At 45.8% G+C, this 71,793-nt stretch overlaps 1 long non-coding RNA gene across 4 annotated transcripts; it reads left to right on the top strand.

Annotated features, from left to right (window-relative positions):
* The first annotated feature begins 26,674 nt into the window (after nt 1-26,674).
* On the top strand, nt 26,675-55,422 carry LOC110598534 (uncharacterized). Of its 4 annotated transcripts, none has more exons than XR_013425448.1 (8): nt 26,675-33,002; nt 34,118-34,212; nt 40,834-40,935; nt 47,090-47,253; nt 51,784-51,883; nt 52,068-52,219; nt 54,007-54,095; nt 54,601-55,422. It is a non-coding gene; the product is annotated as an uncharacterized LOC110598534 (long non-coding RNA). The 4 variants fall into 4 exon arrangements; XR_013425449.1 differs by having other exon boundaries at nt 26,696-27,892; nt 54,601-55,421; XR_013425450.1 differs by lacking the exon at nt 51,784-51,883.
* The last annotated feature ends 16,371 nt before the right edge of the window (nt 55,423-71,793 follow it).

Here is a 71,793-nt window from a genome sequence, read left to right as displayed (position 1 = left end):
TTTCTTTAGGAACATTGCTGTGTTCAAACTTAACACGGTGGAGGGATGCAAAGTTTATCAGAATCCAGACGGAGCTGTTTGTGCCAACTCTGATAAGAAAAAAAGTAAACAAAGCTGGGAGGTCATAGGGTTCTTACACGTGACGGTGACTGTCCCTAGACACTGTCAGAACCACAGTCCTGCAGCGAGGCCTCCACAAGTTCATACAGAAAGTGCCTCTGCATGGACCTCTGCCCGGCCACGGTCTGCCCAGCCTGGGGCTGACGTCACTCTTGTTATCAGTCACCGCGGCCAAGGATTATTGTTTTAAAATATCGGCCGTGATGCTCCCTGTTCTTGTCTCACTGCTCCTCATTCTCTTTGAACGCTCCCACCGTTTCTCAGGGCACAGATCTTCCCACTGCATCCCTCAAATAAATATCAGTATTCTTTGGAGAATCTCCCTCTGATTGTTTTTTATTTAGGTTGACAAAATGTTCCCGTCTTTTGGGCTGATGATTCCCTTGTTGGGAATTTATCTCAGGGATATAATAAGAATTGTAGACAAAGATCTAGAAAGAAACCTAATTGTCCAATAACAAAGGAAACGTTAATTAAATCCGATGATAGAACACTCTGCCATTATTTAAATCGTTTGTTTGAGAAACATTTACAGATGTGAAGATGCTTGTGATATAAATCAGAAAAGCAACGTACAAACCTGTCCCTACGGTCAAATCGTGGTCCGATTTTTTTTTTTTTTTTTTTTGAAAACCTTTCTCTGCCTGGATATCCTATAAATAGGAACACCAGCAGGAAAACCATCAAAATGTTAATTATGGTTTCCTCTGCATGGCAAAAATGATAGCTGTATTTTATTTTCTGTTTTGTACTTAATTCATTTTCCAAACTTTATGAGTATAAATCAGAAAATAACTTTAAACAATATGGAAAATCCTTCATGGGCTCTGCCCTCATTTGCAAGATAAAATCTAGCCTCTTTAGCCTGGGAAGTAGGGCTCCTTACTTTTCTTTTCTTGGGTTTCAGGATTGAACTCAGGGGTGCTCAATCATTCAGCGACATCCCTGGTTCTTCTTATTTTTTTATTTTCAGACAGGATTTAATTAGGTTGCTTAGGGCCTTACTAAGTTGCTGAGGCTGGCCTTAAACTTGTGATCCTCCTCTCTCAGCCTCCTGAGTTGCTGGGATTACAGCCATGCAACACCATGGAGGGTGGAAGCTGGGTCCTTGGTTGCCTGGCTGCCCACTTTCCTGGCTCAGCTTCCCCACTCCTCCCTTGCCCTGCTTTCCAAGAATGCCCAGTGCTGTCTGCAGTTTCCTTCAATCTTCTTTCTTGGAGGCTTTTGTCTCCTACTTAGTATTTGCATTCAAGGGAATTGCAGCCTGGATCTCCTCTCTTCTGGAAAGGCCCTGAATTATGCTTCCACACATCAGGGCCTGGGGTGCTGTCTCTGCCCCCAGGGCCTTGACCTTCAGCATCAGGGTACACCTGCAGTTGGCTCGTAGATAAATCCCTCCCTGAGAACTGCCCTTGACGGAGGGAGCCTCCTTGCCCCAGGCTATGACTGTCCCCCACCTGTGACTGCCCACATCTTGTCAGTGCTCCAAGCAGGGTACCAAGTCCTGGTTCTCTTGTCTCAATTAATGGCAGCACTGAATGGCCATCCCAGCATCAGAGATGCCACCCTGTGGGATGGCTAAGGAAGGAGTCTGGAAACTGTGTTCTTCATTCCCTCACACACGAGAACCCTCCAAGAAACCTTGCCCACAGACCTGCCTCTGTGTGTGTCTCTGGGGGAGCCCAATCAAGGACCTCTCCGGTGATCCCTTCCTCACACCCTAAGTTGGAGCCTCTGCTCTGGGCTACGCGGTGCTCTCCGCCATCTCTGCTTTACTCTGTCTCACACTGCGCTGCAGACAGCCACCATCCTAGAGGCTCCCCCACCCGCTGGGATCTCCTGAGCACAGAAGGCAGCCTCTCATTCCTCCTGTGTGTCTGCGGAACCTACCACTGCGCATGGCTTCCACCACGTCCTGGGTGATTGGCATGAGCAGGGCGGAGGGTGGAGAGAAAAGCAGGGAGAGAGTGAAATATGGGAATAAAAAGTAAATAAATAAATAAATAACACAGGTCTTTCCACATCCTTCTGATTGACGTTAATTTCCTATTCTGCCTTTGTGTGTCCACAACAAGCAAAGCTCTGACTTGGAGAGGCCAAGCCGTTCTTCTGACTTGAACATCCTTTGGAAATTCCAGGGAGAGTTGAGAGGGTTCTGTTCCTTTTCCCTCTTGTCCTGGTTTTGCAAGAAGAATTCTCCTTCGCTCTCTCTTCCCTTAACCCTTCTTTCTTCTTCTCCTCCCTTTTTGTCCTGCCATTAAAAAAAAAATACTAGATATAATAACAATTTCTTGCCTTTGGAATTACACAGGTGTCATGGCCAACCACCGGTCCACCAGTAAGTTCTGTTCTTCCTCAAGAAGTGACAAAGAAAAACTCAGGTACCTTCTCAATTCACACCGGTCTCTGAAGAACAGCTCTTGGAGTGGCAGTGTTCAGTGTCTAGTCTTGAATGAATCAGGTAAGGCTTCCCTGAGGGCAAAAGGGGATCTGTCCCAGGTTCTAGAGTTATCAGTGTAATTAATTGCAGATGTGTGATTAAGCCTTGGCCATGTATTCAGTAACACCGGCTTAAGCTACAGTTAGGAACCCCCTACCCTTCCCTCTGTTTCACTTTCACAGGGTCACTCTTTTTTTTTTTAAATACCTTTATTCTAATTATTTATTTCTAGGTGGTGCTGAGGATCGAACCCAGCACGTGCTAGGCGAGCGCTCTACCGCTGAGCCACAACCACAGCCCCCTCACAGGTCCATTCTTGGATGAATTGTTCTGTGCTAAAAAAAAGTTCTGTGTGGTGACAAAAGGCTGCTCCACGTTTATTCTATTTTAAAGAAAAACAGTTTTCTCTTATAGAATCTTCTCGGCCTCCGTGATGTGGAGCTGAGCTATTCAGAGGCCCTCTCCCATTTTGTCTGGTACTTCTCACACGTGGCTGGACGGGAGCTCTGATTTCCCATGCATAGCTGGGGACAGAGCACCCAGAGGACAAGTGACCTTGAGTAATTACAAGTGCATAATACCAGCACCGGGAGAGGAACTCAGGGCTCCTGATGCACCAGGACCGTGCCTCTAGCACTAGCTCACGCTGAGAATGATCCCCCACGGGATTTCTCCATGAGTACATTCATTTCTCCCAGCCTTAAATGTTGTCATGATCCCAGAACCACAAAGCATAACTACAGTGTGTGTGTGTGTGTGTATGTGTGTGTGTGTGTGTATCTGGCACCTCAACCCTGCAGAGACCTAGCTCTGCCTGGTGTGAGGTTAGATGGGAACATTTATTCCCCACTCTTCTTGTTTCCACTGGGAACATATTGCATTGAGTGTATCCTTTGGCTCTCCCTCTCCTTCACTTCACTTCACTGGAGGAAGAAGTACTTCAGTCTGGGAGAAGCAACTGGACATGCACCTCTCTCTCTCTCTCTCTCTCTCTCTCTCTCTGTCTCTGTCTCTCTCTCTCTCTCTCTCTCTCTCTCTCTCTCTCTCTCTCTCTCTTTCAGAATCGCCTGGAGAAAGTACACAAGCTGTGCTCTGTCTGCCAGCACTACCTGGCACTAGCTGGGTGACTTCAGTGGCATAATCTTAAGAAACCAAAGACATCCAGTCATACTTCCAACCAAGACCGTTTCAGTCTAAATAATGGTGCTGTTCCCCACTCGGTTGGACTCCTCTGCCTCTTAGTTGGTTCAAAATGTGGTCAGGGAAAAGGGGCCCTATTTATCCGGTGTCCTTCTGAGTGGCAAGACTCCTCTGGCGGGTCTTCAGCAGTCACCTGGCATGGATGAAAACCCGTTGTTGGTGAGTAATGACGAATTCCGGGGAGAGAGGTTGGAATGGGAACACAGGTGAGCTTAACTGAGATGCTAGTGAGGTTGTCCTGTCTATGGCTGGATGACCAAAGCAAGGTCCTGACTCACGAAGGGCTTATGAAAGAAAAGGAGGGGCTGTCCCAAATAGTCACTCACTCTTCAGGTGACAGTCAAAATCGTCACAGAACAAGCAAATTTCTTGCCAAGCTTTCTTCCTGTTCCTGCAGACTTTCAAGTTCGAAAAACTGCGTGAGCAAGGGGACCCCAAGAGTGGCTTCATTTATTCTCTTCTGTGGACTGAAATCCAGTTCGTGTCGACCTTCCCAGCCTAAAGTGATCTGTCCAGAGTTGCAAGCCCACTTCCTAAAACTTGGATTTGAGACTTTTTATTTATGATTGGTTTTATGATTTGCTTAGTCATTGTGATGGGGGTTCTTGTGTTTTCTATACTTTATCTCAAATCCCAAAGATTTTAATCTTATTAAGTTTCTAAGAATTAGGTCTATTCCTCTTCATGTTTTCCTCTACTCTGCAAGAACCTCACATGAAATATACTTACATTTGGTGGTGTGGAAATAAATGAAGACCAACAGGAAAAAAAAAAAAACACACAAGCAGAGTCTGTTCAGAACTAGTAAGAGCAAGGGAGTCAAGTTATTATCACTTGAGCTTGGCAGTGACTCAAGGCAGGAAGTGGGAAAGCTTTAGCCTGGGGGGAAAGAAAAGGTCAATGTAGGTGTGAGCTGATGGAGGCTGTTGGCACTGGGGAGGCCAACCGGAAGTGCAGTGTCCAGTGTGGATCATTAGCATGCACTTGTGTCCTTTCTCGGGTTGGTCCTCAGTTGGAAGCAAGGACACACATTAGGGAAGCTGTCAGTCGTTGATCAAGATCTGGCTACTTTGGGCCAATTATGACAGGCTTCCTGGGTTGCTGATGGCAACAGTGGTCCGACTTCCCACCAGTCTGACTCACGGTGGCAGGCTGGCTTCCTGGCTGGGAGCTGTTGAAAGTGGATTGGTTTCTGTAGATTGTAAGTCATCAATTTACTTTATATATTTCATATATAGCCCAGCCATGATCCGTTTGTACATTCAGTCTCTCAGTAGGCCTCAGTACATATTGGTTGATTAATTAATGGCTCACTCTGACCAGGGTTAGAAGCACATCCTTTGACTTGATGTTCTTTCTCTTTCCTTTTGTTATTTGCAAAACCGCTTATTCAACAAATATTTACCACTTCCTTTTTATAATATGATCCTAGGAATAGCTGACTAGTTTTTCATTCCCTTTCTTTTTTCACTATTTATTTATTTATTTATTATTTTTTGGTGCTGGGGGTTGAACCCAGGACCTTGAGCATGCTAACCATGCGCTCTTCCACTGAGCTACACCCCAGCACTTTTCATTCACTCTTAATTGAAGGCTAAAACACTGGGGAAATGCAGTCACGATGTGTTAGTCAGCTTTTTGTGGCTGTGACTGAAATACCTGACAAGAACAACTTAGAGAAGGAAAAGCTTATTTTTGTTCATGGTTTCAGAGGTTCAGTCCCGGGTGGGCTGACTCCATTGCTTTGAGCCCAAGGTGAGGCAGAACATCATGGCCGAAGGTGTGGTGGAGGAGTGCTGCTCCATGGCTCATGGTGGCTGGGAAACAGAAGGAAGGGGGAAGGGGCCTCAGGGGAGATGCACCCTTCCAGGGCATGCCCCCCGGTGACGCACGTCCTTTGGTCTTCAGTTACCACCCAGTTAGTCCATTCAAACTGGAGTGGACCGAGTACACTTCATAATCTAGTCACCTGGGCCTCTGACGATCCTTCCATTAACACGGGAGTTCACATCCTAACCATAATACTCGGTTACTGATGTTTCAGTCTAAAATCGCTTTAGTTCAAGTCCCTGAGTTTACAGATGAAGAGGTGGAGGCCCAGAGACCTGCCCACCACAGTCATGCTGCTCAGTGCTACGCTAACCTACAGAGGCAGTCACCGTGGAAAACACACAGACAGGCATGACCTCTGACCTGTGGAGTCTGTGCAACACGTGGAGGTGGTGAGTGGAAGACCAATAAAGGTGGGTGGTTTTTAAAAATTAGAGAAAGACTGAGCTCCTGATAGTGGAGGGACATTGTTTCGGAAGCCATGGGGCAGGAGAATGTGTGGTGTGGCTTGTTGGGTTCACTACAATACGCCCCGTGTTGTGTTCATTTCCAGAGTGGCCTTTACAAAGCACCACAAACTGTGGGGCTGAGAGAACAGACATTTGTTTCCTCTGACCTCCGGAGGCTTGAGGTCTGACATTTAGGTATCAGCAGGGCCATGCTCCCTCTGAAAATCTGTTGCCTCTTGCAGCTTTCAGTGTTTGGGGGCAGTTCTTGGATTAGAGATGCATCTTCCCATCTCTGCCTCTGTTGTCACATGCTGTTCTTCCTGGGTGACCCGGTCTCTGCCTGATTTTTCCAGGCATGATGGATCAAGGGCTTATACTGCAGAGTGACCTCATTTTAACTGATTACATTTGCAATCTACCAATTTCTAAGCAAGGTCAATCTCTGGGGAATTAAGGGTTCGGACTTCAGCGTGGCTTTGGGGGGAAACGCAGTTCCATCCAGAATGTACACCATCGTGCTGAGCCACATCCTCTCTGAGGACATCTGTAATCACGAGCCGTTGGCCACCCCGTACTTCCCAGTCCCTGCCAGCACATGGCTCATGAATAAACTGCTTCTCCAAGAGAGAACTCTGGTGACTCACGGCACTGAAACAAGCCCAATGGAGTGGTGATTAATAAGACATTGTCTTTAAAATAAAGCCACCCAGTTCCTTTGTAAATAAGTGTCAGAGGGTATTTGGAATCATTGTACCCAACCCACTGCAGCACGTTGGTGGGACTATTAAGTAAATTACACACTTACGTCTTTTTTGGGAAGCTCTTATTCACAGTCCTCCTGAGTGGTGCTTGTCTGGGGGCGTGTGCTCACCCCCTGTCACTGCAGCGTTTAACCTGGCCTGCCTCTGATGTTCACGCTGGCCTGGAACCCTCTGCATCCACCCTGTCCCCTCTTGAGTCATCTCCTCCCCGTTTCCTTTCTTTCTGTTCTTGCAGGAAACAGTGTTTTTGCTCAGGTTGAAGAGCTGGAGGAAGAGTGATCTTCTTGGCTGATGATTCATTCCTTTGCCTTTTGCCATTTCTAAATGTTAGGGGTGGGGGAACCCTTTTGTTAAGGACTTGGATCAATGGGCGCGGTCCGTGGGGTGAGGGAATGTCGTCACGAAGCACTTTCCACCTGGGGCAGCCGCAGTCTGTGGATCAGTCTTATTCTTTTGGAGAGTGGCCTCGTGATCCTCACGGCTGCTGGGATCCATGAGATGGACTTCCGTGGCCAGAGACTGCTTCGGCACGGCACGACTGCCTATCCCCCTTTCTTCAGGCTACACTGGGCGTGAATGATGGCAGGACAGGTGCCGTCTGAACATCCTGCTCACTTCATTGAGCCCAGTGGACCCAGGGCACAGGTTCAGCGTTGAGATGGATCTGCATCTATCCAGGTGAATAAGGAGCACCTGGAGGTTGTTATGGTCTGAGCGGTGCCAATTCACAATTTGTACATTGGAGTCCTAAGCCCCAGTGCCTCAGAATGTGACTGTTTGGAGACAGGGCCTTTAAAGAGATAATCAGATTAAAATGAGGTCATATGGATGGCCCTCATCCAATCCGACTAGTGTCCTTGTAAGAAGAGGAGATGAAGACACAGACACTCACAGAGGGGTAGGATGGCCATCTACATGCCAAGGAGAGAAATCGCAGAGATCAACCCTGCCCACACCTGGATCTTGGACTTCCAACCTCCAGAACTACCAGACATATATTTCTTATGTTAAGCCACATATTTGCTTGGTATCAGCCCTAATAGACTAAAATTCAGAGGGAGACAGGGCTTGCTCCCCTCTAACAGTGGAGCTCCAGGGCCAGGCCCCCAAGGTCCTGACTCTTGCTCTAGCCCTTACTCTTACCATATGATATGATGTTCCATTTGTTACGAAAAAGATCACACTAACCAACTTCATTTATTAATGCAGTTTAATTGGCATCCCAACAGTGGTATCGAGGGTTTTTATTTTATTGCCATTTTTTGCAACCACCAAAGGAGAATTTTCTAAGCTAGGTTTTTTGTTTTTAGCTGCAAAGATGACAAATGTTATCAACGAATCCAACCAGAGTGTATTTTCATCCCTTCTCCTCCCGTCACCATAAGCCAGAAGTGTTTGTTGCCAGAAATGGAAAACAGCTTGCTCATCAGCCAGATGATCGCAGTGTTCAAAGTTCCACTCGTTTGCCATGTGTGAAAAGTTGAGAATCGAAAACAGACAGGCTTACTCTGCTCCAACCGGGAGCTCTGTGAAAGATGTTTGGATACTAGGAGAGAAGCTGCAGTAGTGTGCGGGCGGCACAGTGATCAGGGCCTTTCCCCGTTGCTCAGAAGCGGGACCCTGTGTGGACCTGATCGTGGATGTGGCTATTCATCAGCCCGGTGAAAGATGAGCCTAAAGGTACTGTTGGAGTCCCTATTTTCATTGCTGTGACCAAAGAACTGACAAGAACAGCACAGAGGAGGAAAATTTTATTTGGTGTTCACAGTTTCTGAGGTCTCAGTCCACAGATGGCTGACGCCATTGCTTTGGGCCCAAGGTGAGACAGAACATCATGGTGGAAGAGCGTGGTGGAGGTGTGGCTGCTCAGGACCTGGAAACTAAACAGAGAGAACTCTGCTCACCAGGGACAAAATATAAACCCCGAATGCATGGCCCCCGGTGACCTACCTCCTCCAGCCATATTCTAGCTGCCTACAGTAACCACCCAGTTAATCCATATAAGTGGATTAATGCATGGATTAGGTTAAAGTTTCACAACCCAATGATTTCACCTCTGAAATTTCTTGCATTGTCTCATACATGAACTTTTGGGGAACACCTCATATCTAAAACAAAACAGTTACCTACCATGGGAGGCAACTTTTGTGTTCTAGGACAAATGTCAGTGTCTTATACAAATGTGGCTCTTAAAGCACTAGCATTTCCATTTTCTAAATTCTGTGGCATTTCAGTTACTCCTCCCAATTGTTTGGATATCTGCATATTTCTTAGTGGAAGGCAGAAGGGTCCAGTGGGGGGGGGGGCGTCATTGGAAACTAAGGCTGCAGATGACATCTTGAATTAGTCTATTATTCTTCCACTCGTGCAAGGAACAAGGGACGTTTGTTAAATTTTTGTGTGACTGGGTTGTTACTCACTTATTGTCCCATTGATTCTGTTAGCATGCTTTGTGTTTGCAGAGTGATTTCTGATCATTCGTATTGGTCTCTCTTTCAAACCATCAAAGGGAATTTTTGGACAATAGATAGAGCCAGTTCAAGAATTAGAAATGCAGGCTTACAAAGGTCAAAAGGATTAACTCAAGACTACCCCCCCCCAAAAAAAGAAAAACCTTGAAGAAAAATCAAGATTCACACTATGGGCTCTAATTACCAGGTTTCCGGAAGCCCACATAATCGCATTAGGTTTTATTCACACCATTAGAAATCATTTGCAGTACAACACAGATTCTTTCCTGTCTGATTCTCAAGGTCTTGGAAGTTAACTTGACCGCAAGGATTTGTCTGCCTAAAACCCACCCCTTCTGATTCTTCCTTACGACCAGCTCGAAAGAGGGTGAAATAAGCAAATTCTCAAGGATGAACAGCGCTACACTGAGTTCTACCTCCTACCTGTAAATTTAGGACTGCCAACTTGTGTTCGGTGTGGTGTTTCTCGGCAGCAGGGAGTTCCAGCTGACGGAGACAAGTGATTGAGAAGGAGGAGGCTGGAGAAGACAGACACCTTTCAGGTGCATCTTCTGCGTCCTCATCTGGGCTGGTTCCAGCTCACCCCACCCATGGCCTCCCCGTGGTCTGGGGATTTGAATTGACACAGGGCTCAGCGGTAGGCCACAACTGTTCTTCAGATGAAAGGACAAATCAGAAGGTACCTATTACATGTCTGTGAGCAGAGAAACAAAGGCCCGGCTGCTGACACCCTCCCACTCGCTTGGGTTTTAATGGTAGGTTTAATTTCTCCTTGCTAGCCAAAAAGAAGGGGAAAGCCCCAGTGGAGAGAGCCAGGGTGTGTGGAGATGGGCGGTGGGGAAATGACAGCTGTTGTATTCGTGGTTAATCAGGTGTGTCTCTCTTTGTGTCGCATCTGTCTGCTACTGTTGCTGGGCCACATGTGAAAGGGAACGGAGGGGAAGGGCCATTCCTGTTCAAAGCCACGAGCACTGACCTCTGCTTCCTTCCCCTCGGGGTGGGAAAGCTTGTCTGTTGAACTTTCTCTATTATAGGAAGCTGTCATTCCACTCTGTTAGCCCACCCTCACCGTTTCGGCCTGACAAACTCAAGCTGCATCCAGAGTGCCATAAATCTGTTCCTGCTTCCCCTGCTTTGGGATTCTGTTGGGTCTGTCAAATGAGAGAACATCAGAAAGAGGGTCAGACGAGACCCCGGAGCAGCCTGGTTCAGCCACTGCCCCTAACCTGACCCGGCCTGGACATTGTCCCGGTCCCCACACCATGCTAGAACTCTGTTTTGTTCTAGACTTGTTTGTCTCAGGAGTCCCACACGAGCGTGCTGTTTGCGTCAGGCCTTAGTCATCTCCCAGGAACCGAATCCTCCCCTGCATCCCTCCTCTGTCCCCTGCCACCCATGTTCAGAGGGACTACAGAGGGGGCGGAGAAGGAGGCTGCAGGCAGCTTCCGGCGGCCGGCTCCAGGAGCTGGGCCTGTGCTCTGGTTATGGCTGCCCAGACCTGTCAGGCCTGACTCTTCTCCTTCACACGTGGAAACAGCCGAAATGGAAACTGGCTCTTCTCCCCAGCCCCCAGGGCACCAGACTCTGTTCAGGTTCAGTGTCTCAGTCCCTGTGATTTCTCCAGCTCGAGGCCTAGGTGGAACCCCTCCGACCTAGGGCTGGATGGCTCCATCCACCCCCTTGGGGTTGTTGCGCCCCCAGCCCTTCTGCTCTGGAGCCAGCACCTGGGCTTCTTGGAGTACATGGTAGTCATTAGCATTCCAAGATGGGGCTCTTTGGTTCTAGCTCTGGTTTCCCTGGAGAATGGGCCATCCTCCTGGACTGCGTACACAAGAGCTTGCCACCTGCAAGACTACGTCGGTTTGGACAACCTCTCAAAATAGGCACTTTGACCCCAAAGTGTCAATCATCATCTTGGTGAAGCTGGAGCTGGTCTCTTGGGGTAGGGGGTGTGTAGGCCTGGGCTACAGTAGCCCCTTAGTATCGTGGGCCCCTTTCCCAGGACAGGGGTGATGCGCAGTACCAGCTGGGTTTTCTCTGTCCTGGGGCCTGTGCTGATTACCATGGCTGCACTATTGACCTGCATTTTTAGGGTCAGGAAGGACACTGGAGAACTACCCAATTGCTGCGTGTTCTGCCCTCCTCCCTCTGATGCCTAATGGGTCTTCAAATTTCCATGCTGTCGATGAGCAAGCATCAACTTCTCGCAGAGGCCCACCACTCTGCTGGATTCTGTGAGGCCTTTCAGAACTTGTCATCTTGCGAGAGGCCAGAGGCTGTATGGACACGGCTCGATGACTCGATTCTAAGTGAATATGCTCACACAGCATCACACAGATTGGGAAACGGAATATTAATACAGATGGCAGCTTTAATTTCTATTTTTGTAGGCAACACTACATCTAAAACAATTCTTCTAGGACCCGAGAGGGACTGAGATTTGGTTCTTAGTTATGTGGCTACGGACATCTGAGGTGGAAGGTTCCTTTTGACTAGAAGGAGTCTGCCATGACAGGTTCTAGTGTGATGGGGGTTGGTTCTAGTCCTAGATTGGACTTTAGAGGCCGGAATGGGCTGGATGCAGTATGGTGCTCTTGACCCTGAGAGAGGACATGGAAGATTCTGGCCTGACCCCTTTATACAATTTTGATAAAGTACATGTGACAAAAAATTCAATAATGTCTTGAGTACCTAGCTGAGTAGTGTGGAGTATATTCATATTATCCTGCAACCAGTCTTCAGAACTCTTTCCATCTTGCAAACTTGAAACTCTCTACTCCCCTAACCCTTCCCCCAGCCCCTGGCAGTGGAAGTACTACTTGCTCTCTGTATGAGGTGCCTCATGGAGGGGACATGCGTCACGATACCTGCCTGTTTGGAGCTGGCTTGTTTCACTTAGTACAATGTCCTTCAGGCTCATCATAGCCTGTCAGGATCTCCTGCCCTTTTAAAGAAGGAAGAGGGACCATAAATGACGAACATCCCACGGTGCACGTGAACCTCACTTAGTTCATTGTGAGTGGTGCTGCTACAAACACGGATGGACAAGTGTCTCTTCAGGGCCTTGCTTTCCAGTTGTTTGAAAATGCACCGGAAGGAGAATTGCTGGGTGATTCAGTGATTGGACTATTGTTTTTTGGGTCACTGCCCTATCATTTGCCATAGCAACTGCTTGGACGTGGAGCCCCCTTCTCCTGGGTTTCCTCTGGGCAGCCTCTCGACACAGCGATTGCTGGGACCCTGACGGGGCCTCTCTAGGTGGCTGCTCTAGGGAATTTAGAGCCACTGAGGCAGGATGGTGTGGAGACACGGCCGTCCGCCGAGAGGGCAGTGAGTTGCGTGAGTGATCTATTTTACACAGAGATAAATAATTTCATCTTCATTCCTGAGAGAATGGAGAGCAGGCGTTTTATCAGTTCCTAGGTATTCCCAGGCCTAGCACCTGCTCAGTGTTTCACCTCCAGATTTTCTTTGGGCTTTAGGTCTAAGTTGTGGAATATTTACAGAACAGATGGTGAAACTTTTAAACAGATTTAAAGAAAAAGGAGGGAGGGAAGTGGCAGCCAGTAAGAACACTGTGGAGGTGAAGCTGCAGCCTCGTTGCCTGATGGGGTCAGTAGCCAGGACGGGGAGCTCCTTGGAGCTGTGGGGTGCGGTGATGTGGGCAGAGTGCTCTCTCCCAGTGCTGGAAGCCCTCCTGTCTTGAACATTCAGGGCCTCCTTGAAGCTCTTGCAAGCATTTCTGTGTTTTAAATCTTGCTGCTTTATGGCTCCCTAGCCAGCATTAACATCCATGGGAAGTAGGATGGATGTGGTCACCAGGGAAAGGACCGTTAGGTCTGTAGATTGGGAGGACACATTACTATTGCTCAAAGAATCGCTGTCCTCCAAATCCCTTTGCTTTGGCTTTCTCCCCATTTCATCGTGGAAAGAAACTTCAGTGAAATCACATATTTTTTTCTTAATTTTCAAAATAATGTATGGCAACCACCTAAAGTATATGAAGGAAAAAAAATAAATGCCATACCCCAAAGGATAACCATTCTTTTTGTCTTCCCAAACTCTGTCTATATTAAGCATGCACATACACACACACACACACACACACACAAATGCTCGAAGTAGCACAGTTTATTCTGCTTACAACCCAAGCACCATCAACTTAAAAAAAACAATGCATGTATGTGGCTCTTTATCATTAAAAGCTGCTTTCAGATATTGTCATCAAAATCACAGTCGTTCCTCCGTAGCCACCATCTTGCTTTCCACAGTTTTAGTTACCTGCAGTCAATAACAACCTGAGAATGCTCAATGGAAAATTCCAGAAATAAACAATTTGCCCATAAGCTTTAAGTCTCATGCCCTTCTGAGTAGGGGATGGAACCTTGCTCTTTCCCACTTCCTCCCTCTGCCACGTTTACCTGTGCTGTATGTACGCAGGAAACAGCATATAGAGAAAGTATAGTCCTATTCATGGCTTCAGGTATCCTCGGGGGTCTCAAACTGTGCCTTCCACAGGTAAGGGGGACTATCATTTTTGAAATTGGTATTATTCTCACTTAACAGGAAAGAGAGGCTGGAGAGACCAAAAAAAAAAAAAAGTTCTTCAAATTTACACAACATTTAGAAATGAACTTGGGACAAGAATCCGGGCCTTGGCAGTGAACTCTAAGTCTGCAGGCTCCATAGTGACTGACCACTTGGAGGCTAGATCACACCTTGCAGGAAGATTCAAAGAAGCCATCACTCATCACCTTCATAAACTCTCCCAGTCTCGACCTGTCCATGGTACAAATTAAAATCCACTTTGTCTTCTATGTGAAGGAACCCTGAACTCATTTATGCATAACGTAAGAATTGAGATTATTGGAATAAGCCTAACTCCAACAGAATCACAGAGAAAGCAACTGTTAGCCTGGAACACATCCTTAGTATTCACAGGTATGTTGGTGCCCATTTATTTATAAAGTTGTTTTCATGATTGACAAGCTTTGAACATCTAGGGACTTAAAAATAATTAAAATAGAGTTTTCTTCTTGCCCAACTGAAGTATAATTTCTGTTTTAGGGCAGACGGCAAAGCAGTCTTCCCCTGCCTCTTTGGGTAGAGCAATAATTATTTTTTCCTGCTAAGTTTATTTCCTCAAGTACGTAAGTTAATTAAGAACCATTTACCTGAAGGCATGTTCTCTTACTTGTCAGGTACATCCCAAGAACAAGGCCACAGATTTTACGTAGTGACAGAAATACTTTTATGATTTTGGAGGTGAATCATTTTAATTTCTTTTTTTTTTTCCCACTTCACAATAGCTGTATAGGGAATTGTTAATGCTTCGTGTTTTATTTCTTTTTTGTTTAAAATTTTCAGAGTTTGCAAAAATAGAAGTTATAAGCTGTGTTATCCTTTATTTGCTACTCCCTCTGAGAAAGTTTAAAATAGTGAAAGAAGATTCTGTGGTGGGTATCACTGTTAGAAGAGGATGCTACTCGTAACTGATAGAGAGGAAGAGGGACAAAAAATTAATTCAATATTCTGTGCTGACTAGGATTCAATTCAGCTTTATAGCAGAGGGAAATATCTTGCAATGGTGGTGTAGAAAAAGATAAAATTTAATTTCCTGTGGCTGGGGATGTAGCTCAGTGGTAGAGTGTGTTTAGCATGCACAAGGCCCTGGGTTTGATTCCCAGCACCAAAAGAAAAAAAAAAAAAAAGTTAAATTTTCTTTTACAGAAAAAAAGTCCTCCGTTGTCTCTCCTCCCGGGATTCGCAGATACTATTTTCTTTTAGTTCATTAGTCTGTTGTTCTTAGGTTGGAGCTTCTGTCTTGTGGTCACTATGGTCCTAGATAATCTTGGAGTAGCAAATAAGGAGGAGGAACTTTCCAGAAAGTCCACACAGTAGTGCTGCTGGTTACATCCTGTTGTCCAGAACCTCATCACTCGGGCCCCTGGCAAGCAGGCTTCGAAAGAAAGCAAGGCTGGGATCATAAGGTTGGGGTTCAGCCATCTCTGACCAAGATGCAAACTGGGAATGAGGCCTGCGTGAGCCTTCAGATGTAAGTCCTGAGTGTTTGGACCATGGAGGTGTGAACAGACTCTCTCTTGATTTCTGTCTGAGAGAGAAACGAACATCTATTTTGATCAATATCATTATCATTAGAGTTCTGATCATTGCAGCTGAGATCCAAGCCTAACATAAACTTATAAACAGTTTTCTCTTAAGACTGCCTCTTACTTTGCCTGCCAGTGTGAGGAGACTGACCCTGGGCACATCCATCCTGCCCTTATGCACCATCCTTGGTATGCAAAGACAGCTCAGAGGTAGATCTTACCCACGGGGCTTTACCTCCTCCTGAGAAATAAACCAATCTATGCTGTAAAGGACTCTGGTTGTCAAAATACGTACGGAGTAGAGCCCAGGGATATTGCAATGTTGTCTACTGCCATTTTTAAATGCCAAAAATCAAAATGCCAAAATCAACACTTCTGAGCAAGTTCAGGTGTGAACAATAGTATACATTTTTTTCATTGTTAACATTATCATCATGTTAATCGCCTATAATTAGTTTTCAGATACACAAAATTCAGGTATTATTTCTTTGTTGATATTGGGAGGGCGATGTTATCAAATTAAACACTATTTTTTTCCCTTGAGAATCTTTTCATATAAACACAGCAGACCATTTTTGCATAAAACTAACGACAGGTTGGCCACTAATAATCACGGTCAAGAGGCGGCAAGCAATTTAGGTCAGAAGAAAGGTACTTCCCATGTCCAATGGTAGGTAAACGGAATCCTTATTTGCTCCTTCTTATTGGCATGACAACAATCATCCTGACATCTGTGTTCCAAACAGTCCTTACATTATTTAATTTCTCCTAGCAACTTCTGTTTTACGGAGGAGGAAACTGAAGTTCAAAGGGTCCAGTTAACTTGCCCAAGGTCATGCGGCTGGTAAAGGGCGCCGTCAGGACTTGAATTTAGATCTGGGGACTCTTTCAGTTTCATTCATGTGATGAGAGTGACTTTTCTGTGCGGAGTTACCATGAAAGCAGCTGTGGAAGGTTAGCAGTAGCTGAAGAGGGAAAAGGGTAAGCTTTTTTTTTTTTGAAGTCTCCCTGCCCAGCCAGGAAAACATCGCTGCATTTATCAGGTAATTGAAGTGTCAACGTGACGCTGTCAGGGAGGCTGGATGAGTTTGTTCCCTTGGCCTCCCTGTGGTTGCTAAGTGAGCTGTACAATTGCAGTTTTTAGGTTCACAAACTCTCCGGCAGTGGAGGGGATCCTCTTCAGAAGCAACTCTACCAACATGCAAAATCAGTGTCACTGAAGTTTTTTGCTTATGTTACTGCCTTCGACACTGTTTGATCCCCACATAAAAGAGACATTTGTCTTTTGACAGGACGGAGACGGAGACGACGGGGAGAGGTGGCAGAGGCTCCCCCCAGCTCTGTCATGCAATCCTCTTCCAACTCCGCCTGCCCAAGCTCCGTGCTGCGTTTTTGGTGTGAAGTCTGGTCACCCAGGGGGTCCCTCCTGTCTTTGACTTTGGGGAATCACTGTCCCCACTCCTGAGGCAACAGCAGGTCAGACCTCCTCATTTCCTCCACTGTGGCAATGAGAGAGAATGCTGATCTCTTTGGCTTTGTTTTAATCCGTCCCCCCCCCCCCTTTTCCTTTTCTGTTCTCTTGATTTTTCTTGTTCTTCTGCAAGTGACTCTCAGTCCCCGTGTGGCCATCCCTTCCCTTTCCTACTCTCCTACCTCTCTATCCTGGCTTCGCCCACCTCCAAGCTCACACCTTCCAGAACCAGAAATGTGGGAACTGTATGGAAAAGGACCTTCAGATCAGCATTTTAAAACCCTGATTTTAAGTCAACGGCTGTCCGGACCATGGGAGAGAAATAGCTCAAATCCGGAACTGCCCAAACCCTTATTTTCTCTGTAATCAGATAGATGTTGCTACTGTTGAGTGGCTACGTGCCTTTGATCAATTTCCATTTCCAGTTCTGGGACCTGCTTTTTCTAGAGGCCAATGTTTTTTGTTTCTAGAAGTTTAGCTGATAGCTGTCTTCACCAGACCCTGGTGGTCATGTCTCAGATGGTAGGCACTTAGGCAGAGGTGTGTATCATTGTTTGGTTGAGAAAGTGGGAGTTTTGTTGCACAGTGGATCACATCATTCGGTAAAAAAGGAATCACAATTGATCTTTTTTTCCCCCTCAGAAGTCTTTCAAAAATGCTCATTTCTCCTCATTGCCATACATATATCCTTGCATTAATCTCTGGGTGAGTCAACATCTGCTAGGAGCTCCTAGGATCTTGGGGGGCTTTCCACTCTTTATATTGAGAATATTTCAGATTTATTTAACATTTCAAACATTATCCTATTTAAAAGGAAATGGAGGTTCATTTTAAGTAGAGAATATATAAAGCTACAAAGGAAAAATAAAAGTCATCCATAATGATGGTTAAATTGTCATGTTTCACCTCCTCTGCTTAGAGAGCGACAGAAGCTTTCTTGAGTTGCCATCACTGAAGGTTGTGGGATTTTGGTGAGCATGTTCTGAGAAAAAGAAAGTTGTCCTGATTTTCTCTAAAGTGCATAGATTTCTCTGAATCAGCCAACACTAGTGGTTATTCTTTTTTGCTCAGATGTCAGATGTCAACGACTTGAGTGATAAGTCTTCTAGAATGGGTCTAAAAAAATCAGTGCTCCCAGCCGCAGTGTCCACATGAGATAGGAAATGAAATTTTTTTTTAGCAAAATTGTCATCAAAATTTTAAATGATTTCCTTTGTTGATGCTTACAATATAGTCCAGAGTGAAAGTTCTGTAACGTTGCTGTCCTTAGACGCTTGCATGCTGATGTACTTTCCTAAGTGAGGAGGAGAGTGGTGGTGTACACCGGTCTGTGGGCATCTGCATGCGCCACGCTGGTGGGAATCCATCTGGGTTGGTGGGTGGGTGGGTCAGAACAGAGTTGCGGTGGTGTGTGCAAGGATGTACCTCCTTTGCTTATGCCTTCAGAGCCTCTGGTTGGGTTCCCTTGCAGAATGACTTGCTAGACCTCTCTAGTTAATGGTAAGCAGGGAAACAAGGTGGAGTGTGGAATACGGAGGGCTGGAAACTTTAATGCTAATGTGATAATCTGGGTTTCTGACATTGAGACTATTATATGTCACATGAGATAAACCAGCATACGTGGTATTCAGATATTGGTTACCATCTGAGTTAATAATTTTCAACCAGAAAAGACAGAAGAGTTTCCTGTAGAGGAAATGGCTGAGATGTGTCCTTTCAACACACACAGCATTTCTGACAGGAGGTGAAGAAGGGCACGCATCTCTCCTTTGACGTTGGGCCCGTTGAACGAAGGGTCTCCTTTGCGGGTTGCCAGGGCTTTCTCCTCTCTGGGTAGCTCGCGTGCACTCTTTTTCTCCCTCTCAGAGGTTTACAGAATCAACTCCCCTCTGTTATTTTTGTGGAGAATGTCCACGATGGAACTAGAAAGCTCTTTTTTGAATGATGCAATCTGTACTTAACTTGAGGACCTTCAAGTTCTTCCAGCTTATGTGTGTCTGAACATGGGAGGAATCCACGGCCCCTCAGGTCTGTGCTTTGCTGCGGCTCAGGTGGGGAGGGAATCTCAGCAGTTCCTCTTTGGCCTCCTTCCCGTGGGCCCATGCAGTTGTCCTGGTCTACACTGTCCTTTGCAGTTGTCCTGAAGGGTGTGAGTTGAGGATCTTCTACTTGGACGTCTGTCTTTGATGCTGTGGAGAAGTCTTGGGCAATTAGGCTGGTGTCTGGGCATGACAGAGAGGACTGTACCATGGTAGACACTGGATAAATACTTCTGGTGCCTTCTCTTTCTGTGATTGTTCTCTGTTTCCTTTCTTAGCTCTTCTTCTTGTTTCCATGAATATGGGTTTGATATTTGATTCTGTGTGTTCAGATGATATTGCTTAGGAAATCAAACTCTGAGCCTTGACTCTGCGGCAGAGACTGTGAATGGGGACAGGGACCTGAGTGACATGGATCTCTGCCCTAAGGGCAAGGGTGGGGGAGCTGGCATGAACTCTGACCCAGGCCTGTGCGGTTTGCACAGAGCAGGGGCCTGAACTCAGGGACCTGATGCAATGGAGTTGACTGTGCTCACAGGGAGGTGAATGGGGTGGGTTGTGTGCACAGGAGGTGAGCAGGTGGACACCCAGGAGTCTCCACCCATTGATTAACGCCTGCTTGGCACCTGTGCCTCCTTTGACTCCAGATCACCTCGAGCGGCCGTTCTCCTGCTGTCATCTCTCCCTACGACCACGTCTGCCACCTCTTTCCAGAACCTCCTGACTCTTCCTGTGCCTTCTAGGCCTATGGCTTCGGCTCACAGCCTGTGCTGTGATGTCTCCTGGCTTACCGGTTCCCTTCACAGCCGCTTGACCTCCTGCTGCTGGAGTGGCTGACCCTGAGGGAAGGGCGGGTGGACCTGCTGCTTCCTACCTGGCGATGGGGCTTCCTCCCAGGCATGACCCCTGCAGCATCTTGCTGCAGACCTTGGCCAGCTGCCTTGGGTGTGGCCCCTCACATCAGATGGGCCACGGAGGCAGGACCCCGATAGAAGAGAGTGACTTTGAACAAGTCAGTGTCCAAGACGAGCTGGTTCCTCAGAGAAAGGCTGGGGCCTGGGTAAAGGGGGGCTTCATTCTGTCCAGCAGTGGTGGCTACAGTTGGAGCGGAAGTACTCTACATGATAAGGAGAAGAAGGGGTGACTTCTGGAGGGGATCCTGGAGAAGCGGGGAGGCTGGGGTGGGTTGGAGGCAGGCAGACAAAGAGAAAAGAGAGAACGCCGCCCCTCACCCCGCTGCTGTGGGTTGGAGAGAGGAACTGGGACTGGATAAGGTGAGTCCATCTTGCTTCTCGCTCCCCCGCTCTGGTACTTGTCAGTCGTTATGTAGGAACGGTGTCGAATGTGGAAGGGGTCAATGTGACACCACCCAGGGACAGTGTGTAGTGGTGTGAGGGAGCCAGGGCAGGGGACATGATGGGAGAGGAGGTCCCTCAAATTGGCTGAAATTAAAGGGGAAGCCTTAGATGATCTGAGGCCTGGAACTGGGTGGTTCTGTCCAGGGCACCCAAACCTCCCAGGGACAGGAAGGTCCGACATGCCGTAGAGAAGGCAGTGTCTGGGGATAAAGAGGCCATCAGAACCCAAGTCACAGCCTGAGTGACTGTGCGGTCCAGACCCCTGGGTGGCCTGAAGACGCGGGAGGCCAGAGTCGAGGAAGCGGGGCTGAAGCCTCTCCTGTGGACAGGAAGGCAGAGCGAGAGGGCTCCAGGCTGCTGGGATGTGCCCTCAGGGACTACAGAGGGGTGGCCTCGCCAGCGAGTGCAGGGGGCATCCCTCAGGGACACTGTGACGATTGGGAAACAGGAAGCAAGAGGATGGCGGGAGAGGGACCCTGAGTCTCAACAGTCTCTGCCTCGTGGAGCCTGCTGTAGAGGGACAGAAAGCCCAGGAGGAATGCCCTCCACCGCTGCTCTCCTTCCTCTCTCCTCTAGCTCCTGGTCTCCACTGCCTCGTCCCTTGGGCCCCTGTGAAAGGCCGGTGAGTCCTCAGGGACGTCTTTGTTAGAACCAGCCTCCACCCAGGCCGTGACAAGGAACGCAGGGCCAGGGAGCAAGGAGGCTACGCGAGGTTCTGAGATTGCCCTGGCGCTGGTCACCTGCTGCCTTTGCCTGTAATAGGAGTCACGCAGCTTAAAAACCCTGACTGCTGATTTGAAAATTCACCTCATGCCGTGATGGATAATGGAAGCTTTCAGGAAAAAATAAGAAGGGGGGAGGGGTGGCCAGCACGGGGGGGGGGCGGGAGTGTGCAGAAGCCCCAAGCCAAGGTCTCCACCTGAGGGGCGCTCCGACGTCCACACTCACCCTGGTGTGCGACAGGTTGGGGGACAGAGACACAGGGGGGAAAGCTGGCTTGCCGGCTCTCAAGCTCCGCTGGGTATCATTTTTGAATAGGTGCAGTGACCAGGTCACCACCTCTGGTGGCTTCTTTTGAACTCACCGCTGGACGGAAGGTGAAGACTGACTTTCATACAGGATCTGTCTCCTATATTCGTTGGTGTCACCTGGCCATTGCTGGGAAGACGTCGCTGTGGACCGGGGACCGTTGGAAGAGCTGAGCAAGGCAGGGTTTAAAAAGCACAATGAAGCAGAACACAAGACCCCGGTCTGATGGAACTCTCCAGAGGGAGGCATCTCCTTGTCTTCCCGTGAGCCTTTGCGGCCGTCTTTCCCTCTCCTGGAGCCTCCCCCAGCCTTTCCAGATCCTCTGCCCCAGTGGAGATTCCCCGGGGATCATGCAATGGTTCTGATTTTAATGGAGTATTAGGTGGGACCTAGGTTCACTTAGGCTGAGCTCAGAGCCGAGGTGAGTGATGTCATCTGTCCCACCCATGGCTGTCAGGGAAGGAAGGACGGACTAACAGCCACCAGGCATCATGCTACATTCTTAGAACAACAGTCTTAAGGATCAGCGATGGCTTTATCATCTTGGAGAGAATTAACAGCCTCGAAAGGTACGTTCTAAAATGCAATTGCACAAAACACTTGAAGAACTTTTAAAAAAAATATTGATGCCTGGGTCCGTGCCCAGAGACGCTGATACAGTCAGCCTGGGGTGGAGACTGGGCAGTGGCACTTTGAAAGTCTCCCCTGGAGACTGCAGTGTGCAGCCAGGGCTGAGACTCACAGCTCTAGAGGGATCCCTCCTCGAGTCCAGGAACAGCTGTTCGGAATAGAATCTTTGGACAGTGGCGTTTTTATATTGTGAAAGTGCTGGACACTGGCGTGGGAAAAGGCTGCGGTCAAGGGAACGATATGAGGAGCTCTGACACCCAGCAAGGGGGCCATGGAGACGCTTGGATTAAAAAGGTCCCTCACCCTGACCTGGAGAGAAGGGCTCAGGCAGCAGAGTGCACAGGCCCTCAGGAGAGCCGCCCGGGGGCACCCGGCTCTCTCCCTCCACTGCCAGGATCTGTGATCTGCCGTTGGGTTTCCTGAACTGACCCAGTCCCCAGGAAGGGAGCGCCCAGCCAGCTGGGCTCCCTGCTGGGGCCAGGAATACAGCAGAGCCTTATATAACCCTGCAACTGAGCTCTTGGAAAGAAAGGCCTGCCTGATGGGAGCATGCTTAATAAGAGATGAGCCATTAATGGAGGACGAGGCTCTGTTCCCAGGCCGACTTGGCGCGGGTGGTGCCTGGTGCGTGGGGCTCAGAGCTGTCACTGTGCAGTGCTCATTCCTGACTCATCTGTGGCTCACCCAGCACACGCATGACAGGCAACACAGATGTCCCAGCGGTTCTTCCTGAGGCCCGGATGCTGCTCCCATCTTGGGAGCAAGCTCAGTTTGGGGATTTTAAAGGATTTGCTGGTGATGACCTTGTGGGGCCCTTTTGTGGATCTGTCTGTTCTTCATCATCCAGGCTGGTTTTCAGCTCTCCTGTCTCAGTCCCCAGACACAGAAGCAGGTGCCCTGGCTTCCCTCGCAGAGCCTGTGTCCTCTGTATTCTCAGTGAACAGGACAGACACGTCCCCTCCCTTGTTCTCCAGCTTGAGAGCCGAGAAGAGCAGGCTTGCTATAGGCTCAGGTCTAGAGAGTTGGTCCCATAAAAGCCACTTGAGTACTTAAAATGAATGTGTTAATAAAAGGAAAGCCACGTTGGTTCAAAGACCTGGTTTATAAGCCTGTTTTACATACGATGCTGCTGTATCTTTCCCTGCAGTGAATAAATTGTCATTTTAGTACAATTCAGTTTCTCTTGGCTTTCAGGTCTTCTGAGCCTGGGCTCTGGTTATCTTTGACTCATAGTAAGAACTCAGGGCTTTGCACAGGCTAGGCAAGCACGGTACCAATCAGCTAGTTCCCAGCCCAAATAACGTCCATTTTTTTTTTTAAGAATTCATGTCAGGTACTGATGTAAGGGGTTCCTTACATTTAATCTCCACTTAGGACTCATGTAGTGGAGATGATAATCCTCCCCCTGTTGCAGAGGAAGGGATCTGGGCTGAGTTTGGTGAGGACCTACCGGGGTGAGTCCAGCACTAGTATAATTGGGATTCAAATCTACATCTTTTGGACTCCAGATCTTATTTATTCCTAGCTATGGTGCATTCTGAGCCATATCTCTCTCCTCCAATCTTGTGGCTTTAAAATCCACCTGTGTGGTGAGCCGGGCTCTCAACCAGACCCTCCCAGTTCAGGTGGGCTGCTGTCTACCAGAGTCCTCACCTGACCCCACCCAGAGCTCCCCATCGCCCCCTCCCCTCGGAAGCTGGATCCCCCCAGTCATCCTCTGTCTCAGTCGGTTCGTCTCCGTCCACTTACTCAGGTCTCAGTGTAGGAGTCCCCTTTGACTCCTCTCTTTCACACCCACATGCACGTCATCAGCAAATCCAAGGGGACTCCTGTGTCTAGATCCTGCGCCTCTTACCACCTCCGCCTCTTCGCCGCTGCCAGAGCGAGTCAGCATGCGTCACTCCTCTGTTCAAAACCCTCTGGAACCTTCTCATCTTGCTCAGAGGGTGTTAGTCATTAACTTACTGCCTCTCGGCTCCAAACCCACCTTCCACACTTGGTTTTATGTTGCTGGGGTTGTGCCCCTGGAAACCCCATTTATCCTTTGTCAGCGGGCTCCCCGTGGGACCTGGCCAGTAGGGGGCGCTGGAGGGAGCGCCCGTGTGGGAGGGAGAGAGAGTCCTGTTCCTTCGGGTTCTGTCTCCTGTGGCTTTCCCGTGGGTACAACTGGGAATAAACCTACCTCTTTTGGACTCCAGGTCTTACTCCCAGCCATTGTGAATTCGGAGCCCAGTGGCAATTCTTCCTGCAGCCGGCCTTCATCCAGCCTCTTCAAGGATGCTGACAACAGCTACCATTAGCTTCTCTTTGAGGTCTGGGCTTCGGCCTCATGGGACCCTCTTCTGAACCCCTGGTTTCAATAACCCCAATCTTCCCCTTGTCCCCCCAGCCCTGGGGACAGAGGCAGCGTCCCACCGTTGCTGTCCCCAAGATACCTTGGAGCTCTCCTTTCAGTTACTTGGCCGGTGACTTGATTCCTAGGTGACGGTTCTTTGTGTTAAATTCGCCTATTGAAATAACTGGTGTGGCTCTGTCTCCTGACTGGGCTCTGTCTGAGATGCTGACTCAAAGCCAGAGGAGTGCTTACCATCATGCCTGACCTGGCTCCTCTCCTGTTTGAGCACCGTCCACCCCCCCACCCCCACCCCCCCCTCATTTTCTTCTAGCCCCGCTGGCCCTTGCTGTTCTGCAAATATACGAGCCCCTCTCCCACCTCAGGGCTTCAGCCTTGGTGATCGCTTTGCCCGAAAAACAGCCTCACAATTTTGCAGGCTTTTCTTCTGGTCTCCCTGAAATGTTACCTCTTCTAAGAGACTTTCCATGAACACTCTACACAATCCACATTCTCTCCACCCCAGGGCAATTCCTGTATTTAATCTGCTTCATTTTCTCTGTAATACCTATCACCTTCTGCATTAGCAGTGTTCTGTTACTGTAACAAAATACCTGAGATAATCAACTTATAAGGAGGACAGGCTTATTTTGATTGATGGTTTAGAGGTTGTGGTCCATGTTTTTCTGGTCTTATTGCTTTTGGGCCTGTGACCGGGCTGCATACCATGGAGGGAATGTGTAGGGAAGGAAGCTGTTCACCTCCTGGCAGTGGGAAGCAAAGGGAGAGGAAGAGGAGGGGCCAGGTCCCAATACCCCCACCCCCGACCCCTTGCATGGCCCACCCCTAATGACCTAACTTCCTTCCACCAGGCCCCACTTCCTAAAGCTTCCACCATCTCCCAATAGCGCCACCAGCTGGGCCACAGCCTTCAACACACCGCCTTTGGGGGACAGTCAAGATCCAACCGTAGTGTCACCTGATAGTTTATATGTTTATTTGCTTATTTGTTAACTTCCTGTCTCCTCAGACTCGAGTATAAGCTCCCAGAGAGAGCAGACTTTTCCGACCTTAGCTGTCACTTTATCCCAGGTGTTACAACAGTGTGTGGCACACGGAAAATGCTTGACAAATATTTGTTGAATGAATCAATGAATCCTAGTTTTAAATTCTCAGGATTAAGACTGTCCCAGACCAAGTCTGGTGCTGCAGGATGCTGGCCTCATAGGAAAGTGGCCACAGTGCTTTCCACACCGTGTAAGAGACATCGCGGGATTGGCAAGGTCAGTCAAATCCCCCTCCCCCATGTTCCTGAAAAATGAATGTTGTTGGTTTTTTTTCCTTTATTCAAGTACCTATTACTGGACCTGAAAAAAAAAAAAAACCCTGTAAGGTAATTTAGAAGCTGCTGAATCTATGACATCTCAACTTTACCTTCAGTTTCCACTCTGATGGCTTTTGACTGACAGCCATCCATGACCTGGCCTATTAAAATATTATCTTGGGAACTTTCTGGAAAATCCTAAGTGGTCACCTGCTCCTCTGAGCTTGATTCATAACAAAGAGCCAGGGAGCGTGGGTTGTTGGCTTTTCGTTGTCATCTGTGTGGAATCTGTGTCTCCCAGGGTGGGTCTTTTGGGTGGATTGCCACACCTCAATTCTAAGACGGGGCCTGCCTCTTGAATCTGGGAGCCATGTTTTCAGACCGGGAAGAAGCGAGAGAAGAATTTCTTACCATTAGCAATTGCTGGAGACCCAGCTTCTCGGGGCTGAGGGCTGAATCGACCCTGAACCGGTGCCTGGCAGGCTGCGCCCTGCCCCGTTGGATTGTGGGTGAGCCCCTGGATTACAGTGGCTGCTGCCGGGTTCTCGCTGCTGGGATCCATCTGTTCAGTCTTGTTTGCCTTGGACCTCAGCCACCCGGGTTTCAGAAGGTGCTGAGCTGGCCCATGTTCTTGGCCCCAGAACGCAGGTGTGATTGGTGCCATGTTAAATGCTAGTGGCAATTAGGGCTGCTGATCTGAAAGGGAGCTGAACACGCTGGCTTTCACCAGGTCGGCTTTGCTTGGCCACAGGCGACTTTCCACTTAGGAAAATGAGGGCGGAATCCTTGATCCAGGCAGCTCTTTCAAGGTGTTGTGTTTCTGCTCTCAAATAATGAAACAGGACAACCCTGTGACGTTGGGGGCCGTCTGCACTGTCATTGAACTTGGTGCCCTGAGAAAGGAGATTCTTAAATACACACAGCCTTCACTCTAAGCATTTAGAATTTTCTCATTTTGGGGTTCTAGTATTTGCTCAGCTTAGAGCTGCTGTGACCTTAGTTAATTGTGCCATATTTGAAACTAAACCTCATGCCTTAACTCTTAAAAATCTAGGATGCATGCAGGTAGGGAAAAAGCCCCTCAGGATACCTAGCATTAAGCTAAGAGACCCGAGGCTGGGGACCTGGTTGCTGCCATCAGGAAGCTCCCTGTGTTTAGGGAAGTAGGACACAGACTCCGTGAAACAACTGTTACATAAGCATTGAGATGCCTGTACGGACCGCTGTGCTATAGAAACACAGAGAAGGAACAGATAATCATCGACCTATATTTTCTGGAGGATTTGAGGCAACCTTGAGAGGGAGTCTTTGGATGGATAAGGGGAAGGAGGAAGGACCTCAAGGCCAGTGGCCCGAGAACAGGGCTTGGTGGCAAGACAATGGAGAGATGCGCGGCATTATGCTCGTGGCTGAAATCTCTCCATGGGAGCCGTGGAGAGCGAGATGAGCAGATGGGAAAGGACAGAGCCTTGGAGGACGCCCAGTCTGGTGGAGTAGACGGGGTCTGTGCCTAAAGAGAGATGAGCCAGACTCTTGTTTACACAATTTAAACTATTAGAAGATTCAAAGGAAAAATGATAAGGAATAGTTGGCAGTGAATCTTAGAAGCAAACAAATGATACAAACCAGGAGTGCTTCCGGACCTGAGAGGAGGAAGGGAACCCAGGGCTGGCTTCGGAGAGGAGAATGGAGGGGATGAGTCTCAGGGTGGGGACCGGCCAGGCCAGAGCAGGAGCAGGCTGTGGAGTGGGGAAGGGACTTGCGGCTGAAGCTCACAGAGAAGGCCTCTGGCTACTTGGTGCAGAAGGAGACCCGTCTCCATCCAGCATCGGGTCCTGAGACCAGACGAGAAGCCCTCCACCAGCCACACTGAGAAAGCCCTCGTGGGGCTGGAGGAACCAGCATCGAGGCCACCAGGGCCAAGTTTCTGGTGGTGCGAGCTTGTGGTGAGCGAGGTCCCTTCCTTCCTTAGCTGTTTTGGGATTCAAGAGGTCAGGACAGAGCGTCCTGAGGATGAAGGCTTCCCTGAAGGACAAAGTCCGGGGGCTGAGGAAGGCATCGTTCCACAGCTGGCGGGGGCTGGCAGGCTCAGGAATTGGGGACCAAGGAGAGCTGCCAGGCAGGCGAGGGGACGGTGGTGGAGACGGAGCGCGCTCTGCTGCTGAGGTCCCAGGGTGCTTTTGTTGTGTGGATGCTCTGGAGGAAGAAGGATCCCAGGAGCCAGAAGGAGAGGACTCAGGAAGGAAGCCAAGCACCAACCGCTGGCTCTGGTACCTCTGTGCATTCAGGAAGCTGAGTCGTCCACAGCAGCACGAATAACCTGACCCGGTAAGAAGCCCGCTCAGGCCATCTCAGAGCGAGCTGCTCCAGATTTCTTTGGATGCTCCTTGTTTTCTGCCCAGATGCATTGACCACCATTTGGCTAATATCTGGGAAACAGCACCGTCATTTTCTGAGCCTGAGATCTTGGGCAAGTCACCTAACCTTTCAGCCTCGGTTTTCTCCCCTGTACAACGGGGACAGCAACACCCTTCTGATGGAGACTTGGGGGGTGAGAGTTAAGTCCCCACCAGTGAGAACTGCCGTTTTTCTAAATTAGCCCCTGGGAGGAGCTGGGTGTCAGCCTGAGGTCCTTGTCCCTCGCTCAGCCTTGCCCCTTTGCCCCCCGTCTCCTCTTTCTTCTCGTCCTTTGCTGGCTTACTCACCGTGTCTGCTGAGGGCTGTGTCTGGGAGTTTGGAGTGCTGAGTCCGGTGAACCCGAACCAAGCTGGTGTTTTCCATCAACTGCTAACTTTGCCACTTTTAAGCATAGTGAGGGAAGGGGCTCACCTCACGCGGCGGGGGCCATTTGGAAAGTCTCAGCTGTCCTTGGAGGCCAGTTGGGATCTTTCTTTTCTAGTTCTCACTGGCTCTAGGCGGGTCTCCTCCCCCAGGCGCTGAGTCAGCGGTTGCTGTGTGCTGAGTAATGTGGAGAGAAGTGGGTGGCCCTCGTCAGGGCCCCGGAGAGTGGCCGACGATGCTGCTGTGGGAAACCGTGAGCTCCGCCAGCCCCAGGGACGAGTCAAGACCACAGGGTCCTGAGTCGTGCTTCCAAGTCTACACTCTCCTCTGTGAAATGTACCAGGGAAAATAAGTCTAGGCAGGAAGTAAGCCCAGAGATAGTTGGAAGATATTAACAAAAGGAAAAAGAAATTCCAGTTCCATCTCACCTTTCACTCTGTACTTAAACCAGTTTTGCCTCTCTGGTTCCATGTTTCCTGGAGGTATATTAGCCACACTGTGCTCACTTGACAACCATGATATTTCCTCTTCAGTATCATGTGTAGAATGAAGTTTAGTTCCGGGGCACAGGGCATGGGGACTTGGCCAGGGTTTTCTTTTCTCTAATTTAATTTGTCTACAGCGCGATGCAGACTTGGTGGGCTGAGGCTGAGAAGTCGTGCTTCCTGTTTGCCTCCCACTTTTTGCCTGGAGATCTGATTTTTACCTCCTTGACAGAGCAGCCAGGTGGTCCCTCACCCAAGCATTTCCCTTCTGTTAATTTTGCAAAGAAACCTTTTATCTTCCTTGTCCCTGTTTTCTTTGTTTCTACAAAGATCCCTGGAAACGTCCTTAATTTACGAAGCAACGAAAATGAGCGTACATCTTTTTCATAGGAAAGTTCTCTGGGGTAAAACTTTGTCCCTTTAAACACACATTGCAAAATTGTTCCCTGGGCTGTGATTTTGGTGCTTATATGTGGGAAGAGGAAGGAAAGGGTTATCAAGAGTTTGACAGAGGTCTCTCTTGCTGTTTGACCTTTTACCATTTCAATCTTTTCTCTCAGAACTCAGATGCCATATCAATTCAGATACATCTGTTGCTGTTGAAATCTCAATTCTTGTTTCCTGTATCTCAGGCACCCACTCTTCAGACTCACTATCCATATACTCACTATCAGAACTTAGGAACTGAATACATTCAGATAACGGGGAGTACATTTCCCTTCCTCCTGCTTATTAGAAACACTCTTATAGTAGAAAATTAGGAAAGTACAGAAAAGGGCAGAGGTGGTAAAAGTGACTCATCGTCAGATGTAAATGTGAATTCCAATTTCCTGGTAATGGTTTATGTCAGGAAGTGAGAAGTACCTTTGCTCAGTCTCTTTATGTCCTCATTTTCCCTTCTCAGGAACATTCAGAATCTATGGTGATTAAAAAAAAAAAAAAAGGTTGGTCAGTAGCTCCGAATGTTAGTGTGGATGCCCCTTTTGACTGGTCCATAGATTTGTGTGCACTGAAATTTTTCTCATTACCAGCACTTAGATCTGGATTAGGTCACTGAGCCTTCTCTTGGTGGCCAGCTTCCTGTTGATCCTTTCAGGTACGGAGAGGAGAGTCTAAGAGCTTGGTTTATCAAGGTGACATCTGTAGCCATAGGCTCCGTGAAAACTCGTGATTAATCATTCACAGTGACTCATCTCCCTACCAATACCCAGGGATGAGAATATGTCATCAAAAGTCAGCTTGAAATCTAAGCCTACAGTCAGAAATGAAGAAAATGACGCAGAACCGATGGCACTCATTGACTTAGAAAAATATGTTGTCCCCAAATGCTCCAGAACTAACCACCAGCGCTGTCTGGTGCCCGGCTGAGTGTGCCAGCAAAGCCGAGCCAGATGCAGTGGATTAACTCCAAGGCTTCCTTGTGCAACTCGGCCACGGCCACTTTCCCTCTTGCACTTATTTTCTGTCAATGAGCTTCCTCAGTTTATCTGCACTGCTTCTTGGGGTGCAGCCACAGTGGAAGAAAGCAAGGAACAGAGGATGGGTTTTAATGCTCAGTAACGTAGCCGGGATGCAAAAGCAGCCGCAATCCAGTCTGTGTGCTTGCTTCCAGCTGTCTGACCACAAATGCTCGTCCAGGCGAGGACTCCCTCCAAAGCAGCTGTTTGCAGATGTGTCCCTCATCTGGCCTTTTGCAAAATGGCACCAGCTCTGAGAGTTGCTCCATTCCTAGAGAAGAATCAGACCACTATTGGGGATCTATGGGAGAAGGAGGACACAGAGCCCCTCTGAGTGGATCAAACCTCCGGGCAATGGAGCAGAGAGCAGCTAGGTGTGAAGGGCAGCTTCCTTCAGCCCGAGGCATCGTGTGTGGCTCAAGGTGGAAAGAGGACTTGGCTTCAGCTCCTACTTGTGCCCTTTTGCAGTTGAAGGACTGGGCAGCGAGACACGGTGGCCGGGTTAGGGTACCTGAAACTGGCCAGAAGACACTGCAGATGAATTTCTGATCATGACACCTGTTCTGCATGGAGCTCTGAGTCAGTCCCCTGCCTGCACTGTCCCCCGGCGCTCAGGGCAGCACGCTGGCGTCACAGACGGGAGCCCAGAGAGAGAGAGAGACCACTTCCCTGAAGGACACGGAAACCAGTTGTCCCACTGAGAGCTGAACCTCGTTTTAACTCATTCTATAAATCCCCCAGTGGAATGCAGCTGAGATTTAATTTAGTTTTTAAGTCTTGGCAAACTGGATGCCGTGTGTTTGTGTAGGCTTGCACCATTTAAAAGGTTCTTGCAGTTTAGATCTTGCATGTAATTTGCTACATTAGCTTTGGGCAAAAATATTTGCTTTTTGGTCCTTTGTGGTTTCAGTTCCTTCTCAGCACTGGCCTGGCAGGTTGGAGAGCGGTCCAGAGGAGTCCTGCAGGGGGTGGGGCGCTCAGCAGCCGTCCATGCAAGCAGGTCTGTTAGGAGTGGCAGCTTTTCAGACTGTAGGAGCTCATGCAGGATTTTTCCAGTTGAGTTGGATGTCTGTTTATGTATTTTGGATATTATACTGCTGAGATTAGGAAAGTGAAACAGATCAGTTGAAGCTTTTACAATTTGAATTAAGGCTGGGAAAATTTTTCTCCTGATACATTGGATTGAGTCAGACTATCACATGGATGTGTTTTGTTCAAAGTAACAGTCACAGTCTTGGAAATTGTCCCAACACTTCCCAAGTTTGGCCGAGGATGGGTTGTTCCAACAGAACTTAGCTGATTTCTTGGATTCTCTAGAAAGTTAAATCATGCAACATTGGAGAATGCACTGCCTAGTAATTGAATCTGATTCCCATGTATAGTTTTGTGATAATAAGAGGCAGATATTATGCTCCCATTTTATGAAAGGGACAACTGAGACACAGAAAAGGAAGTATAGCATTGCCGCAGTCCGGCTGCATAGCATTTTCTCTTTATCTGTGGTTTCAGTTATCTATAATCACCTGCAGTGAGAAAATATTAAATTAAATTTCTGGAAATAAACTTTTTTTTTTTGGTGGTGGTACTGGGGTTTGATCCCAGGGTTTTGTGCATGTGCTCTACCACTGAACAATACCCTCAGTTATTTTTCTTTTCTTTCTTTCTTTATTTTTTAAAATAAATAAAACAAAATCCAAATTGTCTTGCTAAGTTGTCCAGTCGAGCCTCAAACTTGCCATCCTCTTACCTCAACCTTTCAAGAATCTGGGATTACAGGTGTGTACCACCATACCTGGTCAGTACAGAGTTTCAAATTGTGCATTGTTATGAGCAGCATGACAAAAATCTCAAGTCATTTGACTCCATCCTTCCTGGCACACGAATTATGTTTTTGTCCAGTGTATCCACACTGTATAAGTAACCTGCCCATTAATGGCTGAGTGGCCGTCTCAGTTATCAGAGCCACTGTTGTGGTATAATAATGCTTCTGTTGAAGTAACTTTCATTTTCATGTGGCAGTTTTCATATCATCCATCACTACCAGTACCTACAATAATATGCATGTCGTCATGACTACATAAACAGCCTTTAATTTTACAGCGCCATGTCTTTGAACATTACCATCTCACCACAAAGCTCAAAGAGAAAAGCCAGAGTGACGATTGATTTAGGGCAGAGCAGCTCCTGCTCACTCCAGGCGGGACGTTTGCTTGCTGAGTGAGATGGTTGGCAGAAATGCCCACACAGCTAGAAAATTTCTCTTTCTCCTTATCCCCACAGCACATGCCTCTCTGTCTCTCTTTCTCTGCTTTTCTTCCCTGAGTGGATGCAGTTGAATTTGTATATGTTAAATCTGCCTGTGGTGTCATTTTACTGTGTGGTGCACTAATGCTGGCTCCGAGTCATGAGCGTCACTGTGAAATATCAAAAAAAGAAAAGGGAAACTTGTTGCCTTTCCGTGCTCGTTAGGGGAACAGTGCACTGACGAACTTCATGTTTTTGTTGGAAAGATCAACGTACTATTGGAATGTGAGTTATTGTTAATGTTAAGCCTGTAGTTCACAGTGGATGTTACATTTTCTCAGCTCATGAGATCCAAGTCCTTTTGGAAAAGCAGAACTGGTGTTCCAGTTTGTGTGCATTGCACCAGGAAGCTAGGAGCAAGTGAAGAACATGTTGCACAACATCTAGGGAGGAATTCTGGAACTCCCACAAGTGAGTGTTCTGTGTCAGGGTCTTTCTATCTCAACCCCATTTTATCTGGGCATTTGTTAGCAGATTTCCTTTTCGTTACGCCAAAGCGTCAGTACTTCACAGCAAGGTTTGATGGCAGCAGCTGGGGTTAGGAACTTCAAAGAAATCACAGACCAGAAGGAATCCACTCTGGAAAAATTATCTCTGAAGCTAGTTCCAAGGCCATCTGGTTGGTTAGTTGTCTATTTGCTCTCAGATCCTTTTCTCATTTTTCCTGCTGTTTTATAGCACGTAGCACTGACCAAATAGACCACATACCCAGGCCGTCTTGCCAATTGTTTTATAGCGAGGTTGGCCAATGAGAGTCATTAAAAAGCAGGAGAGAAGGAGAGGTCAAGGTATTTCTCCCTCTAGTTTTCTGCTTGCAGGTAGCTGGGTCTCTTCTGTACTTCCAGCTCTTGCTGGGCAATCCCTCCTGATGGACACCCCACCCCTGGGCACTGGTAACATCACCTCCTCCTTTAATTTCCTCACCTAGAAGGGGTAGTGGCTTCTTACCATTGCTGGTCTCTGGATTGGTTTACAATCCCACTTGGGACTCTAAAAATGTGTATATATTCATGGTGTAAAGCCTGATGTTGTGATGTATGTATACATTGTGGACTGTCCAAATCAAGCTAATTAACGTATGCGTGACCTCATATACCCATCCATTTCTTAAAGCTCTTCTAACACCTTTGTGGCGGGTTTCCATATTAAATTTGCTCTATTGAGCAACCTGACATATACCGTGTTCTCTTCTAGTTAATATTTATTTGTTTTCGGTATACATGGGTGGATGCCTTTCACGTTTCAGGCTCTGTATGGGGGTCTTGTACTTAGCCTGGTGGGTTTGACCCTGGGCTTGACCTTAGCTTAAACCAGCCCTGTGCACCTCACATACATCCTATACTCATGGTGTAAAACCTGATATATATATATATATATATATATATATATATATATATATATATATATATATACACACACACACACACATTGTGGACTGTCCAAATCAAGCTAATTATCACATGCGTGACCTCATATACTTATCAATTTGATATATGTATACATTCCATCTTTCCATCTTGATTCAGGGGCCCTGCCATCCTGTCTGCTTTGCTGATGGCTTTGAGGCTTTGGCTCCGTCCCCCTACACCTTCATCTCTGGAGATGAGCTGCTTTGTCTGAGGTATGAGACATGGGGCTTTAGAAGGGTCCTCAGGTATTTGACTCAGAGTCCTAGAAAGACAAGGGTACTAATATCCAGTAGGGGTAACGACTTCCCAAAGTTGCCAAGTCAATGGCTCGGAGGGAGGACAGAAAAGAAGTTTCACATTCATGTTTAGATGAACCCTGTGTCACCTTATTTACTGTAGCATGTGATAAGGGATTGGAGACATGAAGACAGAAATATTGATTACCTACTGACCCTCCCCATTGTTGGCCTTTGCCTTCAAGCAGACATTTTGCACTGAGTAGACAGAAATATTAATTAATGAATTCAACTCCTGTTTATCGATTGTTACTAAGGACACACTTGATGCTGAATGCTTTGGGAAGGACATGTATGAATGGAAAGTGACCTGCATCCTCAGGGCCCTCTCTGCAGGATGGAGTGTGGCTCATACACCAGTGATTTGTGCAAGTGCCACATATGTTATACTCAAGATAGAAGGCTGTGAGCTTGACAAGAGGGGCGCAGATAAAGTGATATTTGCATGTGAAGGAGAGAGAAAGGTGCTTTTGGCTGGGCAGAATTAGAGAAATCTCTATGGCACAGGTAGTATGGAAATGCACTGCGAAGCAGATATTTGACCTTGCATAGCTGGTGATAAAGGACTGATCAAAAGCAAGAAGGAGGCAGTTAAGCTGTGGCCTGACAGTCATGATAGTGATGACATCATAGCTCATAGTTACTGGATGCCTACCATGTACCCAAGCCCTGTGCTAAATGTTTAGGTACTTTGTTTCAGTATATCAATGAGTATTGTCATTTGTGTCTTGCAGATGGGGAAAAATGAAGGCTCAGAGAGACTAAATAACTTTCCAAAGTCCCTCATTCAGCAAATAGTGGAGTGGGGAGTCCATATAGTTCTACTTGAGTCCACGCAGACTATTAACCCCTAAGCCAAATGAATAGGCTGTGCAGAAAGGCCAGGGATTTGCCTTTAGTTCTAAAGACACAAAGAGCAAATTGCCATAAAAAAGTCTTTAGGAAAAATGAAGAGACCCATATTGAAATCACTGCTACCACATCCTCACTAGAGCAGAGAGCAAGAAACTTTTCCCACCCAATGTCTCTGTTAGTACCTTTCTTGGCATACCTCTCAATATAATGAAATAAAGATAAAATTAAAATACTTTAGAAGCTTAATTTTTATTTGATAAATCATTTTGCTTTCACAAAAATAGAGACTCTTAAATATTTGTCATTGTGCTTAGTCAAGGTTTGTTAATTGGGATGGGTCAGCTACAGACTTCGAGCCCAGAAACTCTGCAGACATTTGCTTTCAAGTTCTGTAAGCTTTTCTTTTGATGTCTCCCTAATCAGGACAATCTCATAGCATCACTAACTAACATCTGAGGTCACAATAGATACCAGATTCAAAGTGCCTCATTAATGATCATGAATATAAATAATTACTGTAAGTTTTAAGACAATAACTTTGAGGGCTTTTTATTTTTTTCACTTTTCAAAGTGAAAACTTCATTTTTTGAGAATTTTAATGTGAGTGATACAGATCTTATCTAAGTGTGAGAGAAGTGTCAGGTCTGCCATTCACCCATGGTTTGCTTGGGTTTTTATACTTGTAGTATTTTCAACAATCGGTTTCCTTTTGTGATTTTTTTTTTTTTTTTTTACCATTGTTGAACGTTTTGAGGGTTTATGTAGATCCGATGGCATTCTGTAATGTCTGCAGCCATTCAACTAGGCACAAGAACAAAATACTCTAACATGCAGAAGGCCATTGAAGGGTGAGGGTAGACTTTGCTCTCAACTCTGTTCTGGAATGTTCTTACGTTGCTCAGGAAACCTCACCTAAATAATGCAGATTGGGCAGAAGTTCTAGGTTAATCTGGATATGAAATACCGATGAAGCTTGATTAATTAATTAAAAAATAAAACACATCATAACAGCTCCGAGGTTTACATTCCCGCAGGCTTCTATCACGTTGGATCATGAAAACTGTTCACGGGGCCCATTTTTTTTTCTTATGACTTAAGCTACTAAAGAAAAGTGTGAAAGAAGGAAGGGACAAAAATATTCAGACAATGTCATTTTTGCTTGAAAAATCTAAGATGTGACTCATAATTTTGAAAAAAAATTCTCCCAGACTTCCTTTGGGTATGGCTGGCTAACTGCTCTTCTGAGAGGGAGGTGCATTTCCTATTTATAAATATTCATCTTTTCTATATATTAGCGTTGAAGAACTCAAACATTTACAGGAAATTAAATCCTATTTTCATTAAAACTCCCCAGCTTAGAATCCTTACAGTAGATAGCCCTGACATTTAAATTGGAATCCACTCCTTTCCTCATTTTTGTTGACCAAGGTAATACTGGGAAAATACGGGAATTATCTGTTTACCAAAGCGATACCTATCTCCATCCAAGTGTGCTAAACCGAACTCCAGAGCCTCGTGGTTGAAATATCCACCTCCTGCTAAGGCCACCGGGTTCAATTCTTGCTGGGATGGTAGTTTTTTCAATTAAATTTCCATTAACTTTTTGCCTCTGTGTCATTAGATGCTAATTCTATGGGCTGCCAAGATGAAAGAGTAAAATATCTGATTCATGCCTCATGTTGCTGACAAGTGAACGTGACGATGACAACTTCTTAATGCGGGAGATAGGCAAGCGGGCGAGGGGACAGGTCTTTTAGAGCAGCTCTGGCCACGGCTGAGGAGCAGCAGCAGCAGCAGCAGGAAGGCAATTTGGAAGATAGTGATCGCACAGGAGAGGCGCTCAGGATGCTAAGCCCCGGGAAGCGGGGAAGGATGCGGGGGAGCCTGGAACACTGAGTCGGGGGTACCCCGAGGGCGTGGTGCTCAGGAGGGAAGATGAAGAAGGGTTGGCTGTTTGGAACAAGCCGTTCTGAATGGGGAAAAGACAAGACATTGTCACTAGGGGAAAGAAGAAGATGGGAAGCTTAGACCAAGCTTGGTCCATGCCCGAGGTCACAGAGGAGCTAATGCTCAAGCAGCAACATGTCAACTCCAGAAGAGCAGGAGGCTAAGAGGTACTGTGCTCGTCAGAAACACCTGACAAGGACAACTGCGGGAGGAAAAGTTTATTTCTGCTCACGGTTTCAGTGGTTCTGTCCATGCTCGGCCAATTCCATTGCTAGAGCCCGACGTGAAGTGGAGCATCACGGCTGAAGAGTGTGGCAGAGGATTGCTGCTCAGCTCACGGAGGGTCAGGGAGCAGAGAGGGAGAGGGGGCTGGTGAGGGGGCCGCCGGGAAGATGCCCCTTCCAGGGCACGTCCCACCTGCCTGCAGGTACTATCCAGTCAGTCCATTCCAGTTAGGTGGACTGATTAGGTGTCTCTCCCCTGGTGGCGTCATTTCACCTCCGAATCTTCCTACATTAACATGGGAAGTTTTGGGGGGCATCTTACATCCAAACCATAGCAGGCACTAAAGTGGGACATTGAAACAGAAATGGAGAGCAGTGAAGACCTGGAGAAACAGCGGCCACATGTCAGACTTCCACTACGGTAACAGAATACCTTGGGTAGTTAAAAAGAGGAAAGGTCTATTTTGGCTCACAGTTTTGGAGGTTCCAGTTCATTTTCAGTTGGCCCTGCTGCTTTGGAGCCTGGGGCGGTGCATCGAGGCAGGAGTGCATGGACAAGGAGGCCTGTTCACCTCATCAGCAGGAACCCAAGAGAGAAGAGGAAGAGACTGGGGTCCCGCAATCCCCTTTGAAACATATGTTTGCTAATTGATTGTCTGGAGAAACATTCATAACTGATGCCCAAGAAGGGTAGCCTGAGAAGGCTTGGAAGAAGGATCCTCATTCTTCAAGTTCTCATGAAAATATACTGGGGGTGTGGCTCAGTTGGAGCACTTGACTAGCATGTGTGAGGCCATGGGTTAAATTTCCCATACCCCCCCAAAAATAGTATTTTAGAGTTTCATTACATTAATCTTTACTAAATGAGCTTTGACACAGAACTTTTCTTTTTTAATAGAGGCAACTAGATTAAAGAGAACTTATTCACTAGGGACAATTTGGGCTGTTTAAGGACTTTTTAAATGAAATTTAAAAATTATTCCATCTTTTATTTGAAAATTCAAAGTACAATGCAAATGATTGCACATGTACATTTTTACACACACACACACACACACACACATGCATAGTCTATATGTATGTGAAAAGCCAAATTAACTTTTGAATACCTATAATAAAGCTTGAGATTTGTAGAGGGCACACTGTCTGCTGCATTGCTTAAATGTCCAGTTGCCACTCCAAACACTGTGCATCTCCGTTATTCATTATACTTTACTCTATTAGGGAGTTCTCTGTTTCTGTTTTCAGATGAAAAAGTGAGGCACAGAAATTCAAGTTCAGGTTCTTAGTGTCAATAAGTGGTCCAGCTAGGATCGGTAACCAGACGTCCCAATGTCTGAACCTCTGCTTGTAAACACAACTCTGTGGAACGGCAGTTAATAATTTAAAAATTACATGCAAATAAATTTGACTTTCATATCTGAGTGCAGTTTTGCTTGATGTTCTGAGCATATTTAATTCAAAATAAAATATAAGGTTCCAAAATGAAATAAATAAAGAAACTAATTTGATTCAGGGGAAACTATATTTTATTGATGGAGAGAAACCACATCACTTCTTAGAAGGATGCAAAACATCAGTTTAAAATAGATCAGCTTAGGTTTCTGTTTGATAGCTGCTGACCAACCTGTGGCCATGTGCTGCTGTGGTGCCCTGAATCTCCTTTGCAGAGAGCCTCGCTGACTTCCATCTCTGCACGGGACAGTTTGAAGGTGCCTGGTACCTTCCATCTATACAGTTTTGCTCTAGCTTCTCCAGTGTGAGTACTGACATCTCTGAGTAGCCTGTCCCTGCTAGGCTGTTGTGTTGGTTTTGAGTGCATTTGGCCTCAAATAACAGAAAATCCAGCTCACAGTGGCTTAAAACAAATAAGGGTTTATTTTTCTCCTGAAGCGGGAAGTCTGGAACGAGAAGCTGTGGTATTGGTTTAGCTGCCTGACATTTTCAGAGTTGGAGACTCCGCGGAGCTGTGGCAGATGCAGCACCAAATGATCAGGCAGGCAAAGTGGGGATGAAGCTGCAGCACCAGCCAAATCTGTCTCCTTTACATGAAGGCAGACCTGAAGAGCCCTGGTGCCCTGCCCTGACCCCTCCACCCTGCACGGACTTGGCCGGGATCTGCTGGGGTTGGGCTGTGAAGCAGGCTGGAGTGAATTGGGTAGCAAGAGAGAAGGACGGCAGATATGGGTGTGGAAGAGCTGTTTTGCAACATTGTTCTGGCATCTCAGTGAGCCTTCTAATAATTTAAGGAATAGTCTAAATTACAGAATTGTGCAATAGGTAAATAAGTTTCATGTTTCTGCTATAAATCAAATTTCATTAATTGCTTACTTTTCTTTTATAACCTTTTTTATGAAATTGAATTTAATCTTGTACACAGTTAGCCCTACCTTTTAATCTAATTTTATTTTTAATTTAATCTCTAAAAATATTTAATCCTAAAATTTATTTTATTTATTCTCATTGTCATGAGGAAATGGCTTTAAAAAAAACCAAAAACCCAAGGGTAAACGTCAACTTAGATTCTCTCCAAATGATCTCAAATTCCAAAGTGTTGGATTCCAAGTGAGTGAGAGTTTTACTTCACTTTACGAATAATATTTTCTTCTGCATCTATGCTCGCTTGGATGAGATTCCCAGAGCAGAACTCAAATAAAATCACCCTTTTCATGGAACTTATAAATAAGTTAGCATTGACTATTATTATGTTATAATTTTACTCACTAGCATGCATTCTTGGAAATGCAAAAAAACACATTTCAAGCAAAATTATGCAGTCTAATATCTAACAGGAAAGTTCACACATATGGGTGTTGTTTCTATAAAAGCTCAATTTGTAAAATGAGAAGATATGTTAAAATAAATTGTGAAAAAGAAATAATACTTTTTAAGAATAAAAATGAAGAGGGGCTATGCACCTAATGATGGATAGTGGGCTTCTCTTTTGGAGGTGGATTATGAGTCAGGAACCACATTTTTATCATCTCTACAGGGACAGTTTGAGAGTGAAGTGAATGTTATTCATAATTGTCCCAGGATGAGAGGCACACACAGTTACGATTTCAGGCAACACAGCATGGAGAGTCACCCTAATTGGACTTGGGTTTCAATTCAGGCTCAGAAATTATGGATTTGATAATTATGGGTAACTTCCATGATTTGTATCTTGTTTTTCTGATGGGTTTGATTTTCGTATAGCCTTGTATTATATGTGCAATTTGAAAAAAAGTCAATAAAGATTTTTAAAAGAATGGACAATGTGAGATTTGCACTTAAAAAATATTCTGAAACTGAAAACAATTTTGTTTTCATCAATGCTAACATTGTATGCAGCACTTTGCCAATCAATGGCAATTTTAGCACTTGGCTTTTTTAGCTCGTTTTTAGCCATCCATTCAATTTGGGAAGCACTCATTAAAAACATATCATAACCAGATATGATTGTGTTCTTTAATCCATAACATGATGCTATAAAGCAATTAAATTAAGTCTTTTTTTTTTTTTTTGATAGGATCTCACTAAATTGCCCAGGCTGGCCTTGAAGTTGTAATCCTTCTGCCTTGGCCTCCCAAGTATCTGGAATTACAAGCATGTGCCATCATGCTTGGCTAAAGTAAGTATTCTTAATCTAATTTTTCAAATTTACCTTTGCAATTGTAAATTATTTGCCCCCTATCTCATGCCTGGTATTCAGTAGAGCTTGAATTCAAACCCAAGTCCGATTCCTTCTCCCTTCTTGTAAACCTAGTTTGAATACTGTGATTCATCAAAGAGCATTTTTACTTTTTGAAATATATGTTTAAAATTTGTGCCACATTCTGAAATGTGTTTTAAAATTGCACTTCAGGGATAAATTTATTTTCATAGGGATGCTTCTCTAATTTTATAATTGCATCAGTAGAAAAATAATTGCTTTATTACCAACGCTGTGGGAGAGGTGTAAGAATTAAAAGCCCAAAACCTGAAGACAGGTAAAATGTCAATGTCAGCAATACCAAATGCTATGTTACCAATGTCAGGTGGTTGAAGTAGCAAAGCATTTTTATTTCTAACGAGATGTCCCAAAACTCTGAACCTGGCCACAGCACAGCTTACTGTAATATAGATGTGAAGAGAGACATCCCCTTCTACGAGAGGCACCTGGTTCATCACCCAAGTCCCAAAGGTATTTCTATAAGCCACCTAACTTACGAGGAGAGCACAACGTGAAACTTTAAGACAAGACTCTCATGTCATTTTTATAGATAATTTTTTTAAAAAAATCCAGGTCAATGGATCCAGTGCTAAAATAAAGATGCCAGAAATAAACAGCATGTATTTAACCATGTGCAGCAATATTGCACAACAGTTTGGGACAGGAAGCAAAGATGAATTATGCTGATAGGCTGTGAAGTGGCAACATTATTTGTGCCTTTTCTTTTAGCCATCAGTCTTGCCTTTACCCATTCCTTTTAAATGATTCCACTGAAAACTGCAAAAGAGCTTAATCCATTCATTTTCTTTATGGGCCCTTAAAATAAAACACCAGAACTATAATTTGCTAATCATGTTTCATCACTCATGTGGATCACGTGCGCTGAGTTGGGTTGGTGAAATCACTAAGCGTCTGCTTGGCTGTTACTCTATGAAGAAGGCCTGTTTTGGCAATGGAAGGATGTGTTGATCAAGAGCCTTTCGTAGCATCACAGATTCCATACAGAGATGTCGCTCCCGGGAGAGGTTTATTTTTATTCTGTGGCAGCTCTCCGTTTTCTATGACAGTGATGAAGGTCACTGACCTCCGTGTTCACAACAGTGCACATCCTACTTTATCCATGGGAGCTGGGTATAATGCAAAGCCTTCCTTGAATGCTGGTTCTGATTCCAGTGAAAATTGTCTCTGTTGGTGACTTCAGCAATGGTCCAACTGACTGGTGTGCTTACTGAGCCATGAGGAACATGCCACTCTTGATGTGTGACAGATCTGTGAAAATGTGGTTGACATCACTAAAAATCCATTCTTTTTTTTCAGAAGAGTACGTGATGTAAGCCAAGACATTTTGATGGATTTTTTTTTGAAAAATTTAGTGAGATCCTATTAAAAAAACATTTTAATTTCTTTTAATTTCCCAACAACCTCAAGAGGAGGTAGGTATTCCTATCTCCATATTATAAAGGAGGACACTAAGACCTGAGGTTGCTTGTTAAGTGATTCAACTAATAAACAGCTGAACTAAGTTCCATCTCACGTCACCTGCCTTCAAGTTCATCGTCATTTTCTTTAGACCACAGTCTGTTTCTCAGTAGCCGGACAGTTAACTATCTCTCGTGGATGAATGAAAGACTCAAAGGCAGACGGTAGATGCAAGCCCAAGGCAGTGAGAAGACATGAAGGCTTGGATCACCCGCAGTCTGTGTCTCATTTCCAAATTCCCATGAAAAGTGTGAACTTTGGGGGTAGCTCAAACTGTTTCTTTCTAAGATTTCCTGTTGGTCCTTTCCCAGTTATCGACCAATTCACTGTGTACCAAACTCCTGTACTTCTTTTGTGGTGTGGAAGATTCACTTTTTAAAAACAGACATTTATAGGATACATATTTCAGATCCTAAGTTTTGTGTAGACAATATAAGTTGGGTGGGATCAAAGTCTTCTTTTAATATCTCTTTAATTTCTCCTTCTTCTTCCTCCTATGACCTCCTCTATCATACATAGTTATGACCCACTTGATGGTGGCCTGCTCATGTGACAGTGGTCCCATAAGATTATGTTGCCTAGAGACATCGTCACCATCTTAATTTGTTTAAGTACACTCTATAATGTCTGTGCAATGAAAATTTGTATTTCTCCAGAACATATCCCTGATGTTAAATGACATGTGACTGTAGTAGTAGAGATTGTCGATGAATGAAAACACGATGTATTAGCTTCCCAGTACTGTGACTAATAATAATAATGAGTTAGTCAACTTTTAAGGAGGAAGGATTTACTTATCTTTGGCTCACAGTTTTGGAGGTTTCAGTCCGTGGTGGCTTGGCCTTGTTTACTTTGGGCCTGTGGTGAGGGATTACATCATGGAAAGAGGCTGTGGTGGGGGTAGATGATCACCTCATGGCAGCCAAGAAGCAAAGAGAGGGGCCAGGGTACCACTGTCTCCTTCAAGGGCACACCCCCAGCAGCCTGACTTCCTTCCACCAGGCCACCTCCTAAGAGTTCCAACACCTCCCAAGAGCACCAAACAGCTGAGGACCAACAAGTTTTTAACATACAGGCCTTGGGGGGCTTTCCAGATGCAAGCCACAGCACATGAGCATCTCCTGATGAGCAGTCCTTCCTATAGCATCTCTGGTGCAACATCATCTTCTCTCCTACAAGACCTGCCTTGGTGTCTTACTGTTTTTCTTATTAGTTAAGTCACCTAGGCCACCCCACTTCATCTCCATAAGCTTTCATGAAAAATCACTCGCCTTGCAGGTTATCGTGTGAGAATAGACGGGGGTAGTGCAGATAAGAGCAGCCTGCTGATCACAAAGTGGTCCACAGAGTTAAGATGCTGGATATCTGCCACCTCCTTCCCGTGGGGCTGGTGAATCCTGTGGGTACCTGCTTCCCCCACTAAGTTGCTCAAGACATGGAGGTGAAGTCCCATTGGGACCTATGCTAGGCTTTCTAACTCCTGTGATAGTGGAATTCTTGTTCTGAATGGCAAGACTGTCTTCTATGTCCCCGAAGCACCTAGTATCTCCCTTCCTGGTAGAACTTACCCCATGGAATTGTGAATATTTGCTTACATGTCTGTTCTCCCTCCTTAAAGAACAAGGAGCTAATGTCTGTGGCCATAGTGCATAACTAACATTAGCACATAGTAGGCATTCCCCCAAATGTGTAATGATTAGGTAATAACTAACAGGTAATAGTTATTGAGCATCTAGTCTGTGCCATTGCTTTAAATACCCTGTGTATACCAATTCATTTATTTCTCATATCAACAAAATTATCCTCATTTTATTGATGAGGAAACTTAGGTTGAGGGACATTAAGTGCCTGACTAAGGTCACATGGCTGTAAGTGACAGCTCTGGAGTGTCAGGATATGAGCTTGTGTCTTCTGATTTCACAATGTACTTCACTACTAACCCTGGTGCCTTGTGACATGAACATTCACCACAGAAAATCTGGACAATGAGGGAAAACAGCTAAGAGAAAAGTATTATTTCCTTCATTTTTTTTTTATTTTTACATATGAATAATTCTGCCACCTAGAGATAACTACACTCAGCATTTCCTCATTCTGTGGGTGGCATTTTGTATGGCAGAGTTTATGCTGTAAATGAATTTATAGCTATTTTTCACTTTTAGCATATCATAATCATTTTTAATGACAAAAATATCCTTCCATGAATGGGCGGATTATTATTTACCCAAACAATCTCCCATAATTGGGCACTGTATTTTTCCTTCCAGTTTTAAACGATTCTGTAATTAACATTTTTGTGCATAAATCTCTTGTACATATTATATTTTTGTGTGGTTCACAGAGAGGATATTATTGATATTTTTGATACACGGAGCCAAATTGCTGTCTGCAAAGATGGTCCTAATTTACACCTCCACAGCAGGGCCTGAGCAAGCCTCAGACTTTGGCGAGTGTTTGAAAGTAGGCCTGAGAGGAGATTCCAAGGCTCTGCCCGAGGAGAAGGAGGCGGTGGCACCAGAAGTTGGAGTTCAACAGCGCTGGCCTTGAACGCCCCTGGTCTCTACCAGCTTAGAGGTGCAATGAAACACAAGCTGCCCACAGCCCAGGTGGAGTCTTGCTATCTCTAGCTGCACAGCCACTTGGGCCAGGTTGGGACCTGCTCCTGTCCTGCCAGGTGCCGAGCTCATCAGCAGGATAACGCAGCAGCTTCAATTTGACCAAGGAGGAGTTCAGTGCCTTCCCAAGACAACCCCACCTATCAAGAAGATATTCCCAAATTGTCTCTCCCGTGTGCCGTGTGTTGTGTGATGTGTGTGTGTGTTGTGTTTTGTATGTGTTGTGTGTGTTTTGTATTGTGTATGTGATGCATGATGTGTTGTGTTGTATGTGCAATGCATAGGGTGTGTGTGTGTGTGTGTGTGTGTGTGTGTGTGTGTGTGGTGGGAGTGGTAGCATAGGGGAAGGGGTCAGTTTGCAAACAGTTGCCATTAAGAAGAAATCCACTGATCAAACGAATTGACTCTGCCATGTTCCCAGGTTTTCTGAGCTTATTTGCTCGCTCTGGCACACTGCAAGGAGTTTAGGGCCCCATGCTGTGGCTGTTGCCAGCCTCTGGTGCTCCAGGATGAGAATTAAAAATGCATGATCCACCAAGTGTCCAACTTCATGTCTTGTAGGACCACAGTTTTAATGATCTAAGAAGAGACACTCTGCTTTCACTTCCCTAACTCTAGCAGGCACTCCGTCCAACACAGTCAGGAGTTCCATTTTTATTATTTGTCTCCACAATACCTACATTCACCTCTTTATATCTCCTGGCATTAAAAATAATAATAATAATAATAATAATCCCAAGTTTAGCAAGAAGAACGTGAGCTCTTTCCATCCCAGAGCACAGACCTGGCTGGGAGGGGCAGCAACGAAGCTACAGTTTATTTGCTGTGTCAAAATTATCTCCTTTGACAAAAAGAATGAGAATCCACTGAGACAGAGTCCAGGGCCTGTTCCTTGGGCATGTGAAAACTTTGATTTTAATTAACACTTTTTAGAATCAGATAAACCTAAATCGGCAGGCTGGCTCCATTTAATAGTTTATGAACTTGGCAGTATCTTCTCAATCTCAGTTGATTCATCTGTGAAATGGGGATAATGACATTGACCCTATAGGGTGGTTGGAAGGTTTAAGTGAGATAAATCATATAGATCACTCCGCACAAGGCTGGCCTGGGTGTTCCATAAATGTTAGCCCCAATTATTTTAATTGTTATTTCTTTATCATCACCATCATTATTTATTTGACTCATAGAATTTCTCACTTAACTTATCCTATAGGATGGGAAGAAAATATATATATATATCAGCAACCTGTTAATAAGAATGGCGCATTTGGTAGATTTCTTCTCCTTTGACTATTGTTTGGGAAACAGCTATCTCTTTCCGTGGCTTGCCCAGGAGTGTTTGATTATAGGATTAACTGATTCCCAAGTGGAGAGGGAAGAACATGGAGACACCAGAGAAAATATGTGTGAAGAAGAAAGGCATCTCAAATATAAATCAGTATCCCACTTGCAACAGCATCCTTCTAAACAGCTAGCACTGGATGTGCGGCTGAGAGCTTGCTGATACCACTTCACTGCCACGCACCCTCTCCCACAGTGCCTCCTGTAAAAACAATAAAATATTAATAACCGAAAAGGGCCTTCCTGAAGATGCAGCATGTTATGACAAGTATTAGCAACAATTCTGTAAGATGTAATTTGAGGCATGTATTTTTTTTTTTTTTTTAAAAAGCCTGCCCCAAATCTATGGCGTGCTTGATTCAATTCGGCTGCTGTGGGCTGACGTGTCTCCTTGAATTTTACCTTTCATTGCTCCAGTTCCCTTGCACAATTTCTCTTCCCCTTCCTCCCGTGATCAATTTCCCACTTGCAGCAAGCATACCATCTCTCCAGGGCTGGTTTCTCAGTACCCGGTAAAGCTTTCCATCTTTTTATTCTGTAATTCTGGGAGGTGGTGGCGGGGTAGGGAGCAAAAAGCCTTTAAAATCATCAAGTAATTGTTCTGTGTTTTTTTTTTTTTTTTAAATCCTCTTTAGTTCTTCTGGGTCCTGAATCATTTCAATAGACTGCCAACATGCACTTGGGCTTTCTATTCGTGTGATAAACCTACAGAGGATAGTAAACCCACTTGGTTGGAACCCAGGTTAGGCGTCTGATCTGGGGATTGCTGGCTTCACTATCACAAGTTCGGGAAACACAGGTGAGTGGTGGGAGGACAGAGTGAAGTCATCTCTTCCATGTGCCACCCCTTTTCCAGTCCCCAAGAAAGATCAGACAGTGCTTGCCTGTTGGTAGTGGTAAAATGGGCTCATTTTTATATCAAACTCTGTGTGAAATTAGAAGAAAATAATTGCAATTTTTATGAATGTGGGCAAAATATGATTTAAAAAAAAAAACATTTGGGGGCTGGGGATGTGGCTCAAGCGGTAGCGTGCTCGCCTGGCATGCATGCAGCCCGGGTTCGATCCTCAGCACCACATACAAACAAAGATGTTGTGTCCGCCGAAAACTAAAAAATAAACATTAAAAAAAAATTCTCTCTCTCTCTCTCTTACTCTTTCTTTTAAAAAAACCCCAACATTTGGCATGAGGGCTAAAATTCACCTTGTAGGTCGGGAACTTGGGAAAATGATGTGATGTGAAAAGAGAAGGTGTTTCAGACTCAGTCCTCACACAATGTGGTTTGACAGGAGAGAGCTCAGGCGCTCTGCATGAGTAGAAAACAAATTTGAGGGAACTGGTTGTTGCTTATTTGATGGCCATAAGTGGAACCTTTGGAGAGACAGTTTTGGAAATAGTAATAATATGTGTTAAGATTTGGGTATGAGTGTCCTCCCAAAGCTGCTGTGTTAATGCAGGAATATTCAGAGGGGAAATGAATGGACTGTGACAGCTGTCATCTAATCCGCCCATCCTATTTTGAATGGAGTAAACTGGAACTGTAGGCAGGTGGGGTGTGGCTGGAGGAAGTGGGTCACTAGGTACATACCCTGGAAGGGTGCATCTTTCCTGTGGCCCCTTCCCTTCTTGCTCTCCCTGCTTCCCAGCTGCCACGAACAGAGCAGCTTCCCGCCATCATAACCTTCCGCCATGATGTTCTGCCTCACCTTGGGCTTGGAGCAATGGAGTTGGCCTACCGTGGACTGAACCTCTGTAATCATGAACCAAAATAAACTCTTCCTCCTCTAAGTTGTCCCATTTGGTATTTTGGTCACAATGACAAAAAACTAACACACCACGTAACTCTTATGGAGTGGTTTCAGCCTCCTGGGGACAGTTTCTAAGACCTGTGTGTTAGCTCATTGAATGCTCCCAACACCACGCTGTGGCAAGGGTTCTGTGTGTACATGCGTGCATTTGTTGATGTGAAATTCATATAACCATTGGAAATGAGCAATTTAGTGGCATTTCATACTTTCAGGACATTGTGCATCCACTGCTTCTATCTAGTTCTAGAACACTTTTGTCAATCCGCAAAGGAAACAACGTATCTCTCATATTAGTTTCCTAGGGCTAGTGTAACAAAGTAACAGAAACTGGGAGGCCTAGCAGAAATCTATTGTATTGCAATTCTGAGTGCTGAAAGTCTGAAATCAAGGAATCCACAGGACCCTGCTCCCTCTGAGACTGAACCTTCCCTATGTCTTCCCAGTTTCTAGTGTGGCCAGCCATCCTTGTCGTCCTTGGCCTCCAGTGTGTCACTCCATTCTCTGCCTCCATCTCCAAGTGAGCATATGCATATTATCTTCCCAATGAGTCCAACTTTCCCCTTTTTTTAGGGACACCAGTCATATTGGATTAGGAAGCACCTTAATGACACAGTCTTGACTTGATTACCTCTGTAAAACCCTCTTTCCAAATTCAGTCTCATTCTCCGGTATTTGGGTCTGGGACTTCCACATATCTTTTCTGGAGAGCAGAATTTAACCTAGAACCTTCACGAAGCACTTAGTCCTCGTTCTTCTCCCCCACCTCCTGGCAACCACCAGTCTGCTTCCTGTTGCTATGGATTTACCAACTCTGGACATTTCGTATAAATGAAAGCATATAACAGATGACCTTTTGCATCTGAGCTTAATGGTTTTGAGGTTTATCCTTGATGTGGTGTGTATCAGTACTTCATTCCTTTTTATGGTTGAATACTATTGTCCTTATTTTCCAAATGAAGACACTGAGGCATATATATAGCTTAAACAGCATGTCTGAGGTCATACAATGAAGATATTTCAGAGGTTGAAATGGTGAAAGAAAGGTGGCCGTGGGACATCCAGAATGGTAGAGGATGTCCAAGGGCATTTGAAGGGCGGTGACTGATCCTCCATGTTAAGCTGTCCTCTGTTCCACACTGTGTAGGGACCTTCTTCATTCTTTCCAAGTCTTCAGATTCTTCCTCACTTTACTATTTTCTATTAAAGCATAGATTGAGGCAATAATTAAAGGGGGCATCTGGTGTGGAGATATGAATTTGGAGATGACTGAAAGACACAAGCCCCTGGGCAGCCATGAATTCATGGATGTCTGACTAAGCTATGTGCTAAGGGAAAGTAGGATTTGGGGGGTGGAGGGAGGGGGGTTTAGGACTTGGGGACAGGCTCACATAGCTTTGTGTCATCTGCTTGAGGTCACCCAGAAGCTCTTGTGTCTTGAAAGTAATCATATCCCCCTCGTGACTGAGAACCCACTGTATCTTTTTAACCTCCCCATAGACAAGTTGGTACCAAAGTGGCTTTGTGTCACAAGAGCCATTGTCATTGTTATTATGTCAGATGGTTTCCAGAACAGCACCAAGTTTTTTCTTCCTTCCTTCCTTCCTTCCTTCCTTCCTTCCTTCCTTCCTTCCTTCCTTCCTTCCTTCCTTCCTTCTTTCTTTCTTTCTTTTTCAGTACTAGGAATTGAACACAGGGGTAGTTTTCCAGCCGTTTTTATTTTTATTTTGAGATAGGGTCTTGCTAGGTTGTTGAGGCTGGCCTCAAACTTGTGATCCTTCTGCCTCTGGGATGACAGGTGTGTACCACGGTGCCCAGAAATCCAAAGGTTTTAAAACTCACACGAGCCAATTGCCAAGCCAGAAGGATGTGGTCCTTTACAATGGGAATGGAGGACTTTGGTGGGCTCGCTTCAGGAGATGGGGCGGGGGGCTGTTTCCCCTGGGCTGACACAGGGAGCCCCACAGAACAGTCCCTTGAAGCAGCAGGAATGCATTCTCTTGCAGTTCTGGCCAAGGCGTGGGCACAGTCGATTCCTTCCGAGGGCCTGGGGAGAGCATTTCACTTGCACATGGCCCGGGACAGTGAACTTCTGACCTGAGTTCCTGGTGGGAGAACTTGCCAATCCTCCCCCACCCCCCAGCAACGTGGGTACCAGCCAGTTGTGTGTGGCCCCAGCCTCAGCCTGTCTGAGATCACAGAGCCACCAGGACATGCAGTCATTGCCATCCGGCAGAAACAGGAGCTGTTTTGAGTTTCCCACATGTGAAGTGCATGCCGGAAACCGGCAGAACCCTCCCTCATGGAGTGTAGACACACTACCCAAGTGCTTTGCAGTCCCTACCCCAACAGAACAGGTCATCCATTGGAGAGTGCACAACTACAATCCCTGTGCAGTCAGCCCTCCTATCCACAGGCTCCATATCCATGGGCTTATTCAGCCTTGGGTTGAAAATATTGGAATCAAAAATCGTGACTGAATTAAACATGTACAAACTTTTTTCTTGCCATAAACAATACACCAACTATTTACATAACATTGACATTGTATTAGTGGAGATTCAAGGTATACAGGAAGATGTGCATAGGTTATGTGCAAATGGTATGCCATTTTATATTAGGGACTAAGCACCTGCAGATTTTGATATTTGTGGGGAGACCTAGAAGTAATCCCCGTCAGATACCTAGGAATGACTGTATTTACCTTTTTGAGTAGTAATGCTGGATTTCTTTTCTTTCTTTCTTTCTTTTTTTTTTCAAAAGAAAACCAAATCCTTTCAGCTGAAAAAGGATGCACTCTTAATGAAAAATTAAGTACTAAATAATCTTTTCTCAGGAATGTTGATGGTGGCTGTGAAACGTACCCAAATGCTTGTCCTACAAATGCTTGTTACTACTCTAGGAATTGCAATAACATAGCTGACCATAGGTAAACCCAGAAGACAAAAATCTTAAAAACCTAATTCAAAAATCAGTAACTATTAGAAGAAGAAAATCGTAGCTGGGGATGATGCCTTAACCTGTGCTGTTACATTTGTATGTCACTCTGGGAAGTGTTAGGTAAGATGGTTCTTCTCCTCCTTCTTTTTGGAAGTGGGAATTGAACCCAGCAGGGCTTAACCACTGAGCCATATCTTCAGCCCTTTTAAAATATATTTTATTTTGAGACAGGGTCTTGCTAAGTTGCCTAGGGCCTCACTAAATTACTGAGTCTGGCTTTGAACTTGCGATCCTCCTGCCTCAGCCTATGGGGTTATAGGTGTGCCCCTCACCTTGGGCCTGGAGCAATGGAGCAATGGAGCATCCTGTGCCCAGCAGGATAATTATTCTCCTAAGTTAATTTTGTTTTCACTTTTTCTTGGTCATACAAGGAAAGCAATAGTCATTAATGAGATGGGTCCATTAGCAGAAGAACTTCACGTGTAGATAGTTGAATGATGCAGTTTTACGTCAGTTTCTTCCAGAGAAACTTAGTGCCGGTTTGATTTTTTTTTTTTTTCTCTCTATCCAATCCACGAACTCAGGCAAAGCTTTTGGAAGTTCATTCTGTCGAAGATATTGCGTCTAATATTATCGTGATTTATAACTTCACTTTAAGACAACTCAACAGCAGAAACAGCAGAGGTACTGCAGATATAGATTTTGGTGGAGTGTTATTACTAAATTAAGAAATCTATGGAACAGAAATGTATTTGGAATTAGACGCAATGCGTTCATAGTTCGTAACTGCATCCAAACAAACTGTGAGAGTCTCCCAACAAAAAGGAAGCTATAGTTGACAGACATAAATATTTCTACTTATACACAGAGAAATTGAAAGGCAAAATATTTATGATGGAGACGATGCCGAGTTGAAACAGTGTGGCAGCCTGGCAGGATGTGCCTTTTATCTTCTCCGCATGTGCTCAGATTTAGAAATGTCTGAAAGGCTACTTTACCATCCAACCTAGGCATGCTATGGTATGTATTGGCCTTTTATTATTTTTTTTTAAAAAAATAAATGACTCCTCTAAATTTTTTTTTCCATTTTGCTCAAAATCCCTTGGAAATTCTTCATCAAGAAGAATTCAAGCTATGGTGAGCCAAAGACTTCAGCTCTTGATGTAATGTAATTATTACAAATGCCATTATTGAAAACGGAGTTTCTGCTTACAAAACCAGAAGAGGAACTGGAGAAATGAAAGGTTTTCAATGTGAGATTAAGTCATTAGGTTTTGTGATATCTTGACTTGTGGGAAGAAAACTTTGAAGAAGATTTTATGTGTTAATCGGATGTATTCTATATTAAAATAGGATGAAATTGTGAATCCCTGTGGTGTTTTAGCATCTAAATTTAGCAAAACATTTTTAGAAGCCCAAATAGAGATAACTTATTTGGTGAGTTTTATCTTATAAAATATTTGTCAAAGAAAGTTTCTCTGAATAAAGAAAAAAAAATGACAGAATCTGTGAAAAGATTTAGACTGAACTAGTAACATTCCAACAACAACAACAACAACAAATAGAACTGAGACCGTCCTTCAGTTATGACAATTAATTCTTAACTTATGAGGTATCTTACTTAACACCTGCAGAAAAAGATTTTCAATTTTTTTTTTAATTGAAAATACCATGGTCAGCTGAGAAGAGTCAGTGGAAGATGTCAATAATTTCAAATTTATAAAATATAAAACTCAACTTTGAAAAAGATTGCAGGCAAATGCATGATAAAAAAATTTACAAACATATATTAATATTCATTCTTTAGAAAAATATCAACAACTTGGTGTTAGGTAGAGATGTGACTCTCAAACTGATTACAACAATTAGGAACTAAAAATGATATTCTGCTTATTTTCCTTTTCAATGATCAGACAAATCAAATTAAATACAAAACTTCTGCTTTGATGTATGTACATTGATTGTTTTGTGACTTTTACTTTTGAAAATAACTTAACACATCAGCTATTTTATAGACCTATCATTATATAAACCAATTTGTCAACCTGTAAATGCATACTTCAAAAAATTATATATTTTATTCATTTTTTTCTCTCACTCTCAAAATTACCCGAATGTGGGTAATAAAGTATAGGCACACAGTTAAAGCACATGTCCATTTTGGGTGTTGCTTTTGAATCCCAGGGCCTTGGTATGGCTGGGAATGTGATTGACAGCTATCCATCAGCCCCGCCTCCAGAAGACAAGAAGAGAAGCGCATGCGCAAGACAGAGCCCTTTGTGGCTCTGGAGGAGTGTCCCTTGGGCTGCCTGGTTTCCGTCCCTCCTCCCCGCTCATTTGACCTCTCTCCCCACATCCTGTGGGTGACAGTGACTTCCATCTCTCACAAGTAGCGCTTCATTCAGTAAATAATCACTTAGAAAAAGTTTATTTTGATAATTGTATTTGCATTCATTATCTATCTTTAATGAGTCATTTTATTGTTTGCTTACATCGCAGTATATGATTCCTTTCAGGATAGGAGGAAAATGTAATTCTTTCAGGTACATATTACGCACAAACACACCCACTAACGAGATCATCAAGAGTCAAATAATTAGGTAATTAGTGTTTTAAATGCCTGTATCATGCAGAAATCCACGGTAGGTTGTGTTACAGGTGATTAACAAACTTAGGTGAGAATACATTATTAGCCCCTTTAATATAATAAAACATGGGTTTTTGCTATCAAAACATTCAGAATAGGATTAGATTGGGTGATGAAGACCACCTGAATCTGGTGAGTGGCTTTTTATTTTATCTTTTAGAGTTGCTGGGGATTGAATCCAGGCACGCAAGGCACGCCCTCTACCAACTGAGATACCCCCAGCCCCCAGTGAGTGGCATGGCTGGGAAGGTGAGTGACTTTTTTAAAAGCCAGGTACTGACCTAGGGCTGGGCATTCAACTCTGTGCACAGTAAACAGTTTTTGTCCTATAGAGCTTATCATTGGGAGGAGGGGAGGGGCCCAAATAAGTATGCAGTATGAAATGTGTCATGGGGAGCCGCATGCTAAGAAGGTACGTAAGCCAAGCAAGGGGGACGCAGATGTGTTAGAGCTTTTGCTCCCTGTGCCCAGTGACAGCTTGAGTCCGGGATGCTCCCTGTCTGGGGCTGCCTGATGCAGCTGGGCGGAGGACGCACATGGCATCCCTGAAGTTTGATCATTTCCAAGGCTGTAACTACAATGGCTCTCCCACACCTGGAAGCTAATGAGTAATGAGCGCCATTAAGGCCTATTTCAAATGTAAAAAACCTTGAGATAATGTACTAAATTTTCCAGAAGTTTGTTTTCTTAGTGCCTGCCGGAATACTACAGGATTTTCTTTAAGATCATTGCTGAATTCCTATCTTCGTCCCAGTGCCGGTGAAAACGAGGGTGGAAAATTTCCAGTGTTGCTGAAAACCGGACGAGACTTTGGATCAAGCTAGCTGCCTGCAGAACTTACCTGGACTGTGATTTAAGCTAGCTGCCTGCAGAACTTACCTGGACTGTGATTTACTTGGACTGTGAGTTAATCTATTGAGACACTGCTTTACCTGGACTGAGACAACAAACTGTAATCTATAACAAATTGTAACTCAGGTATCTTTGCTAACGGTGTCATTGCTGGTATAATTTTTCCAAGGGCTTCTTGCATGGAGCCATCAATTGGCTTGGTATTGTGGCATTTTGTATCCTCCCTTTCTGCTTGTAGCAGATTATTTATGGTGTTTGTGTTAAAACCACTATGGTCGTTATTTAAATTAAACAAAAGGGGGAAATGTTAGAATCTGTAAACAAGTCAGGATGGCGCCTGGCATTTTGCCAGAGGGAGTGGTTTGTGAGGTGGCGCCAGTGAGCCATTAAGTGTGGAGATTCCTCATTGGTTGACTGCTGTGCCTAGTTTATGTTAATTAAGATAAGCTGTGTGGAATGTATAAATACCCCTCCTGTCCTACAATAAAGGGCTCCCACTCCTGCTGTATCAATCTACACAAGTTGTTTGTCACCCCCCGGTTATTTTGCTGCAGCTGGACTGCGGCACAGATGGATGGAAGGGGTGCCATTTTATTTAGTTAGAAAAAAAAATCTTTGTGATAAGGTGCAGGTACCCAAATGAAATGAGAAAGGAAGTCACTGTCCAGGGAAGGCAGGCGAGACAAGGATGATAGAGGATGGGGCTGGAGAGCTTGAGGAAGAGAAGGGCCAGTGTGGCTGGTGTGGGGTGGGGAGGAGGGATGGAGAGAGGAGAGGAGAGGACCCAAGAGGCTGGGAGTTGGGGAGGTCTTGGAGGAGATGGTAGGTCAGAATCAGGACTTTTGAGCAGAGGAATGATATAATTCGACTTAACACTTGCAAAGGATCATTCCAGGTACAGGAAAGAGTGTGTGTGTATGTGTGTGTGTGTGTGTGTGTGAGAGAGAGAGAGAGAGAGAGAGAGAGAGAGAGGAAGAGAGAGAGAGAGAGAGAGCGCGAGCGCGCGCCAGAGAGCGAGCGTGCCAGCGCACGCTGGGGAACAGAGAGGGAGTCGAATGGGGAGAATTAGGAAGGCTCTTGGGTTCTGGATGTATTTGGAGCTAAGGTATCACGGCTCATGATGCACTGAAGGTGGGAGGAATGTGAGGTCTTTCTGCTTGGATATTAGGATGAGTGGAGCTGCCATTTTCTGAGCAGGGCAAGACAGGGACAGGATGGGGTTTGGCTGGGATGCACTGGGGTGAAAGCAGTTCGGTGTGGACTTGCTACACTACAGATGCCCCTGAGACACTGAGGGAAAGTAGTGGTTGATTACTTACCTCTCCGTACTCTGGTTTTTCATCAGTAGGTTGAAGCTTTTAAGATTACTCCATAATAGGATTGCCCTAGGGATTAGCCGAGTTAACAGGTTAAAGTGCTCTGTAGAGCTTATGGCACCCACTCAACATTATTACCGCGAACACCTTTGGTTAATTCACATTTTCTGAAAAAAAAAAAACCAAAAAACTCATATCTAAAAATACCAGCACTCGAGTGCACCAGAGCCAGTGGAATTAATGCTGGAAATGGCTTTTAATCTCCACTCATCCAAACCTCATGAGAAGACTGAGGAATGGTCAGGAAATCTCCAAGCATCAGAGTTTGATCCTGGGATTCTGGAAGCTTCTGCTCTTTTTTTTTATCACCTAGTCCTTCTTGTGCCCATTAGGTTTTACTCCCTGGGGTCTCAATTTTGAAGGGGGTTTGTTGAATGTCCCGGATGTTTTAATGTTTTGCAGAGCTCCTGGTAGGTTTCATCTTCAGAGAGCAGAGCAGGCAGGCCACGCCCAGAGAGCACACCTCTAGTGGAGGGTCACTCGGTGCCTTGTTTAGAGGGTGGGATGTGAGGAGGTGGCTTTACACTTTGTGACTTCCAGTTGACCAAGCCTTGGGAGCATGTGGCTGCTGGGGTGGGGGACGGAGCCCTGGTGAGCACTGTCTTTTGTAAATATATTACTTGGTCAAACATCTTCTGTCAAATGAACCTACTCAGCCCGAGGGAGTGGGGGGCAAGACAGAAGTCCCTGCTATGATGGGGGACAAGCAGTTTCTACTGCTCTTTGTGTTTTATGGACATCTAATGGGTTCCTTTTCTCCCATCTCCCCTATGTGCCCCCTTGCTCCCCTTCCCCAGCCTCAGGCTCAATGCTGCTCAGATCTTGCACATTCATCTAGAGGTGGGGATTCATGCATAATGTATCTTTGAGCCCTCGTGACATCTGCAGTTTCTGAAGGGGTTTTTGGTCTGAGGTTGCCGGCCTGCAAATCAGCACACTGGACTCCATCTATGTGAGCTGGGAAGCCGAGCCGAGCATATTCCCAGGGCTTTCTAACTCTTTGCAGTGTAGGGCTTTTTACCAGCTTCTGAACTCATTAAAATGACCACATCACTCTCATTTCTTTTTCCAGAAAAACTTAGTCCCAGTGTATAAGAAGCAGCCCCAACGGGCTGTGAGCCTGCAGAGGAGACAGACAGATCCAGGTCTGCAGAGTGCAATACATGGCGGACTAACTGTCAGAATGTGGTCCTGGGTTCAGCAAGACCTGGGGATCCATTATATAAGGAGCAGCTTATAAAATGGTCAGGACAAATGACTTCATCCAGGCTGGATGGGACCTGGCTTACCTCAAGTGAATATCACCATGTCAGACTCAATTCCTGGAGCTGTTGTAAAGCTCTGCATACCCCTGAATGGCTTTGTTTATTTATAGTGTGCTGGGAAATGGTGTGGGAAAACCAGAGCAGGGTGACTCAGGGCCAGTCATGGCGGCTGTCAGGTCAGGCGGGATCTCTGCACCTTCCCTAGGGCCAAGAGAAGCTCCCCAGAAGCTCTGCTTCGTGCTGTAGCCCAGCATTTCCTAGTGGAGAGAGGTGGCCGGGCAGTGGAGCTTGGTATGATACAGGCTGGGTGGGAGGGGCCAGAGGGGCTGGGTTATTTTGAGGGGCCAGGCAGTTTTGCAAGGACAGCTCGTGGACACCATGAGTCCCTTCCATTCTTTCTCCTTCTCATGGAAACAGACACTAATTTTGTTTGTGGCAGGGATGTTCCAGTTCTTTAGGAGCCAATGAGATGTGACTGAGTTCTACTGCCGTGGTTCATATGTCCCCCCAAAAGTTCATGGATCAGAAACTGAATCCCTCAATTAGCAGGAGACTGTATTTGGAGGTGGGACCTTGGGAGTAATCAGGATTAGATGAGGGCATGCGGGTGGGGCCCCAATGATGGTGTGAGTGGTTTTGTAAGGAGAGAGACCTGAGCTAGGAGCTGGCTCTGTCTGGCCGAGGGACACCTCTGCAGTGTTAGGGTGCCACAGGAGGGCCCTCACCCAGACGCTAATCAGACGGCAGCAGCATGCACTTGGGCTTTGCGTCCAGAATTTCTATTATTCATAAATGACCTGGTCTCAAGGCAACAGAAAAAGGACTGAGACACTTCCCAAATGGGACTTCTAAGAAAACTATTGTTTTTCTGATTGATAAAATGGTACAGAGTGTAGGGTAGGAATTTTGATCATGAAGATGAAAGTCCTCTGCTAAGGATTACAAAGCAGAAAGACGCCAGGAGCTTGAGACTTGGTTGACATTGCAAATTTCCCTGCCAGTCCTTCCCTTGAACCTGTTATTAGATGAGGGGAAAAAAAATCATCACATTTGACCAAGGTGCAACATCTGAGGTCTGTTATGTGTGTAGAAACAGTCCCAGAGCCGCTCTCCAGCCCTCCTGGTGCAAGCTGGGCTCTGCCACTTCCCTGTGGTGTAGCCCGAGGACCAGCACGTGAACTCTCTTGAGCTTCGGTTTCCCCATTTCTAAGATGAGGACAATAGACTCTTCCCTGCTGGGACCTTGGGAGGATTACAGGGACCTCCATGCCACTGAGCATTTTGTGGGATCGCACTGCGGTTGTTGATAACCCCCAAGCTTGTCCATCCAGGGAAGGGGGAGCCGTAGGGTTGATGGATTAGGTAAGGAAGGGGCATCCGGAGGGATGGAGGTGAGCCCTCAGCAGTAACAAACAAGCCAAGAGAGGAACCCTCCAAGGACAGATCTGCCAAGTCCACTGACCAGAAAGCAGAACCCAAGGCGAGAACTTGCCCGAGGCTACGTCCTCCTGCGGTGGTTCTTTCTGGGGCAGGAGGCCAGGGTCTGGGCCCGGTGGGTTGGGTGTGCAGGTGTGCACATGTGAGTGGCTGTAGCCACTGAGGAATGTGGGTCCTGGGGCTGCAGGCTGGTCCTCACACTTCCATCACAAGGATGAAGAGTTGATGTGTGTGTCCACATGCACCTTGCTGGACCTTGGCAGTGGTGGGTCAGAGAGTGATCTTTTAAAAGTGGAATTCTAATTTCCTCAGTAATCTACTGAAAAAACCCTTTACTAAAAACAAAAAACACAACAGCAGAACCCTTTGCTGCTTCTATTTCTATGCCCAGGAGTAGGATTGCAGCGTGACAGCTAAAGGGGGACAGGGTTTCTCTTTGGGACAGTGAAAAGGTAGCAGAATTGATCCTGGTGATGGATGCACAATTCTGTAAAAACTGAGTTATTTACTTGATTCTGGGTAAATTTTGTGGCATTTGAATTATAACTCCATAAAAGAAATGAACTATAACTCAATAAAGTCGCAGAAAAGAAAAAGAATTCTGTGCAGGTTCTTTATTGGCAATTGAATAGGTTCCTGTGGAATCCACAACTGTGGCCCCTCTGTCTGATGTCGGCAGGTGCCAGGTGCACCTCCGTCCCCAGCCTCAGGAGCTGTCTGTATCCTCCTGGCTGCCCACGTGTCCTGCCTCTGGACTTTGGTGCTGGCTGCTCCCCCTGAAGGAATCCGGCTCTGGTCCTGCAGCATTAAGTTCTGCTAACATGTCTCCCCTTGGCATTGGCTGCCTCCTGCTATCATCTCATCTAGCTGTCATTCTCCCCAGCGAGGTCACAGGCCCCTGGAGGGCAGGAACCATAGTGTTTCCATATATCTCCAGTCATTGGTTCTCAGGGTGGAGTACTGGGGTTGGGGGAGTGGGGAGGGGAATGACCCCAGCATGGATGATGACAGTGTTTAAGGTGGCATCCACACAGTGACAATAAAGGCAGACTGGCAGTGTCACCACTGTGTTTACACCTCTACAATGGGCCCCCTTGCTGCTTTGCACCCAGAGCTGACCCTTGCCCCCACCCCACCCTGCCTTCATTTGTATTGAGTGCAGTGTCTTCAAGGTACTTTATAGATGAGCCCTAAGGGCCAGGAAAGGACTGGGAGGGAGTTCTGCTTTAAGAGCAAGAAACAGCCAGAACACAGGGACACTTACAGGCCATGCCAGAGAGAGCCTGGGGCCTACAGAGGAGTCTGGAACTCTAGGAAGCTGGCTGAGCTGGTGGCGTATTCTCGAGGTCTGGAAGAAGTCGTTAGGTAAAAAGGTACACGGTGATGTCACGACAGTGCTCCCAGGTTGGGTGGCTTTGACCACAGACGTTTGTCCTCACAGTTCAGGAGGCAGATGGGGTATCCACGAGGCCCACTTCCTGGCCTCACACGGAGGAGAGCAGGCAGCAAGAGCAACTCCCCTGTCTCTTCCTTTAATGGCACTGACCCCCGTGGTGAGGGCTCACTCTCCTGGCCCGAGGGTCCTGCTTCCTAATGCTGTCACAGTGGGGTTCGGGACTTCAACAGATGAATGTGCCTAGCAAAGTGACTATTGCTATTTAAGATTTTCTCCACGCGCCTTTTTTCCTAGCCGCTTTCCCTGTCAGTCTATCCTTGCGTTGTCCATTAGTTCTCCATGCTGGAAGTTTCCTCTCTCTCATCAGCTACAAAGGCAGAGATTCTTTCTCTGGGGCCTCTAAGAAAATGAATTGTCTTTACTCTGGTAACATTTAAAATCACTGAGCACCTGCTCTGTTTGGGTGCAGGACTATACTAAGAACCTGCTAGACATCAGCACCACTATGTCCTCTAAATGAAGGTATCGCCTCCCTCCATCTGTTAATGAAGCCCATGTTAGTTAGGGTAAGCAACACTGGCTGCTTTGTTAGTCAGCCTTCTGTCACTGCGACAAAACACCTGAGAAAAACAACCCAAGAAAGGAAAGACTTATTTGGATTCATGGCCTCAGACCAAAAACCTGAACCATGAACCACGGCTGGTTGGCCCCATTGCCACGGGGCTGTGTTGAGGCAGAACATCATGGCAAGAAGCTTGTGGCAGAGCCGAGCTGCTCATGACCTGGTGGCCAGGAAGCAGAGAAGAGGGGCTGAGGACAAGGTGTTCCCTTCAAGGACATGACCCCTGTGGCCCCCTTCCTTCTAGGCCCCACCTCCTAGGTTACCACCACCTACCAGAAGTGCCACCAGCTGGGGACCACGCCTTCACCCATGGGCTTGGGGAGAGGTTCCAGATCCAAACTATAACATTGTTGTAATAAACAACCCCCCAAAAATCTCAGTGGGTTAAAAAATTTTTTTTTCTCAAATCACAGTCTCATATGGCCTGTGTGTGTGTGTGTGTGTGTGTGTGTGTGTGTGTGTATGTGTGCACGTGCACGCGTGTGTAAGCACCTGTGTGTGACTGGGAGACTCTGCTCTTTCTATTCTGAGGGACCCAGAGCCTTCCGTTCCATGGCCCCACTTTGGTGTGGCCTGTGGGGTCCTCGGCTGGGTCTCTGCCCCTGGCTGGCTCACGAGCAAGATAAAGCACATGGGGACTGTGGGAAAGGTCTCACAGGCAAGGTCTGAGAGTGGCCTTCAAGTGTCCACCTCCTGCTGGCCAGAGTCTCTTCACCCAGGTACACAGGGCTTGCTGGGAAGTGGCACTGGAGGGAGAGACAGCCGTGAGAGCCACTACTTGCAGATTGGCACTGTCTTCTGGGGAAAAGAAGCTATTCTCTAGGGGCAAGATTGTCACCTGCTGTTCTAACCCCCCTCACCACCTTGCTCTGGTTAGAAAACATGTACATAACACGTCCCTCCTGAGTTCAGCGGATTGCAGAAACCAGGCCCTGTGGCTGAGAGATGAGTGGTTCTTAAATATGTCCCTTCTCCAAGGCGACCTGGTTTTCCCTGTAGCTGGCAGCCCTTGCCTTCTGGGCTGGAAGGTGGAAAGCTGGATTCCCTGGCTCCCACGGAGGCTGCTGCCACACTGTGAGCATCTTCCTTGACAGGTGGGTAGCCTGGGGGCTTTCCTCCCCCTCTGCAGCTTCTTCAGTGGGAGAAGAAGAGTCTGATGGTTCAGGAAGACCAGGGAAGTGGGAGGAGGAAGACTGACTGTTGGACCTGGGAGTTCCATCTTCCCCCTCAAGGAGAGAGGATGAACGCATATCCTAAAGCAGACGATTGCCTATTTGTGCTTTAAGGGGACATTCCCCTACTATCATGATTTAGATATGAGGTGTCCCCCAAATGCTCACGAGTGAGACAATGCAAGAATTTCCAGTGGTGAAATGGTCAGTTAGGAGAACCCTACCCCAATCAGTGCATTTATGCACTGATAAGGATTATCTGGGTGGTCACTGTAGGCAGGCAGGGAGTGGCTGGAGGAGATGGTCACTGCGGGCATTCTGTTGGGATATACATTTTGTCTCTAGTGAATGGATCTCTCTCTCTCTCTCTCTCTCTCTCTCCTTCTTTCTTGCCAAGACCTGAGCTGCTTTCCTCTTCAACCATGATGTTCTGCCTCATCTTGGGCCCAAAGTAATGGAATTGGCTGAGTTTAGACTGAGACCTCGGAAACCATGAGCCAAGTGAACTTTTCCTCCTCTGAAACTGCTTTTTGGTCCCAGTGGCAAAAGAGCTGATGAACTCACTTGCTTACACCAGGCAAGCTCGAGGCTGGGCTCCAGTGGGGGTCCTGGAGGGTGGTCCGCCACGGCCTCTCGTGCCCCCTTTGCTGTCTGTCAGATGTCATGCATCATCCTCTTCTTTGCTGATCCCTTCACTGGGGAAAACAGCTCACGAAACCTCATGGCCCTGATCCAGATACTTGACCTGGAAGCACGTCTATGGCTGTTTCTTTGACTGCCTCCCTCCCCCCTCTCCTTCTTTCTCCTTATGCTGTGGATATCTGAGAAGAACAGACACCAATGAAGAAGAGACTTGCAAAAGGGCCACCCTGGAAGTCTAAGAAAGGGTTCCAGAGAATGAAAATCATCGACAAAGCCTGGCCTTGGAGCTTAGAGAGTGGTCATTATTCGTGTAGGAAGCTTGAAGAGGCTTGGTGAAGAGAAAAGGCAGTTAAGAAAATGCAGATGATAAGCCAGCCATGCATGGAAGGTCGTGCTGTCCTTAGGACAGTTGGACTGTCCTTCCTTCGTGGCCTATGGGAGAGCACGCTGTAGAAGGCAGGCAGTGGGTGCAGGCCTGAGGTGTCCCAGCCTACCCCTGTGGGTCACTGGCGGGGTTCAGAGAAGGCTCCACCGGGCTGTACTGCTAATGAAACATGGAGCCTGTTGGCCAACAGGGCTGAGCCTCGGCCCATCAGAACAGAAGTCACTCTGCGACGAGTCACGTGCTCCTGCTCAACTCTTTAGCAATGTCTGTGAGCTGTGGTTCAGGACAGGGGCAGGGGCAGCTGAAGCCGTGTGTGGGAGAAGGGGCTGGGGGCTGTATTTTGTCAACCTGCCTGTGGTGCTTCCCTATGTAACTCTGACCCAGCTGTCCCGGTGTGGGTGGGCTGAATTTCAGCCTTGGGAATACCACCCTGTAAGGGGCGTGGCTGTCGTGATGGAGCCGTGGCACACAGCTGGGTCTCCTTGGTGGCACCCTTCAGGGTGCCCCAGGGATCACAGCCGACAATTCCCCAGAGCGCGTGTGGAAGGAACACCAAGGCCTGTCCCTGGTCCTCGGGCGTGCTGTTCCCTGGGGCTGCCTCTTCCCTCCGTGGTCTTTCCCCCTCTCCAGTCCTCAGGCCTGTGGCGTGTGTTTTCATCAAAGGCGAGAAGACAGCTCTGGGTTGCCGGGAGGTTGAGAGGATGTGAAATGACCGCTGTATTGTTTTCATCTCTCCACGACAGCAGCCTGGTGGCCGCATTGCCAGCTCATTAGGGGATGTCACTGAGAAATGTAAAGTAGCTCCACTCCAGCATCCTCCGCCCTTTCCACCTCCCTCAGCACAGAGCATCAGGGCTGGAGCCTGCTAATCCGATTCCATCGCTGTGGCTGGGCAAGTTCTTCCTGAGCTCACTCAGAGGTGAGGGCAGGACTGGGAAAAAAAAAATTCCACTCCTTTTTAGGAGGTGGGGGAGCCGTTTCCAGACAGCAGGTGCACGTCCACCATCTCCTCTGTGTCCTACGTGTTCCAAAAAAGGGTTTTAAGGCTGTTCTCAGTCTGACACGCTTCTGTTTAAATCCAAGATATGGAGCTCCAAGACATGGACATTTTTAAGAAAAGAGAAATTAGGGATAAAAATTCCCCATGTAAAAGAATTTCTTGACCTTAAAAAATTTGATGCATCTTCTAATTTTTCAATACAATTCAAGCTTCCTAAATTTCAAATAAAGGAAGAGTCCTCTTAACTGGAGGATTCAGAATGGCCTCCTGATGTTTTCTAAACTTTCCCCCAAATACCTGATACCAGAAGACTAAGACATTGCATCCCATAGATCGATAGCAGGTGCCGGGGGGCTGAACTTTCCAAGTGGGAAGGTCTTCAAAGTCATATATTTTAAATTTAAGGGCAAATCTTGCCTTCTCTTCTACAAACTATTTTAAAAAATAGGAAATGATGCATTTGATTTTTATTGTTAAAGAAGATCCCTCTCCTCCCTTCCTGTTTGTTAGCGCTGACACTCTTCATGTGGCTTGGTGTCCTCACAGTGCACGGGGCTCCCTGCCTCCTGCAGTGTCCATCCACAGGTGCTGGTTTCCTGCAGGCAAGGCCAGCGTGCAGCATCAACCAGTGGGGGCTGGGGAGGGAGTCCTTGCCATGGAAGAACCAGAGGTCAGAGGCCCTCAGACCAACTTTGGCATTTCTATGCCCTCATGGTCCCCAAGACTTGGACCCCTTTCATCCTCATCGTTGGACTATGGAGACGATTTGTCTCACTCCAAGGCCTACTGGTTAAAAGAAAGAATAGAAAGAATCTGGAGGCATGTTCTGGAATCTGGAGGGAGTCTGGGTTTATATGGCCAGCTTTCAAGATGTTTCCATTCGCTCTGAGTTTGAGTTGGGGCAAGTCTCAGTTTTTCTATGCATAAAAATAAATGTAGCTCGCCAAATTCCTTCCTTAGAGAAAAATACAGTATTACAAGGGCTATTTAAGTCTTAAAAGGCAGGAGTCCCCCTAGGAACCCAAATGGTATTCACTGAATACCACTTAAAGGAACCTAGTCTCTTTGAAGAAGTGGCCATTTCCTGTCAAAGACAGTGAAAATACAAGAGGAGCCTGGAGAATTCTGTCATCCCCTGGTGCAAGAAAACTTCTTAAATACTCGCGAGTGTCAAAAAGACTCAGGAATCAACCTGAATGAGCTCACACTGTCCAAAGATGGGACTAGTTAAGCATTAGTCAGATAAGCACTGTAATGGTTGGAACCTAATTCTACCATATCCACGAGTTCATAAATGATTCTTAAAAGAAAAAAAAATCCCACTGGTTGCCTTTGGAGGAATCTAGAAAACGACCTTATTGTTTTGAAAATGCTTTGTGTTAGCTTTCCTTTGCTGGGAGAAAATATCTGAACACATTAACTTAAGGAGGGAAGATGTGTTTCGACTCTCGGTTCCAAAGGTTCTAGTCCATAGTCAGTTGGCTACACATTGTTTTGGGCAGGTGATAAGGTCTGAGCTCTTGGGGAGGAAGTTTCCTCAGGGCAGCTGGGAGGCAAAAAGAGAGAAAGGAAATGGCCAAGGTCCCTACCTTCTTTCTACTAGGGCCCACTTTCTAAAGATCCCCACCGCTGCAACAGCACAGTAGCCTGGAGACCAACCCTGTAATGCAGAGGCCTGTGAGGAACATGCAGGTCCAAACCAGAGCCTTGTAAATAAAACAATCAAACATTCACTTACATTTACTATATGAATTCCATCTCAGGGAAACTAAATAATTGACCAGGAAGTTTTTTTTTTTTATATAAGTGTGCTAGCTAATAAATAAAAAATGGGTGATGGAATTAGAACAGAACATTCGACAACCCCAAATGAAGCAAAGGATCCAGCCCAGGGTTTCTCAGCTTTGCACTCCTGACATTTTGTGCTAAGATTATTTTTTGTGGTGGGGCTGTCCTGAGCACTAGAGGACATGTAGCAGCCCCCGCCCCGGCCTCTCTCCACTCGATTTCAGTAGCATTTCCTCCTCCAGCTGTGACAACCAAAAATGTCTCCAGATATTGCCTGGTCAAGACCACTGGTCTACATGACGACCCTCGGTGACGGATAACACCACAAAAAGAGGGCCAACCAGCCTTCATAGATCTGATCTCTCTCTCTCTCTCTCTCTCTCACACACACACACACACACACACACACATATCATTCCTTTGAGATTCTTACAAACGAAACAAAAAATAAAGCCCCAAGATCCCCCAAACTAACTGATCTGAACTAAGCCTCTGTATCTTAATTTCACTTTACAAGACAAATGTGAGGCACCCACATGGGTGTGCATGTACACACACACACACACACACACACACACACACACACACACACACACACGAAATGATCCGCCATGCATTTACAATTCCTGAAGACAGTGGTGGGCACACCCAGCTCCCGGTGCTATTGTCTGCTCTGCGTATTGTGCGTGACTGTTTTCCTTTCTAATTTGGTGTTGAGGTCCCTCTCTGGAGAGTGACCATAGACCTGGCCCACCCTGATGAAGCACCAGGGACTTGGGCGTGGCTGTCCACAGGGTCCCTTTTACCGGGTATTTATGGTGGACAGCCTAATGCCCCCGGGTCCAACCGTGACCAGGACTCCCTCTCACAGGGCACGTGTTTACACTGGTGGAGTCCTTTTGGCTTTGGTCTGAACTGAGTCCAGATTATCCCTACCAGAGAGCTACTGTCTAGGAGAGCCCCGGTCAGGGAAGGAGTTAGGTTCAGTGTCAGTTGTGTGAGACGCAGGGAAACAAAGCACAGGAAGCAACAGAAGCCGTGGCTGTTCTGGATTCCAGAGGAAAGAGCATCCCACCTCACAGGGCTGCAGGAATGTGGAAGCACAAGGTCAGCCAGCAAATGGGGTCTGGGACCTGTGGTTCTGAGTGTCGTCCAGGCAGGTCCTGAGGGGGGCTCTGATTGGTGGGTTTAGAGTGAGCAGGCATGAGATCTGTGACACTGTGACCCAGCCGTCGTCTCTGCTGCGTAACGATGTGGTGCACGTGCGTGGGGTCAGTGGGCAGTCATGTAGTCCATAGCTGTCCCTAGGGAAGTAAGTGGTCAGCAGGAGGCAGCTGTATAAGGCAGATACCTGGGGTGCCCACCTTGAGGAACTGAGTCAAGGAGAACTGGGAACTGTGTCAAAGGTGACGGAGCCCTGCTTCTGGCATAAGTTGATCCTGTACTCAGGATGGACACCAAAGCATCATAAACAGAATTCGCTGCACGTGTGTCTATTTCCACATTAGAAAAAAAAGTTTTTAAAAAGCATGTGCCCTCAGTGGAAGTCCTGACATTTCTAGAAGATTCCCTTAGTCGACTCCATTGGCTTTGCTCCACTGGGCCTGCCTCTAATGCTCAGGGGTCAATGTGAGCTCCATTTCCTGCCCTGGAGCTGTGTCTGCAAACCAGGGCCCAGGAGTAAGTGCAGACGGGAAAAGAAGGGTCAGGCCCCTTCCTCATGTTAATTAGCTGTTAATCATTGTAAGTAATGGATTAACTGATTCATGATTTTCATAAATTTATTGGTCCTCCAGTTAATGAAGATCCTCAGGCGGTTCCTTTTGTCATATATCACTCCTTTGCAGGACCTGCTCCTTTTCCGCTGATGGCGGAGCTTGGCTAAGCAGGGCATGACAGCTGCTCCAATGTGGGGGCCTGAGGAAACTTGTGCAGAAGTTGGAGGAGTGGAGAAGCCCAGGCCCTCGGGCTGGAAGGGGTAAACGTGGACCGGAGAATTAATAATGCATCGCACTTCCAACATGCGGGCCTGGTGTATCCTGCAGCAGGATAATGGTCTTGAAGAATTAACCTAGGTCCTCTTCCTCCCCCGGCCCAGCCACTCTCCTTTCCCAGCCCCTCCCTCCCTCAAAGCAGCAGGCCAGCAAATGCTTGTTGCCTCGGGGGAAGGATGTGGTTGGATAAAAAGCAAGTGCCAGCCCCGCCCAAGACCCTTTCAAAGGAAGGAAGGGGCCTTTAGGAAGGAAGGTCTGGAGAGGAGGTTGGCTCCCTATGCCCAACCTCTTCCGCAAATCCAGATAAGGTTTCCCCAGAGTTAGGAAAGCTGGAGAGATGGTTGTGGGCGATGATCCCCTGGGGAGAGGGACCCCACTTCCCACATCCATGGGCAGACTGCAGAGTTAAAAAAAAAAAAACAGACTGGTGGGGCCTCTGCAGATACTAAAAGACCTCCATGCTCCAGGAAGCTCCCTCTGACCTTGACTCACCTTTGCATGGACTGGTGACAGGACCTGTGAACCAGGAAGTGCCTAGCACAAAGGAGCCCATGAGCCTCAGCAGACACCTGCCTAGGTAGATGGCCCCCAGAGCTCCGCGACAGCTCCTTCTCCACCCCAGGACAACGGGTCTGCAGAAACAGAACAAGATAAAGTCTCTTCCTGGCCCTCAGGTAGGACCAGGCTGCAGGAGGAGGTTGATGGTGCTACGGAAAATACCCCGGCTCAGGAGAGCAGCAGGGGGAGGTACACGCCCATCTCTTCGGGGCTTATTTCACCCTCAATTGTGCTGTGGAGGCACCTTTCTTTACGGTGCTCATTGCAAGCGTTTGGAGAGGTGGTGGCACGTGAGCTCTGTGTCTTGTCAAGGACAACTCTGGGCTTGTTAGGAATATTTGGTTGCAAGTGCTTGGATAACAGTTTATCTGTTCTAACAGGCTCCCCGGAGAGGGAGGATGGGGTCTCGGCACGTTCTCAACCTCAGCCGCTCATTACCATCTCAGAAGCACGTCTCTTTCCTGCTTTCTGAGCTCCTGCTTCACATCTTTGCCAGTCAGTGCCCCTGGACCTTACTCCGCCCCTTCTCCCCTCCTTCTTTGTGGATGGTCACTCCCAGCCCACTCCAGAACGAAACAGAAGCCAGTCTAGCGCATCCTGAAAGCTCAGTCCCCTGTCCTGCCTGTCCACCATGTGGCGGTCATACCCCTCACTTCCCTCTCTGTCCAGTATCATCTCTTAAATATTAATGATATCACTTCAGGGCTTTTTTTCCAAGCCCCAAAGCCTCCTAATGAACCCCGAAAGTTAGACAAATACAGAATAACATGAATAAGAAAATAAAATGTATCTGTAAGTTTGTCAAATGAAAGATAACATTAGTAACAATTTGAGGTATATCATTTTAGTGGTTTTTTTTTTCATTTTTAAAATTTTGGTTTGTTATCTATGACAGCATAATTCAATTATAAATATGAATTACAATTCACATTACACATATAGAGCAACAATTTTTCATATCTCTGGTTGTACTCAAGGTAGCGTCACACCATTTGTGTCTTCATATAAGCACTTAGGGTAATAATGTCCATCTCATTCCATTGTCTTTCCTACCCCCATTCCCCCTCCCTTCCACACCCTCCCCTTTCCCCTTTGCAATCTCTAGGTATAGAATCATATAATTGGCAAATAGTGCTAATTTGAGTTCTTCTTTACCTATCCATATCCCTTTAATTTCTTTCATCTGCCTAATTGCTCTGGCCAGTGTTTCAAGAATTATGTTAAATAGAAATGGTGAAAGAGGACAACCTGTCTTGTTCCAGTTTTTAGAGGGAATGCTTTCAATTTTTCTCCATTTAGAATGATGTTGGCCTGGTGCTTGGTATAGATAGATAACAATGTTGATATCCGTTCCTGTTATCCCTAGTTTTTCTAGCGTTTTGAACACAAAGGGGTGCTGTATTTTGTCGAATGTTTTTTCTGCATCTATTGAGATGATCGAGTGGTTCTTATCTTTAAGTCTATTGATTCAATGAATTACATTTATCGATTTCCATATATTGAACCAACCTTGCATCTCTGGGATAAAGCCCACTTGATCATGATGCATTATTTTTTTGGATATGTTTTTGTATTCGATTTGCCAGAATTTTATTGAGAACTTTTGCATCTATGTTCATTAGAGATATAGGTCTGAAGTTTTTTTCTTTGATGTGCCTTTGCCTGGTTTTGGAATCAGGGTGATATTGGTCTCATAGAATGAGTTTGGAAGTGCTGCCTCTTTTTCTATTTCCTAAAATAAATTGGAGAGTATTGGAATTAGTTCTTCTTTAAAGGTCTTGTAGAACTCTGCTGTGTATCCACTGATCCTGGCCTTTTCTTAGTTGGGAGGCTTCTGATGGTGTCTTCTATTTAATATTTAAAATTGATTTGGTTAAAATGTGTCTATTATCCCAATTCAATTTGGGCAAATCATATGACTCTAGAAATTTGTTGATGCCTTTGATATTTTCTGTTTTATTGGAGTACAAGTTTTCAAAAATAATTTCTAATTATTTTCTGTATTTCTGAAGTGTCTGTTGTGATATTTCCTTTTTCATCATGTATGTTAGTAATTTGAGTTTTCTCTCTCCTCTTCGTTAGCATGGCTAAGGGTCTGTCAATCTTATATATTTTTTTCAGAGAACCAACTTTTTGTTTTGTTAATTTTCTCGACTGTTTCTTTTATTTCAATTTCATTGATTTTAGCTCTGATTTTAATTATTTCCTGTCTTTTACTGCTTTTGGTGTTGATTTATTCTTCTCTTTCTAGGACTTTGAGATGTAATGTTAAGTCATTTATTTATTGACTTTTTCTTCTTTTAAGGAATTAACTCCACACAAGGAAATTTCCTCTTAGCTTCGTGGTGTCCCAGAGACTTTGAAACATTGTATCTATGTTCTCATTTCACCTCTAAGAATTTTTTGATCTCCTTCTTGATGTCTTTTGCAACCCATTGTTAATTCCGTAGCATATTTTTTAGTCTCCAGGTGTTGGAGTAGCTTTTATTTTTTATTTTATCATTGATTTCTAATTTCACTTCATTGTGACCCGATAGAATTCAGGGTAGTATCTCTACTTTTTTATATTTGCTAAGAGTTGCTTTGTGGCATAAATTATGGTCTATTTTAGAGAAAGATCCATGTGCTGCTGAGAAGAAAGTGTATTCACTCATTGACGGGTGGAATATTCTATATATGTCAGTTAAGTCTAAGTTATTGAGTGTATTATTGAGTTCTAAAGTTCTTTGTTTAGCCTTTGTTTGGAAGATTTATCAGTGATGAAAGAGGTATGTTAAAGTTGTGGTCTATTTGACTCTTGAACTTGAGAAGAGTTTGATGAATGTAGATGCTCCATTTTGGGGGGGCATATATATTTATTATTGTCATGTCTTATTGATGACTGTTTCCCTTAAGCAATATGAAATATCCTTATCCATCCCTTTTGATTAATTTTGGCTTGAAGTCTACTTCATTTGATATGATGATGGAAACCCCTACTTGCTTCTGCAGTCCATGTGAGTGATATGATTTTTCGAAACCTTTTACCTTCAGTCTGTGGATGTCTTTTACTATAAGATGAATCTCTTGGAGGCAGCATATTGTTGGGTCTAAATTTTTAAAAAAATCAAATCTGCCAATCTATGTCTTTTTATTGGTGATTTTAGGCCATTAACATTCAGGGTTATCGTTGAGACATGATTTGTATTCTCAGCCTTTTTTGTTTATTTTTGCTATTTAACTTGATTTCTCCTCTGATTAGTTTTCTTTTAGTGTGATACCTCCTGTTGCTGATTTTCATTGTTGTTTTTTAATTTCTCTTCACGGAATATTTTGCCAAAGATGTTCTATAATGCAGGCTTTCTAGTTGTAAATTCTTTTAACTTTTGTTTATCATGGAAGGTTTTTATTTCATCATCAAATCTAAAGCTTAATTTTGCTGGATATAAGATTCTTGGCTGTTATCCATTTTCTTTCAGAA

This window comes from Ictidomys tridecemlineatus, chromosome 8, assembly GCF_052094955.1.
Source record: "Ictidomys tridecemlineatus isolate mIctTri1 chromosome 8, mIctTri1.hap1, whole genome shotgun sequence".
Taxonomy (NCBI): Eukaryota; Metazoa; Chordata; class Mammalia; order Rodentia; family Sciuridae; genus Ictidomys; species Ictidomys tridecemlineatus.
This window is presented reverse-complemented; position numbering and strand designations above follow the sequence as displayed.